Source organism: Zingiber officinale, chromosome 3A (assembly GCF_018446385.1).
Source record: "Zingiber officinale cultivar Zhangliang chromosome 3A, Zo_v1.1, whole genome shotgun sequence".
In the NCBI taxonomy this organism is placed as follows: domain Eukaryota; kingdom Viridiplantae; phylum Streptophyta; class Magnoliopsida; order Zingiberales; family Zingiberaceae; genus Zingiber; species Zingiber officinale.
Genome location: NC_055990.1, coordinates 97,160,778 through 97,221,725, shown reverse-complemented (window position 1 = coordinate 97,221,725; position 60,948 = coordinate 97,160,778). Strand labels below are relative to the sequence as shown.

General features: G+C 33.0%; 4 long non-coding RNA genes across 6 annotated transcripts; 1 reads left to right on the top strand and 3 right to left on the bottom strand.

The window, feature by feature from the left end:
- Positions 1–229: 229 nt before the first annotated feature.
- Positions 230–1,008, top strand: LOC122052125. Of its 2 annotated transcripts, XR_006131900.1 has the most exons (4): positions 230–345; positions 433–452; positions 534–616; positions 720–1,008. It is a non-coding gene; the product is annotated as an uncharacterized LOC122052125 (long non-coding RNA). The 2 variants fall into 2 exon arrangements; XR_006131899.1 differs by having other exon boundaries at positions 299–452.
- Positions 1,009–18,278: 17,270 nt separating this feature from the next.
- On the bottom strand, positions 18,279–34,219 carry LOC122052118. The gene is made up of 15 exons (XR_006131892.1): positions 32,870–34,219; positions 32,688–32,787; positions 32,173–32,575; positions 32,041–32,076; positions 31,875–31,950; positions 31,390–31,463; positions 26,854–26,907; positions 26,001–26,054; positions 23,230–24,524; positions 22,343–22,808; positions 22,176–22,241; positions 20,786–20,863; positions 20,155–20,215; positions 18,908–19,051; positions 18,279–18,821 (listed from the first exon to the last, which is right to left on the bottom strand). It is a non-coding gene; the product is annotated as an uncharacterized LOC122052118 (long non-coding RNA).
- Positions 34,220–34,412: 193 nt separating this feature from the next.
- Positions 34,413–51,273, bottom strand: LOC122052120. The gene is made up of 28 exons (XR_006131894.1): positions 50,787–51,273; positions 49,043–49,111; positions 47,841–47,946; positions 46,586–46,737; positions 46,408–46,474; positions 45,465–45,554; positions 44,067–45,215; positions 41,455–43,708; positions 41,283–41,390; positions 38,928–38,961; positions 38,722–38,859; positions 38,335–38,476; positions 38,008–38,149; positions 37,614–37,755; positions 37,427–37,446; positions 37,216–37,357; positions 37,032–37,048; positions 36,821–36,962; positions 36,636–36,652; positions 36,425–36,566; positions 36,240–36,256; positions 36,029–36,170; positions 35,844–35,860; positions 35,484–35,774; positions 35,269–35,414; positions 35,153–35,169; positions 34,945–35,083; positions 34,413–34,776 (listed from the first exon to the last, which is right to left on the bottom strand). It is a non-coding gene; the product is annotated as an uncharacterized LOC122052120 (long non-coding RNA).
- A 1,999-nt stretch (positions 51,274–53,272) lies between these two features.
- LOC122053903 lies at positions 53,273–58,974 on the bottom strand. 2 transcript variants are annotated; one of them, XR_006132437.1, is made up of 5 exons: positions 58,749–58,974; positions 58,585–58,667; positions 58,426–58,481; positions 54,767–54,840; positions 53,756–53,790 (listed from the first exon to the last, which is right to left on the bottom strand). It is a non-coding gene; the product is annotated as an uncharacterized LOC122053903 (long non-coding RNA). The 2 variants fall into 2 exon arrangements; XR_006132436.1 differs by lacking the exons at positions 53,756–53,790; positions 54,767–54,840 and adding an exon at positions 53,273–53,409.
- Between the last annotated feature and the right edge of the window lie 1,974 nt (positions 58,975–60,948).

Here is a 60,948-nt window from a genome sequence, read left to right as displayed (position 1 = left end):
TTTTATCTAAAAAAAATAGTGTTTATATAAAAATATCCCAATTTTGGATAAAATTAAACTCTGTTGAATTTAGGCATTAAATCGAGTTTAAGAATTGTAGCCGTTAGTCATACGAGCTATAAGAATCGTTGTAGCCGTTACGCCCTAGGCCGTTGAGTCATCCTGTTACGGCCCATAATAATTGTAGCCGTTGAGTCATCCTGATGCCCTTCTCTAAACCCTAAACCCTTCTCTCCCGTGTCGCTCTCCTCCCGAGCGGCCCTCTCTGGAGCTCCTGAACGTCACGCGATCGCCTCCTCTCGCGAATGGTCGATCTGTTTTCTCCCCTTGCAGCGCGGGCAACTTGTAAGTCTCCTCTCCTCTCTGGCGATGGATAATCTCCGTTCATCTTCCTCACAAGATCTTTTGTTCTGAGTTGTGTCCCCATTCCAGACCACGATATTTCTTGTCCGGTGAGAGATATCAGCTATCGTAAATTTAATCTGGCTGGTGGTTTTTTTCCCATATGACTTTACAGATTGGAATGTTTTTAGTTTTTCATTGACCAGGGTGGTCTAGAATTCTTTAAACCGTGATGGATGATTCTATTGGTTTCACTGATCGAAGAAATTAGCAGGTAATCATAATTTCTCCCCCTAAACCTGCCACGGATTAAGATTCCATCAATGAGATCTTTTTGGATCATTGTTATTCGTTGAAGAAATTGAATCCATTTACAGATCAGGGAGGGAGGTGTTGATTTTGTGCTATCCTACCAAGTTTCACAGAAAATTATGTAAAGAACTCTGACTCGCCCATTTGCAGTTTACTGTAGCACCGAGCTAGATTCTATATCTAGAATTCATCAAGAAACTATCCAAACTGTTAGGATCTTCTAAGTAAATCCAAACTCTTATGTATGACTAGTGTCAAGATGCATGTTATGCAAATCAAATATGATCATAATATCTTGAACATGTTATTTTTTAGATCATTTACTTTTGGGCTAACATTTTTGTTAGAGATCATTTGAACACAAACTTGTTTGGTTGTTTTTATTTTTCTAAACTAGTTTTATTAGTCATTTTTGCTACTAACAGTAACTTGCATTTGACTACGTTTGTTTTAAAAAATTTACATTCAGAGAAACTGAACAAGCTCTAATGGATAGATTAAATATGGTTGTGCTTATCGTATAATTGATAAGTAGTGTAGGTTGCTATGTTTACACTTTAGTAATTGAGTTTGGCTTTACAACTAATTATTTTTACTCTTGGATTTTATTAATGGACTTCTATTATTTAAACAGTTGTATGGTGTTTCAAATTGAGTAGCAAGTGCACTAGCATTTTTATTTGTGATAACAATGGTGGTTTTAATTCGTGTAAGTTGTGAAGTTAACCATACTTTTAGTCTAGATCATTCCAACATTCACTTAAGTGGTTGGTAATAGTTAAGTTCAATCCAAATATTCAACACCTAGACTATATACTATTTTAGATTTGGCCATCAATTTTTGTCATACTATTTGTTCTTTTGGTTGAGTACTTTTTTGCCTTAGGCATCTCACCTCGAGGCTTTGATTCAAATGTTCCTTGCATGATCCTTTAATCAATTGGCTAAGTGATTTTTTTTTTCTAATAAAGAGTTGGCCAAGTGGTTATATTATCACGTATTGACCTCTCATATAAATTTATGTACAAATACAGCTTAGCAACAACAGTGGCACAGAACATTTATTCAAGATGAGCTACCTTTGCACTTGTTGGGCCAAGCAAGCTCAAAGGAACATTACTCACTATGCATTTATTCAGCAAGCACAATCACTTATTACCCATTCTGCAAGTTTACAACTTCTTAATACAATATCTTAAATAGCTATAATAAATATTGTAAAAACTAAACTAAAACTCCTCAAGCTATCTTAAAATGTTCCCACCTTGCTTAAAAATGAAAATTTTCATCTCATATTTTGAAACTTTTTTCATCTAGTGTTTTGTTTATTTAGTATCTTCACTGAACGTATTAGGGTCTAAACTCTAAACGTATTACTGTGGAAGATGCTTCTGAAATTGTAAGCTAATACATAACCATAGCTTCAAATCATTGAAGGTGCCAACCATTGTTAAAACATTAGAAAGAGGGTAGTAGTAGCTGTCTAAAGTTGTGAATTCCTTAACATATGTTTAGGTAATAATGTAAATTATGGAGATATAATTCCGGAACATTTAGGTAAGAAATGTAGCAAAACTTTCCAAGCATGGATGCCATTGTAGAATAACATGGTTCTTTTTTTTGCTGTAGCAAAATTTATTTCATGCAATTGTTGCCTTGATCCTATAATTTTTAACATGGTTTATTACTTATTTCAGAGAAAACATTAATTGTTACTTTTAAAGTCTACTTGCAAGTTGAATTCAATACACATGCATAAACGCACACACATTTATGGGTTTGTTTTAATATAAGAATTGAACATTTATGCTCCTCTCTTATCTAAAAGTAATCAATATCTTAAATAGTTTCCACCTTGATTAAAAATAGAATTTCTCATCTAATATTATGGAACTTTTTTTCTTTTAGTAGTATCTTGTAGATTTCAGAAGTTACGTGTTCACAGATTATGGTTTAGCTGATAAAGCTATTTTAATAGAAATTGCCTATGAAATTGTAAAGCTAATATGCAACCATAAGTTAAAAATCATTGAATGTGCTAACCGTCGTTACACCAAACATTAGGAAGAATTGCAAAAGTTGTGAATTCCCAAGAATTTGTTCATGTTATAAAAATATGATCATGGAGAAGAAGCATGGTTCTTATGTTCATTGAGCAAACATTAATTTAATGTAATCCTTGCCTTCACCCTAATAGCCATGTTTATTACTTACAAAAAGTAAACATTTGTACAAAGTCCATTGAGTATGAATATAGTATCCTATTTTACATGAGAGTTAAAACACACAAATAAACATACATCGAGCATTTATGCTTTTATTTACCAATTTTATATAGTATTGTCATTTTATCAATCTGTAAGCAGTTCCATCCTTTTTAGTTTATCATCTTATTAAATAGGTGTGTGTACTTTCTCCACATCTTGACATACTTGAAGGTACTTCCATTGCACAAGCAATCAGAAAACTGGCTGTGGTAGTATCCTCCTACCTTATGAAACCTCAGTTACACTACACTTTGTTCTTAATTGGCCAAAGCATATATATTACCTACATCAGTATATTGCCAAAAAAGAACAACCCCACATGCATAAGTTATTTATATACAATAGATAAAATGTAAGATCTTTGCTGTTAAACTAAATAATGATTCACTGTTCATCCCTCTACTTCATTCCCTTTCTGAATTTTACTTAATATCTTTTAACTATTCATTAGTTTTATTGGTAGTTTAGTGCTTGCATGATGTCACATGCATCTCCTTCATTATCTACCATTTTTGTTTTGTTTACTTTATTGCATTGTTATTTGTCTTTATTATCATTTTATAACATCATTATTTTTGTTGTGTGACAAACTATATGCTTTTAACTCTTTTGTACCTATTCTTTTAACTGTATTTTATATGTTTCACATACTTTTTTTCCCTATTCTTTCTTTGACTTGTACTTGTTTTCACCTTTAACTTCTTTTTTTCCTTATTGATCTGCTCGGTTGGGACATTATTGGACTTCTGATATTCTTGGTTTTCTGGTTATCATCCTCCACACCAAGGGATCAAACTTCTTTCCTCGGTCGGGACATTATTGGACTTCTGGTATTCTTGGTTTTCTGGTTATCATCCTCCTGACCAAGGGATCAAACTCCTTTCCTCGGTCGGGACATTATTGGACTTCCGGTATTCTTGGTTTTCTGGTTATCATGCTCCTGACCAAGGGATCAAACTCCTTTCCCCGGTGAGGACATTATTGGACTTCTGGTATTCTTGGTTTTCTGGTTATCATCATCCCGACCAAGGGATCGAACTTCTTTCCCTGTTGGAATATTATTGGACTTTTGGTATTCTTGGCTTTCTCATTATTATCCTCCCGACATAGGGATTGAGCTCCTCTCTCCAGTCAGGACACTATTGATATGTTGTATTGGGATATTATTGGACTTCTGGTATTTCTGGTTTTCTAGTTATCATCCTCCCGACCAAGGGATCAAACTCCTTTCGTCAGTCGGGACAATATTGGACTTCTGGTATTCTTGGCTTTCTTGTTATTATCCGCCTGATATAATGAGCTCCTCCCATCGGTCTGGATGGATCTTCTTAATGGTCATGAGATCAAGCTCCCTTTCTCAGTTGGATTATAATTCTGGTACATATAGATATTATTATTTCTCCCCGGTCCAAATGAAATGGATATTCTTGTATTATGGCTTATTCTTATTCTTAGCGTGGGATCGAGTCCTTTCATCTCAGTCCAATGAAATGGATATTATGGTATTCTTAACATTTTTATTATTTTCCTCACGACCAATGATCTAGTTCCTCCCACTGGGTAGGGCAAGATGGGAAAAGAGGGTTTCCTTTTGATTTTTTTACTCCAAGGTAGTAGCTGATATTTAATCTACCAAACTAATTGTTACCATTATTTTTGGGTCATTGAATCCTATAATTTTATGTATTTTTGCATTTTAACTTTACATCTTTCCTATTTGATGTTGATATTTTTGTTTGTCCTCTCATTCACATGTTGTTAATTAATTTCTATTCCTAAATTAATAATCATTGCTTTCAATAATGGTGTGAATTCGATGACAATTAAGTAGATTCTCTTAGCCTCGGTCCTACTTATGTTGTGTTGAAGCTTATAGAAAGAAAATTCTTATGCACTTGTTTGTGTATGTTCCTGCTAACCAATTAAATCTTTTGTTGCTTAAATTTGTCAGCATTTGTGATGTAGGTGTTCTAGATATCCTAATGATGTATGATACATTTTCAACATCATGTCAATCAATTGTTATCCGAATATTTGGTCGTTATTGGTCTTCTGGTATTCTTATCTTTCTAGTTATTATTATCCTCCAGACCTCGGGATTGACCTCTTCTCAATTAGGATGGATCGGAGTTTTGGTCTTCTTAATATTTTTACTTGTCCCATGATCGTGGTATTCAGCTCCTCTCTCCAATCACATTATATTGGACTTCTGGTATTGCACGCTTTTTGCTTATCATCTTCCCAACCAAGGATCAAACTCCTCTTCCTCGGTCAGAATTGTGTTGGACTTCTGGTATTCTTGTTATTCTTATTATGTTCTTCATTTCTAACTTTTTTCACTATTAGCTATGAGTTTCAATGTTTTGTTCTTAAGGCTTTGCTTTTAGCCATATGCTTGTGTAATGTAGGCTTCTCTTGTTTTCACAAGTTCCATTTCTAGTATCTTCTTTATTTGTTCGAGAATGTTCATGTATTTTTGAGAATTCTACTATATTCATATTTTGTACACTTTTGTGTTGTAGTTCAATCAAGTTACAATCAAATTATGAGGGAACTATGTCAGAAATTTTCCTTACTCTAGGGGTCTTTTACTTTTATTTATTAACATGATTTAATGTTTGCTTACTTGTAGATTGAGTCTATTTAGACTTCGAGGTAGTAATCAGTAAAAATATCATTAGTTAGCTTCATTGATAGTATTCATGAGGTTCTAAATGACTATATATATATATATATATATATATATATATGACAAGCTTATTATTCTCGCTATTCTTATTATGATCACGATTTCTAGCTTTTCACTAGTGGCTATGATACTCAATGTTTTGTTCATTGGGCTTTGCTTTTAGCCATATACTTGTGTAATATGGGCTTCTCTTGTTTTCACAAGCTCCTCTTCCCTGCTGAATTATAATCCATATTCTCATATTCTTGGAATTCTTTTGCTTATCATCTTCATGGTCGTGGAATCGAGCTCCTCTCTTCTGGTATTCTTGTTATTCTTATTATGTTCTTCATTTCTAACTTTTTTCACTATTAGCTATGAGTTTCAATGTTTTGTTCTTAAGGCTTTGCTTTTAGCCATATGCTTGTGTAATGTAGGCTTCTCTTGTTTTCACAAGTTCCATATCTAGTATCTTCTTTATTTGTTCGAGAATGTTCATGTATTTTTGAGAATTCTACTATATTCATATTTTGTACACTTTTGTGTTGTAGTTCAATCAAGTTACAATCAAATTATGAGGGAACTATGTCAGAAATTTTCCTTACTCTAGGGGTCTTTTACTTTTATTTATTAACATGATTTAATGTTTGCTTACTTGTAGATTGAGTCTATTTAGACTTCGAGGTAGTAATCAGTAAAAATATCATTAGTTAGCTTCATTGATAGTATTCATGAGGTTCTAAATGACTATATATATATATATATATATATATATATATGACAAGCTTATTATTCTCGCTATTCTTATTATGATCACGATTTCTAGCTTTTCACTAGTGGCTATGATACTCAATGTTTTGTTCATTGGGCTTTGCTTTTAGCCATATACTTGTGTAATATGGGCTTCTCTTGTTTTCACAAGCTCCTCTTCCCTGCTGAATTATAATCCATATTCTCATATTCTTGGAATTCTTTTGCTTATCATCTTCATGGTCGTGGAATCGAGCTCCTCTCTTCGGTTGGATTATAATCGGTATTCGGGTATTTCATGCCTTATTCATGGCCGTAGCATTGAACTCTCTCCCCGATCAGATTATAATTGATATTTAGGCATTCTACGCATTCTTTTATTTATTATCTTCTTGGGTATTGAGCTCTTCTTTGTCGGTATTTATATATTCTGGGCCCACTCTTGGAGAAGCAAATTGTTGGTGTTTGCTCAAATTTGGTAACCTATTCTCTCTTTCTTACTTGTCTTTTAATTTATACTGCACTCATCAATTGAGACTATGCTAAGTCTTGCTCATTTCTTTTGCTTATCATCTTCATGGTCGTGGAATCGAGCTCCTCTCTTTGGTTGGATTATAATCGGTATTCGGGTATTTCATGCCTTATTCATGGCCGTAGCATTGAACTCTCTCCCCGATCAGATTATAATTGATATTTAGGCATTCTACGCATTCTTTTATTTATTATCTTCTTGGGTATTGAGCTCTTCTTGGTCGGTATTTATATATTCTGGACCCTCGCGAGGAGAAACAAATTGATGGTGTATGCTCAAATTTGATAACCTATTCTCTCTTTCTTACTTGTCTTTTAATTTATACTGCACTCATCAATTGAGACTTAGCATCAATTGAGACTATGCTAAGTCTTGCTCATTTCTAGCCCCATCTCTTTCTAGTTGGGCATACGAGATAGTTGTTGCTTTGCGTTTTATTTCTGCAAAAGATGTACATGCTGAAGGTCAAGTTCCCAAAGGCCCTTCATTGGGTATTTTTGAGCAAATAGTTAATGGTCTATCGGTGGCATGTAAAGTTCGACCACTTTCAGCAGATATGTTTATCTTTATGTTTCCAGTATTTTTCTGTCTAAATTTAGTTATCATTCAACTTTACTTGTCGCTAGCTTCATTTCTGCTAGGTTATTGAGCATATTCTGCTTTTTACCAAGAAGACTGCTTGCATTTCACGATGATTGCACTTCCTACTTCTGAGCCTCCATGGCTACTACACCTGGGAACTTCTGATATGACAAACACTTCGACATATTTTCTAGTATTGGTTTGTTGTTAAAATAATTTCTCCCAACAGATTTTTCTTTATAACTTGTTCACTAGTTTTCATTCTCTTTATTGCTAGAGTGTAAGTTTAGTTTATATTAGTTTTAACTCATGAGCAATTGAGTGTCAATTCTTTTAATTGATATGTCTCTCTGTTGTACTCTTAAAATGATTGATCATATCGAAAGAGGGTTCATTGAGGTGCCTCTTGGAGCTACATGGGTTCAGCAATAATGCGAGCTTCGTGATTTGATACAATTCAGGTACAATGGTTTGCTAACTTATTATGATATTGTGAACTTGCATTTATGTTATTCTCCTTAATAGATATCATTTGTTTTTCCTGTTAATGGTGGTTTTACAATGGAGTTGGCTGTTGCTTAGTTTTGTTCTAGTGGAATTGGCAGCCATGAAGTGACTCTTGTAGATTTTGAGGTAAACAATGAAGAAACTAGCTTTTTCTTGCCATGCATCTTATCATTAAAATGGAGTGATAGAAAGATCTGAGGTGTCAGATTCACACTTGCAATCATCAAATGTGTTTGCTATGTCATTGTTTTTCTTGTATACTAAATTACTAATAATTTTTTGCATTCTATTTTGAGTAAACATGTGTTGGAAATGAGATATCTTGGTGATTGTGGGGCGATTCAATTTTCTTACTAGCTTTCTATATTTCCCAGTTCCAATTAATGGCTCTCATTGTGCTAGTGCTAATTTAACATTAAGATCTATAGAGGTATCTACTTGTTTGGTTCTAGCATGCCAATTTTTCTATATTTTCCAGGGTCAACAAATGGGATATACTTGCTTTGTGAAATATATCATTTTTTCTATACTTGTTTGGTCCTAGCTTTACCAAGGAAGGATTTGAGATCACAAAGTCTTCAGTCTAGAAGTGTTTATGATGACAATCTTTCAAGTGTGTAATCTAGTGGAGTCATCACTTGTAATTATTATCTATATAAATAGTAAAAAAAGGACATCTTTATGATTGCTTGTTCCACTTTATAGTCATATATTAAAAAGAGTTGAATTAAAATTTTCAAATAAAGTTCCCAAGATCATTTTTATGTACATTGACTTCTTAAGTTGACATATGAGACCAATCTCCTTGAGCAACAAATCTTGTATGATGTTTCATATAGATCCTAGAGAGAGGAAGGGTTAGACAGAGTGAATCTTGGCCACTAGATAGAATTTATCAATTCAATTAATGCCATAGACATGAGTATAGCCCTTAGCTACTAGTCGAGTTTTGAGATGATCAACAATGTTGTTTGGTGATTATTAACTAAGAAGATCCATTTGCTATCCATGGTGGACTTTCCTAGATAAAGAGAGACCAACTCTAAAGAGCAATTAGAATTGTGAGATTTATCTCATTGATTATAGTTTTTTGCCACCTTGGATTTAAAAGTACTTCTGAAACATGTTTTACAATTTAATCATAGACATAAAGAAGACACAAAGATAGAGTATTTGGGTGACAATTTCATAGGATATATAAAATGAGAAAGTGGATAGGAATTGTAATGCTTACATTTGTGGAAAAACAGTGTTAGAATTAGTAGGGGATTAAGGATGATGATTAGTGATTCAAGAATGGGAGAGTTTTAAAGATGATGGAGTGACTTCTTTGTGTGATTGTTGACTATATACCTATAAGGGAGTTGCCTCTTGTGGTGGGTCAACAACAACAAGGAGTACATAGAGGTTTATAGATGGTGGTGTAAAGGACAATAGAATAGAAACAATAACACACATATAGTGATAGAATAAAGACTTAGATGATTTCCTTAGTTGTAAAATTTTCACTTTTGGTGGACGAATTAGCTTTATGTGATCAACGATCATTGATAAAGGAGAATCTTAGAGACAAATGTTTATTAGGATGACAAGGTTCAATGACATTGCTAACTTCATTATCATTGTTAATAATCAAGATTATACTCCATGCATGTGAAATGAAGAATAAAGTTGTTATGATGTGCAAATAACTTTAGAAAATCAAATATAGAGAGTATGCATTTCTAGTAATCTCCTCATCTCAGTTGTCTTGAATTTTAGTAAATAAATTGAATGTTTCACTTTGATTTTCATTTTTGATTTTTAGAGGAGAATTTTTATTTCCATTCATGTATGATTTTTTGCTGTGTTGTTTAATAGGGTAACCTACAATTTGACTTAAAAGAAACTTGTATAATCTACAATATTTATTAATTGTGGCGTAATTTCAAATAATTTTTGGTTATCACAATAATTTTGTGTTCATCAATCACTATTCATTCTTTTATAGGTTTTGATTGCCCTTGTGAAGGATTACTTTCAGCGCTTTCTTCTCGATATCATCCGAAATTGTTCTCACCAAAAGTCTTCTTCTTTTTGTGATGGGCATTTGACACTTTTTAAGGGAAATTTCTAGTTTTTTTGTTTTTTCCATTCTTTTTAATTAATCCAGTGCAACGCTTTTTAACTCTAATTTCAATGAAGACACAACATTTGCCAAGATCCTTGGGCATCATCTTTCAAAACTACAAGTGGTTCTACCTGTAATTTTGGATGGTTTGTTGATTATATTAGTCATAACTTTATACATTTATCTCATGTTTAGCATCTACTTCAAGGCTTGCTAATAAAAATGAATCGGTTTGTGATACTACACTAAGTGCTAGCCATGTCTGTTGAGCATAATGTGACAACCTTTGTTTCTAAACATTTTTACTTTCATCCTTACTCTATTTTTGTTTATTTTAATTGGGTAATAAAATTACTTTTTTAGTGATAATTGTTGTATATGACAGCTCTATTGAACTTCTTGGCGATCTTCTTTTCAAGGTAAGATTTGTTTAAGATTTTGTTATCTCAGGGATCTTTGTGAATAAGGAAGGGCTTATGGCTTTGCAGGTTGCTGGAACCTTTGGAAGAGCAATTCTTGAGCTTGGGAGTGATGACGAAGGTCGAAGCACAGAGGTGATGACCCTACAATTATTGAGGTCCTTAGGCGAAGAAGTCGCAATGAAGTTCTTGCTAAAATTTATATGGTTCGTAGAGTTATTAACATGACTTTGCATCAATACGTGGTATTCTATTGTGTTTTGTTTTCTTATTGTCACATTACTATTTTGCACAATGAATTTAATGTTGTTGAACATAAAACGATCTCATATTTTTTATGTTTGGCGGCACTACATGTATGGAAGACTATCTTCTTTTCAAGGTAAGATTTGTTTAAGATTTTATTATCTCAGGGATCATTGTGAATAAGGAAGGGCTTATGGCTTTGCAGGTTGTTGGAACCTTTGGAAAAGCAATTCTTGAGGTTGGGAGTGATGACGAAGGTCCAAGCACAGAGGCACATGACCCCATAATTATTGAGGACCTTGGGCAAAGAAGTCGCAATGAAGTTCTTGCTAAAATTTATATGGTTCGTAGAGATATTAACTTGACTTTGCATCAATATATGGTATTCTATTGTGTTTTGTTTTCTTATTGTCACATTACTATTTTGCACAATGAATTTAATGTTGTTGAACATAAAACGATCTCATATTTTTTATGTTTGGCGGCACTACATGTATGGAAGACTATCTTCTTTTCAAGGTAAGATTTGTTTAAGATTTTATTATCTCAGGGATCATTGTGAATAAGGAAGGGCTTATGGCTTTGCAGGTTGCTGGAATCTTTGGAAAAGCAATTCTTGAGCTTGGGAGTGATGACGAAGGTCCAAGCACAGAGGCACATGGATGGCCCTGCAATTATTGAGGTCCCTGGGCAAAGAAGTCGCAATGAAGTCCTTGCTGAAATTTATATGGTTCGTAGTGATATTAACTTGACTTTGCATCAGTTATGTGGTATTTCTTTCTATTGTGTTTTATTTTCTTATTGTCACATTACTATTTTGCACAATGAATTTAATGTTGTTGTTGAACATAAACGTATCTCATATTTTTTATGTTTGGCGGCACTGTATGTATGGAAGGGCTTATGACTTTGTAGGTTGCTGGAACCTTTGGAAAAACAATTCTTGTGTTTGGGAGTGATGACGAAGGTCCAAGCACAGAGGCACATGGATGACCCTGCAATTATTGAGGTCCTTGGGCAAAGAAGTAGTGATATTAACTTGACTTTGCATCAGTTATGTGGTATTTCTTTCTATTGTGTTTTGTTTTCTTGTTGTCACATTACTATTTTGCACAATGAATTTAATGTTGTTGTTGAACATAAACGTATCTCATATTTTTTTTGTTTGGCGGCACTGCATGTATGGAAGACTATCTTCTTTTCAAGGTAAGATTTGTTTAAGATTTTGTTATCTCAGGGATCTTTGTGAATAAGGAAGGGCTTATGGCTTTGCAGGTTGCTGGATCCTTTGGAAAAGCAATTCTGGAGTTTGGGAGTGATGACGAAGGTCCAAGCACAGAGGCACATGGATGACCCTGCAATTATTGAGGTCCTTGGGCAAAGAAGTCACAATGAAGTTCTTGCTGAAATTTATATGGTTCGTAGTGATATTAACTTGACTTTGCATCAGTTATGTGGTATTTCTTTCTATTTTGTTTTGTTTTCTTATTGTCACATTACTATTTTGCACAATGAATTTAATGTTGTTGTTGAACATAAACGTATCTCATATTTTTTATGTTTGGCGGCACTGCATGTATGGAAGACTATCTTCTTTTTAAGGTAAGATTTGTTTAAGATTTTGTTATCTCAGGGATCTTTCTGAATAAGGAAGGGCTTATGGCTTTGCAGGTTGCTGGAACCTTTGGAAAAGCAATTCTTGAGGTTGGGAGTGATGACGTAGGTCCATGCAGGGGCACATGGATGTCCCTGCAATTATTGAGTTCCTTGGGCAAAGAAGTCGCAATGAAGTTCTTGCTGAAATTTATATGGTTCGTAGTGATATTAACTTGACTTTGAATCAGTTATGTGGTATTTCTTTCTATTGTGTTTTGTTTTCTTATTGTCACATTACTATTTTACACAATGAATTTAATGTTGTTGTTGAACATAAACGTATCTCATATTTTTTATGTTTGGCGGCATTGCATGTATGGAAGACTATTTTCTTTTCACGTTAAGATTTGTTTAAGATTTTGTTATCTCAGGGATCTTTGTGAATAAGGAAGGGCTTATGGCTTTGCAGGTTGCTGGATCCTTTGGAAAAGCTATTCTTGAGGTTGGGAGTGATGACGAAGGTCCAAGCACTGAGGCACATCGATGACCCTGCAATTATTGAGGTCCGTGGGCAAAGAAGTCGCAATGAAGTTCTTGCTGAAATTTATATGGTTCGTAGTGATATTAACTTGACTTTGCATCAGTTATGTGGTATTTCTTTCTATTGTGTTTTGTTTTCTTGTTGTCACATTACTATTTTGCACAATGAATTTAATGTTGTTGTTGAACATAAACGTATCTCATATTTTTTATGTTTGGCGGCACTGCATGTATGGAAGACTATCTTCTTTTCAAGGTAAGATTTGTTTAAGATTTTGTTATCTAAGGGATCTTTGTGAATAAGGAAGGGCTTATTGCTTTGCAGGTTGCTGGAATCTTTGGAAAAACAATTCTTGAGCTTGGGAGTGATGACGAAGGTCCAAGCACAAAGACACATGGATGGCCCTGCAATTATTGAGGTCCTTGGGCAAAGAAGTCGCAATGAAGTTCTTGCTGAAATTTATATGGTTCGTAGTGATATTAACTTGACTTTGAATCAGTTATGTGGTATTTCTTTCTATTGTGTTTTGTTTTCTTATTGTCACATTACTATTTTGCACAATGAATTTAATGTTGTTGTTGAACATAAACGTATCTCATATTTTTTATGTTTGGCGGCACTGCAAGTATGGAAGACTATCTTCTTTACAAGGTAAGATTTGTTTAAGATTTTGTTCTCTCAGGGATCTTTGTGAATAAGGAATGGCTTATGGCTTTGCAGGTTGCTAGAACCTTTGGAAAAGCAATTCTTGAGCTTTGGAGTGATGACGAAGGTCCAAGCATAGAGGCACATGGATGACCCTGCAATTATTGAGGTCCTTGGGCAAAGAAGTAGTGATATTAATTTGACTTTGCATTAGTTATGTGGTATTTCTTTCTATTGTGTTTTGTTTTCTTGTTGTCACATTACTATTTTGCACAATGAATTTAATGTTGTTGTTGAACATAAACGTATCTCATATTTTTTATGTTTGGCGGCACTGCATGAATGGAAGACTATCTTCTTTTCAAGGTAAGTTTTGTTTAAGATTTTGTTATCTCAGGGATCTTTGTGAATAAGGAAGGGCTTATGGCTTTGCAGGTTGCTGTAACCTTTGGAAAAACAATTCTTGAGCTTGGGAGTGATGACGAAGGTCCAAGCACAGGGGCACATGGATGGCCCTGCAATTATTGAGGTCCTTGGGCAAAGAAGTCGCAATGAAGTTTTTGCTGAAATTTATATGGTTCGTAGAGATATTAACTTGACTTTGCATCATTTATGTGGTATTCTATTGTGTTTTGTTTTCTTGTTGTCACATTACTATTTTGCACAATGAATTTACTGTTGTTGTTGAACATAAACGTATCTCATATTTTTTATGTTTGGCGGCACTGCATGTATGGAAGACTATCTTGGCAAATACTCCCAAGACTCTCAAAGAAATAATGCCAGTCTTAATGGATACTCTGCTTTCGTCTCTCGCTTCATCTTCATTAGAAAGGCAACATGTTTGTTTTCTAAAGGTATTGAAGTATTTATTATGTACGTACTCAACTGAATAATCAATGATCCATCATGTTAGGTTGCTAGAAGAGCACTTGGTTCTTGTTCGGAAGCTTGGGGAGATTATTTTGCCTTCAATTATTCCAATTTTAACTCAAGGGGTTAAACACCCTGACAGTAGTAGAAGACAAGTGAGTTTATTTTGTTTTGATACTTGCTTGAATGCTTTTAGAATATATTTTACACCAGGTGCCTTGGCGATGTATACTTTAGCACATATTTATTTATGTGTACAATTCCAAAAGCCTTTTAGCGTTTGGCTAAATAATTTATGAGAATTTATTAAATTGTTAAACAATGCTAATAAAATGATCATTTAGTATTGTTGAATATACTTCACTTTTTTTTGGGTTCAGTTTACAGAAAATTCATTTCCACGAATGCTTAAGTATTGGAGAGTTTAGTTCGGTAAAGTACTTGATTAAGTGTTCTATGCTACCGCTTGAGTCTTTATTGTTATCGTGTTTATTCATGATAGCTAGACTTTGCTTCAAAAGGGTGTAAGCATTGGTCTGAGTGAAGTTATGGCGAGTGCTGGTAAACACCAATAAACTTTATCGATGAACTTATCCCTACAATACATACAACTCTATGCGATAGTTTTGATTTTCTATTTTCTATTTGCACATTTTTTTTGTATGATGCTGAAAATTTATTCAACTTGTATGATCACACTTCAACTTGTTATATAACATGCAAGAGGTTCATAAATCAGCTGGCTTGGCATTTAGCACTCTTTACCAGGTTTACCTATATGTTTTATTTGATGTTCCTTAATTGACAATTTGCTAGAATGCAAGGAATTGATGAAAAATTTTCCACACCCCTTCATGCATTAGAGGATGATGAAACTTCTGATACAGTGCTTGATGGACTCAAACTAATATTGAGGTTATTTAATTATTGTGTCTTCATACTTCTTTCGTGACGGCAAGCAAGCTTGTTTAATTACCCTTGTATCCTCATTTCTTGCCTATTTCAATGTAGGGATTACGGTCGTTTTGCTCACATCTTGCCTAAATTAGTCCAGTTTCCGCTTTCATGAGATTGACATGGTAGTTCTTACTTCACCTGTTCATTTTATCTAGTGCCTTCAATGCTTATGCTTTGGGTGCCATAGCTGAAGTTGCCATCTTAATTCACATATTGGAATGATCCTCCCACCATTAATTATGTCAATGGGTGATTATGATGGGGTAAATCAATTTATGATTTATTAAAAGTTTTGTATGATTTTTCTTAAATATGACCATTTGACTCTCACAATAGGTGATCAGCCTTTTTACTGTTACAATTTTTTCATATGATTTTTAGAACAATTGTTGTTGGATAAGGTCCAAATCCAATAATTATATGTTTGTCTTAGGACACTACTAACAGTATTTTTTGAATTCCTATTGATTATTTCGACATGCTTTTCTTAAATTGAATTTATCTTTGCTCTTTCGAATATCTTAGTATAATAATGATAACCACTATTCATAAATTGATGAAAAAAAGCAGGATATGTTTTTCAGATTAACAAGTGAGGAACATCAAATGCTTGTATACCTTTTCTGACAATGAATTTTCAAACAATGAAGCATTCCTATCTTCTGTTTATTCCTTTGCATGAGCATTTTTCTCAGCAGACATTATTAGTCATGCAGTAATTAATCAATTAAATATATTTGGAGGAGCTATTAGAGTCTCTTTTCAATGCATTTGCTTTCTTATTTTAACTTATAAAATGTTTTTTGGGGTAGTATTCTCTGTTGCATGACTTACCCAGGCAAATCTGCTTCTTTTATTATCCAAGTATTTTTAATCAGTTTTTAGTTCATTTATGGATAACCAAGCTTCTTGCATTGCATTGCTAAAATTTCGGTAACAAGATCATAGGTTGCATAACTATGGCTTGTCAAAGAAATAGAACAAAAGGCATTCTTTTATGAGTAAAAATGATAAATAAATTAAGCAGTATGAAGCACTTGACAGATTTTCAAAATACTACCAGTATACTGCCAATCAACATGTACCTTTATTGGGTGTGCAAGGGTTCTTGGATACATATCTTCATCTTGCTACATTGAAGGAGATACAAACCAATAAAGCCAAGATGGTTGAGATTAGTTTAACTTTAAAATTTTGACCTTGATGTTGCTGCCACTTCAAGATTGGACAATCAATGACATATCTCTGATAACAAAAATCAAGGACAATATTTAAATTTAAATATATAAACAAAAGACAAGAGTAATATGTCCTCATCGTTTCAATTATCCAATTAAGCTCAACTTACAGTTATCTAAAATCGCAACAGTCACCAACTCATCAAGGTCCCCAGAATTTCCAATACATGTTGTGCAACCATATCCAACTATATGGAATCCTTGCTGATTTAAATATTCTTGAAGGCCACTACAATTATACATAATTTCATCAATACATGAAAAATATGAAAAATCAATTGACAGATGTGACCACTTCAATCAATAATACCCTTTGAGAAAATACTTGGTAACAACTCCAATACCAGGGCAAGGCTTGTTTTCACCCAAGGCTTAACCTGAAAATAAAGGAAGAAAGATCACTATATGAATACAAGTACCAAAAAAAAATATATTTGCAAGCATGAGATACAATGAGATGCTCCAGAAACATAACAAACAACAACAACAAACTATAATCTTATAGCAAAGACAGACAATATCCAAATAAATTCACAATATTGTTAATCTAATTTAAGTAAGGCCTTGACCCTTTTTCTTTTAGAAAAAAAGGGGACAAAAAGGCATATTTATCCCCTTATCAACTATAACCTAAAGACCCAATTCACAAGCCTTCTTGGCAACAAGTCCAACACCAAGCACAACACTATCATGCTTGAGCTCGACAGATTGGCCATGAAAGTCAAACTTCACAACTTTTTCTTGTGATTTCTTGGGCACTGCAAATCCCTGCAAAAGAAGCAATTGGTTAGTAACAATAAACAAGATTCAGAATTAAACAATAATCAAGATAACAACTGTAAATAATTTGCACTGTCATAATCAGTATGACAGTGATTGTTTTGAAAGATAAGGCATTGATGAGACACTTCCATCTTCAAAAACTGATAGGTTCTTGATAATTAAATAAATGAACTTCAAAAATTGTAGGAAACAATGTATCTTTTTCAGCATTGCAATTCTCAAGCTTAAAATGTACCAGTTCATCTACTTCATCACTATCCCAATTTTTTTTTTAGAAAATGGCAACAGAAACTATAAAAATTTAAGAAACAACAACAACAAAGATTGTATATATACCGGAAGCAGCTTAGCGAAGGTTGTTCATGGCCGTGCTAAAAAATGGAACTAGGCATTAACCACTAGTGAGGAATACACGGACTCTCACCTTGAATCTAACTTTGTTGCCAAGACAAGAATGCCAATCTGCTTTCATCTCTTTTAAGGGTACACGGTCATGAGATCCATCATGATTTAAAAGAAAACAAATTAAATGCATTGGTTTTCTGGACAAAGAAATGGATAACAAGGGAGCGTAGGTTGAAAGATAACAGCAGAGGTCTACCTTTTAGGACCTGAAATGCAGGGCTGAACAATCTTCAAGGTTTAATTCTAGATAAGATGAATAAACCCTTTCCTTCTGAGGCTGCTCAGACATTCAAACAAACACAGTTACACAATGAAGTGGTTAGTGTCTTACCTCCTTATAGTCAACAAACATTTTGTTTGGATGTAAATAGGCCTCAATCATAGCCACCTGTCGAATGAGTTTAGTAAGATATCTTTGATTCAAAGTCAAAATAATAAAAAAAACAATCTTGTGCACAAATATTAAAGTTATTAAAATGACTGACCGTAGCAATAATTTTTCTAAGAATGAGTTAAGTAGCTAAATAAGCACAGAAATATTCATATTTGCAGTGTTACATTGAAACATATGAATATTAGATAAGGTGACTTATATCATTTGAATTTTTCAATTTAGCTCACTTGAACCAACAAGATTGTTGCACTAGAGATGTTCAAATTCATGTGATTATCACACATTGGATATGTTTTCTAAACTTCAATAGTCACTCAAGTATGTATCTTCTTACACCATCCCCTTTCATGAAATTTGCTCTCTCCTATCATTTCATGGTTAGATTAATGTCTAAAAGGGTAATATGCATTTCTATGTTGAAGAAACGAAATAGAAAAACTGACATAATGGTTTGGGACCATGTCATTTTCAGTACAGACAAGTTACACGCTTGTTGAATAAGTATACTCATAGTCTCATCACTTCTTCCAGTCAACTTAAGATATTGCAAGGTCACATGATCCATGGGGAAAAAACCCATTGTTGCTCCAAATTCAGGTGACATATTAGTTATTGTTGCCCTATCAGCCAATGATAACTCACCCATTCCTTTACCTGTAGCATCAAGTCAAAAATAGTTTGACAGAAAAAGTTAATGATATAAATTTTCCACATTCCAAGTAAAAGTCAAGAAGAATTACCATAGAACTTGACAAACTTGCGAACAACTCCATATTTTCCTCAACATTTGGGTGACAGTCAAAACCAAATCTGTTGTTGTGACACCATTTTGTAGTTTCCTTGTCAACTTAACCTACTACACCAGACAAGACCATGCACATGGGCTGAAAATACAAGAATACAATACTAAAAACGCATAATTAAAAACATAAGACTGTTTGATTCAGAAAAAATTAGCCTTTCTAATTTTTGTTCACAGTTTCTAGAAAAAGGATAGGGGAAAGAAAAGGCTATATTACGGTACCCAACAATATTTTTTTGAGATTTGAATCAATACGGACAAGAAATCAGAATTTTACAGTAATCACAATAGGAAAATAATTGGAACTTTGGAATTGCTAAAATGGTGAACAATCAGCAAGAATTTTACATAAATGCTTGAAGAAGACAACATACAATACTTGAAACTAGAGACAAAAAAGCTAACGGTGGAATAGTTAATAAATTCCTATAACTTTCTATTAGTTGGGAATATTTAACAGTCTAAAGCCTCCACAACCAACTTCAAAAAGATAGAAAAAGGAAAACAGAAATCAGCATCAAAAGGATTTGCAGAAACACAACATAACCAATGCCCTCTCAATATCATATAAAATGGAAAAAAAGATGGAAACATGAATTCCTATAGTGCATAAGTGATTTTACCAATAAGGATATGTTTTAATTGTTAAAATTAACAAACCCCAGTCCAGTGGGTGCTTTAACAATCAACTAAAAAAATGCCAAGAAAAGGCAAGATAGATGAATTTGATCAAACATGAAAAGCACACTAAAATATACAAGCCACGCCCAATTGTTTATAGTTTACTCAATTAAACTCAATAATACTACATAGTTTTACAGAATAGATAAATTTTTTTTACATTTTTAAAACCAATTAAACGCATTTGACAAGTGTTAAAGTTCCTCGAAACAAAAACAAGCTCTAGCATATAGATAAAAAACATCTTAAGATAGGTTGGTCAAACATGCAATAATGAAAATACATCACACATTTAGTGTACACAAATTGTCAGTTTCCCACACAAGGAAAAAATGGTTCGTATTGAAAATAGAATTCCAATCTGAAGTCTGGATTATGTTCCTCTATCAGTAAGTAGATTTCTTCACATGCTTCATGGTTTGTAACAGTAGAACCCCTGGTGCAAGTAAATATAATTCCAAATAGTTGAATGTAAACCCAAGAAAGATCCTAGTATAAATTTACCTTCTGAGAATGACGTAACAGAAGCTTCTTTGAGGTTGCTGGAGGTTGATTTGCTTTCCTTCTGAAAAATCATATAGTACTTAGTTGTTCCACATAGAGGTATATTGTTGTGTATGAGAATATCTTTCGTTAGATTAAACAGTATGAGCCAACTCACCCGAAGAAAGAAAGTTGATCTAGATGCAAAAATAAAATAAAACTAAAATGAAAATGAAGAAGAATTTGCCTTTAAAAATAACATTCCTATGGGAGTTTCCAAAGTTCAGTTTCCAGACAGTTGCCTACTTCATATTTAGATGAGCACTTGTTTCAAAGGAGTTTCAGACATTCAGAAATTGAGTTTAGCAAAAACTCCACTAATTGAACTAGCTATGAGAAAAGCAACAAAGCATCTTGCATTATTATTAAATGAATGGTAGAAAACTTTCTACCAATTAAGTGATGTTGAAGATACCTATGTTTTAAATAGCAAAACATCTTTTGCTAAATCTTCATTGTGTTACTATGCAAGAATAACAAATAAATCATAAATATTATGAAAAAAATTATGAGATATCTACATTTTTATTACACAAGAATAACAAATAAATAATAAAAAATTATGAGATATCAATAACAAAAAAAAATATACCAAAGGCAAAAGGAAGAACTTATAAATAGTTCCCCACACAATTAGCATGTTGCTCCATCTTATTCACAGAACTTTCACCTACAAAAGAAATGACAATATTGAAACAATTATAAGGTTTGTCTACTATTAATTTATAATTAAAGGTTTGATTAAAGATTCTTAAATAAAAATAATGCTAAGAAAAATTAGAATTAAACTATAAGTAACAAGATAAAAAACCAAAGTCATATAAATAAAGGAGAAAGAAAAGAAAAGGATAAATGTTAAAAATAAGGCATCTCATTCTTCATATATATTCTCCATGTCATATAATTTAAAATTTTGAGTTGTTTCTCTCGATATAGACTAAAAACATCTTCTTCCGCCCGCGGATTGGCACCAGCAAAAGCACGCCTCCAATTCTGCATCGTTGTGCCCGTGTGACGCCTCAGATTCGTCATTGGGCCCATGTTACGCATCCGGACTCGTCATCGATCCCGTGTGACGCGTCTGGATGCATCTCCGAGATAGCGTGACGAGTTTGGACTCATAGCAGCACTTCGACACTGAAAATATGCTTGCCAATCCACTGGAGGAACGAGATGTTTCGCCTATATTGGGCAAAATGACCTGAGATTTTAAACTATGGCATGGAGAATGATGAAAGAAGAATAAGAAAAGGGAGATATAAAAACGAGATAGAATAAAACTAAAACAGGACAATACTAATAGTATGAAAACAAAGGGAGATGAAAATTTTGATGTAGAAAAAGAAAAAGATAGAGAGAATGGATATAGGTCATTAGGTAGATAATAAAGAAAAAAAGATTAGAAAATTATAGGAGGTAAAAAAATTGATGGAGAAGCAAGAAGAGGAAAAGAATAAAAAGCAAAAGAAAAGGTTAAGAGGGCAAAATTCAAATCAAAGGAGAAAGGATGATGACAAAGAAAATAAAGGGGAGGAAGTAAGACAAAAAAGAAAAAGTAGAAGAAGAAGAAGAATGAGGAGAAGAATAAGGAGAAAAAGAATAAAAGAGCCAAAGTGAAACAAAGGAGAAAAAGACAATGAAAGAAAATAATGGAAAAGCAAGATGAAGAAAAAATAAAAGGCAAAAGAATACAACATATACCTAAAAGGCAAAGATATCAATCAAAATATATTAAGATAAAAAAAATGCAAATTATTATACCTTATCATCGTAAACATTATTATCATAAAAATATTATCATAAAAAAAATAAAACTCATCATTAAGTCTTCGTTGTTGGTCCCCACCCACATCAATAGTGATTGGTAAACACTATTATCAATTTGTTTTAAGAACAAAAAAGCTAGAACGTTCTGCAGAGACTAGCATGTGAAAAAATTGTAAATGACAAGATATAGAAATAAAAAGCTAAATACAACTCACAGCAGATGAACGGACTCCACCAAGTACACTATATAAAGCAAGTTTGCCCATAGGAATTCCCATGCCCTAGAAAATTGCAATTTAACAAGCCAAAAGTTCATATGAAAAGATCCCAACATAATGGATTGCACGTCAGGAATGGCAAAGAAATCTGAGTATAATATTACCTGGCAGACAAGATCCCCAAAACCCAAGATCCGCTCACCATCTATGACCACAATAATTTGAATATTCCTTTCAGGCCAGTCTCTCAGTACCTCAAGAATCCTTCCTTTGAAAACTCAATTTATTCCATAAATTTCAGTAATTGGATTAGGAAGCAACTCAAGCAACATAATAACTTCTCATTCAAACTGATATAGAGGCCCTGAGGATGCCTAAAGATAGAGTCTAGCATGCCTCTCCGACAATAGGTGTATAAATAATTGGAAGCAATTCTTCCACATGGTCAATGAGGAGTTTGTAAAAGATCTTCTCCTAAAGATTAAATCATACGTAAACCAAATGAGGTTGGAAATAATTCAAACCAATTACTTAGGAAGATTAAATTCCAGTTACCTTACATACCTGAAGATCCATCATGTTCATATAATGTTGCAAGGGTACTTGGTATTGATGAAGATTGTGCATGATCTATTTCTCATGTAAGAAAAAGATGTAAATTTCAAACTCGTAATAGGAAATAGAATTGTTTTACTTTTCTTAGGTAATTCTAAATACATAAAAACCTGAAGCTCTTGATTGACTTATTTGAACTAGATGTTCTTTCATATTTCTTTAAATACCCTAGAGGTTGAAACTTAATCGGAAACAAATTTAATATTGAACACGGTTCGTCAAGATTGGCTATGGTTGATTCAGTTAGCCCTTTAGCTAAGGTCGAATTCAATGCGGCGAATATGTCCACAATAGTGAAGACATTGACATCTCTCTTGCAAGTGTGCAAATCAGCCATCACCAATCTGATTGATTTTTTAATGGATTTCCTCCCGTGTCCAACAAAATGTACCTTATCTATACCAGTTTCTTTGAATGTCAAGCTTCTTTTTTTTACCTTCAATACATTCTTCCTTGAATACTTAATTTCTTGGAGGTGACACTTGATAGGGTAAGAATTTATATAGATCCAACTCAGGAGTTTGGTATTAGTCCAACCAAGATTGAAAATTATCAATGCTGAAATTTCACTCTGGAAGTTCTCTTCATTATCTATGCCATGATTTGCAAAGAAATATTTAATCACAATACAAAATAACATAGAATAGTGATGATGTATGCTTTAGAATGTCCTATAACTAACAACGTTCAACAATAATATCAAGAAATCTTGATAAGTTGGAATCATGAATAATCTAACAAAACAAAATAAGGTGGCATCAGACTTACAATTTTCCTGATCAAAGTGCAAATGTGGTTCTCTGAATAAATTGGATAGACCTGATCCTTCCTTTAATCAAGTTCTTAACACCATCCAAATTATTTGTTTCAGCTGACACATGTTGAATTGCCAAAAGAAATAGGAGTTTGGCCAAGAAATTCATTTTGTTCAATATTACTACTGCTCAAATATCCAGACTGAATGGATATCTGTTTTATCTGAATTCTATTTGATGTTTAACACCTTCCAAAATTCAGTAAATTTTAATTGGATATCAAATGGCATTGTTTTACCAACCCCAGAGTCTATAGTAAAATCAGAGGACAAGTGTATTCTCATGCTAGTTCTTGGAACAATCATAGGTACCATATCTGCTTGGATGGTCTGAAGGTTGGATGTGGACTAAAGTTTTGATAAACTTCTTTTTACAGAGGAAGAAACGGATGTTGGTGCGACCAGAGGTGCTCTCGTGCTAGCACATGCTCCAATTACAGAAAAGAGAAATATTCATATCTCATACCTGCTCCAAACACATAAAATGAAAAATGCAATAAAAACTATTCAAATAGCCTACCTAGTAATGATTTTGTCTCCTTAGAATTTGTTTCAGAACTCTGTAATATTGATAACCTCCTCATACTAGACTTTATGTTATCATCTGGCATAGATGGATTACCATCTGATGTAGACTTTTGTCCTGAATGATCATTTAATCTAGGACTAGCAATTGCATATGGTTCAATGCACTGCATTTCATAATATCAGCTAGTATTAAACTTTATATTTACAGATTTAGTGACCATTTAATGTTTTCTCAAGAAGCAAAAATATATTTTTAAGCCTAATAGAATGAGTTAGAATACGCACAGAGAGGTCCACAACCCATACGCCAACACAACTTTGATTGTATGAACATTCAAGAAGCTTTCCCTCGTGAACATTCGTATCTGATAGTCTAGACCATCCCACATCTACATTATCATGGCATACTATTGGTTCCCAAGAAAATACCGGGACAAAATTGGTATTAATGCTTTGTGAGAAGTGTCATTAAAAAATGAAACAATTGAGTGTACTTTTAGACTTTCATGCAAACCACAAAGAAATGTTCACCCATCAGGATTAAATGTCATAATTCATTACAATGTGGTCAAAAAGTACACCAGAAGCCTGGAGACAATTTCAGTAAGTAATAAAAGTGATCTAGTATTCAAAACCATAATTCATTTATGGAGCAGCCGTCAGCTTCATTACAATGTGGTCAAAACCAAGGTCAAAGTATATGAAAATCCAAATGAATTTCTTTATGGAAGTTTTCACAAAGTTAGAGTATATTGATTGGTGGAACAAAAATGACCAAATCAAAGTGAGAGCAAAAAACAGAGAATACAACTATAACTAGCATCATGTTCTATGATCATAGTTCAACTTAGACAAGAGAAATGCTCATTTTCCTGCATGGCTCCATCAAAGTGAAGAAGAGATAAATAGCATACTCATTTTAAAAGGAAAAAAGAATTTTAGTGAAAAAGTAGCAATCAAAAGTGATGTCAGCAATTTATGTTATGTCATCATAACTTTAACAGGTGTCATTCTCTATCAATATATAAAAAAAAAAAGCATAAGCAAGCTATTTTTTTTAAAACTAGTTTATGTGATGTAAAATCACCTAAAGTCCCAAAATGGAAATCTGCATGATGTTAAAAAGTTGCTAATTTTTTTTTAAAATAAGTGATAAATGGATCAACTTCAGTCTTGCTTCCATATTTATGCCTTACTATGTGATTTCAGCCTTTTATTCTAATATTTGATTGAGAACGTGTCACATTCATACTGGATTTTATTTCTGGATTTCTGGTGGAGTCCAATATTATCAGCCCCAAATTGTAGAAATCTTAGAGGCAATTAGAAGAACCAAACTACCAAGTTTCATACTTTGAGATCTACAAGGAGGAGATCAAGATCAAATTTACTTGACAACTCTTACACTGAGACCATGATTTCTCCTGTTGTCCTCTGATAGATGGACTGACAGCAATTCTCTATTGTAGCTAGACTAACGTGAGTATCAGTTCACTGTTTAATATTAGCCCATGACTCTAGGAATTCTATTGTCCTTTGACAGATGGTAGTTTCCTGAGCTAGACTAACATGAAGAAGGTAAATCTCAAGTAATTCAAAGAAAGATCAAAGCAAACAGAAAATATCTGGAAGCAAAGTTACGGAAGATGAATTTTACAAACCAAAAGCATTGACACTACTCCCACAAAAGAATTTCTCACAAGTGACGAGAATGACTAAATCAATATATTATTAAACATACATGAGTAGGCCTACTAAAGAAATAAGGAAAAACAATTTAACTAATGTTATTTGGGAGTCCAACAAAAAATTTAGAGAGACTGAAAATTATAAAAGGAGAAAGCAATTTCCACATGAAGGTATACCTCAGGCCTAGAAGACCATTTATCACTCAGAGACACCATCGAGTAGTTACTTTCCTAGAGAAAATAGGCAAATGAAAACTTCCTGCCAAGAATAACCAACCATAAAAGTACATATCTGAAATATGAAATATCATATATCATCAAACAGAACATTATTGACATGATCAGAAAAGCATTTAAAGTTCAAATAGTAACCAAACAACCAATAGGCCAAAACATAAAACAAAAGATAAAACTAGAATCATAGAAGTTAACTTACCTTATATATATGTTTATATGATTAGAATTTAAAATTGTAAAGAATTGTTTGTCATGGCTGAGATACTACAAAACAATGACATATCAATAGATCTTTAAACAATAGTGGTATATCACTAAATATTACAATTTGTTCAGTACATTCACTCATAAGATAAAAAGATATCAAGATTCAATTTGAGTAATTATTACTAGAAAAGGCAAAATTTTGGTGACACCATAGATAAGAAATTCCTTTCAGTTATAATCCTAATATGAATCAAACTAATTGTTAAATCATAAGCATTATTTCAAACCACAAATCAAATATGCGTGCTCGAGTGATCAATACGAAACATCACAAAGTACTAAACTTAGATAGTCAAAGTTCCTAAGTAGAAACAATTGAGAGGCAAGAAATCTAGGTAAAGGAATTGAAAAGATAACCACCCAGACTCAGAATTAATTGAAAACCAAGATTTCAATGATGAAAAAGGAAATCATCATATGGAACTTTAAGTGCATCAAAATAGTACATTCAAAAACACATAAAGGATGACTAAATGATTTTGTTCATGCTCCTTGCATACATGTTGCTCGGAAGAAAAGAACTTACTTGATATAGTCAATAGTCCTCTCAATACATACCCTATCCAACATAACAATCTTCCTTGAGGATGAAAAAAAAACAAGTGTTAGTTACTAGGAACAAGGAGGTGACACCAATTGAAGGCTCAAAGATAGACAAGAAGGCATGAAAAAAGATTACCTGGAGCAGTCATCTCACTAAGCACACAATCACATAAATCTATTAAGCAATGACAGAATAAAATTCTCACAAGGAAGCCAACAAAGGTAAATTCCAATGATAAAGATATATATTCTAAAAGCAGCAAAACTAGAACCATGGAACCATCTTGCAGTGCTTTACTTAAATCAAGTGTATTAATTTTGATAAGATTATTAGATATTATTAATGAAGGGGGTGAAAAAACACAGAAAAAAAATGCAATAACAAAAATATGTCAATATATTAAGGAATTATAAATTCTAAAGTAATAATATGATGTGAAAGGACATATATAAAAAATAATAGACAGTAAAAGAAGCAACTGAAAACCAAAGAAAACGACCAAATATTCGGATAACAATTGATTGACATGATGTTGAAAATGTATCATACATCATTAGGATATCTAGAACACCTACATCACAAATGCTGACAAATTTAAGCAACAAAAGATTTAATTGGTCAGGAACATATACAAACAAGTGCATAAGAATTTTCTTTCTATAAGCTTCAACATAACATAAGTAGGACCGAGGCTAAGAGAATCTACTTAATTGTCATCGATTTCACACCATTATTGAAAGCAATGATTATTAATTTAGAAATAGAAATTAATTAACAACATGTGAATGAAAAGAGGACAAACAAAAATATCAACATCAAATAGGAAAGATGTAAAGTTAAAATGCAGAAATACATAAAATTATAGGATTCAATGACCCAAAAATAATGGTAACAATTAGTTTGGTAGATTAAATATCAGCTACTACCTTGGAGTCAAAAAATCAAAAGAAATCCCTATTTTCCCATCTTGCCCTAACCAGTGAGAGAAACTAGATCCTTGGTCGTGAGGAAAATAATAAAAATGTTAAGAATACCAGAATATCCATTTCATTGGACCGAGATGAAAGGACTCGATCCCACGCTAAGAATAAGAATAAGAATAAGCCATAATACAAGAATATCCATTTCATTTGGACCGGGGAGAAAAATAATAATATTTATATGTACCATAATTATAATCCAACTGAGAAAGGGAGCTTGATCTCATGGCCATTATGATAATAAGAAGAAAAATGCCTAGAATGCCAGAATACCAACGATCCACTGCTAAGAATAAGAAAACTAGAATACCTGAATACGATCCATCCAGACCGATGGGAGGAGCTCATTATATCAGACGGATAATAACAAGAAAGCCAAGAATACCAGAAGTCTAATATTGTCCCGACTAACGAAAGGAGTTTGATCCCTTGGTCGGGAGGATGATAACTAGAAAACTAGAAATACCATAAGTCAAATAATATCCCAATGCATCATATCAATAGTGCCCCAGCTGGAGAGAGGAGCTCAATCCCTGTGTCGGGAGGATAATAATGAGAAAGCCAAGAATACCAAAAGTCCAATAATATCCCAACAGGAAATGAAGTTCGATCCCTTGGTCGGAAGGATGATAACCAGAAAACCAAGAATACTAGAAGTCCAATAATATCCTGACCAGGGAAAGGATGTACCAGAATTATAATCCAACTGAGAAAGGGAGCTTGATCTCATGGCCATTATGATAATAAGAAGAAAAATGCCTAGAATGTCAGAATACCAACGATCCACTGCTAAGAATAAGAATACTAGAATACCTGAATACGATCCATCCAGACCGATGGGAGGAGCTCATTATATCAGACGGATAATAACAAGAAAGCCAAGAATACCAAAAGTCTAACATTGTCCCGACTAACGAAAGGAGTTTGATCCCTTGGTCGGGAGGATGATAACTAGAAAACCAGAAATACCAGAAGTCCAATAATATCCCAATGCATCATATCAATAGTGCCCCTGCTGGAGAGAGGAGCTCAATCCCTATGTCGAGAGGATAATAATGAGAAAGCCAAGAATACCAAAAGTCCAATAATATCCCAACAGGAAACGAAGTTCGATCCCTTGGTCGGAAGGATGATAACCAGAAAACCAAGAATACTAGAAGTCCAATAATATCCTGACCAGGGAAAGGAATTTGATCCCTTGGTCGGGAGGATGATAACCAGAAAACCAAGAATACTAGAAGTCCAATAATATCCTGACCGGGGAAAGGAATTTGATCCCTTGGTAGGGAGGATGATAACCAGAGAACCAAGAATACCAGAAGTCCAATAATGTCCCAACCGAGCAGATCAATAAGGTATAATATTGAAAATACCAATAAGACTAGGAGACAAGTCACTTCCGAGGATAGAATACCAATAAGTTGAGAAAACCAATCTGATAGGGATATTTGTGAAAAGAGCCTAGTCCAGGGGCTATTATAAAATAATATAGCCCGAGTATATGTCGATGATATCAGAAAGCCAAGATCACTCGACAATATTGAGAAGTCTAATAGGATAAGAATTTCAATCCCACCCGGAGGTAGTTTGATATCTCAATAGAATTAAGCTATGCACATAAGGGAATTGATCAGTATATATAAAGAATTACAACCCAAGAGAATAAAGTACAAAAAATTATAGGATTCAATGACCCAAAAATAATGGTAACAATTAGTTTGGTAGATTAAATATCAGCTACTACCTTGGAGTAAAAAAATCAAAAGGAATCCCTCTTTTCCCATCTTGCCCTAACCGGTGAGAGGAACTAGATCCTTGGTCGTGAGGAAAATAAAAAAAATGTTAAGAATACCAGGATATCCATTTCATTAGACCGAGATAAAAGGACTCAATCCCACGGCTAAGAATAAGAATAAGAATGTCCATAATATAAGAATGAATATCCATTTCATTTGGACCGGGGAGAAAAATAATAATGATATCTGTATGTACCAGAATTATAATCCAACTGAGAAAAGGAGCTTGAACTCACGGCTATTAAGATAATAAGAAGAAAAATGCCTAGAATGCCTGAATACTAATGATCCACTGCTAAGAATAAGAATACTAGAGTACCAGAATACGATCCATACCGACCGATGGGAGGAGCTCAGGCGGATAATAACAAGAAAGTCAATAATATCAGAAGGCCAATATTATCTCAACAGAACAAAGGAGTTTGATCCCTTGGTCGGGAGGATGATAACTAGAAAACCAGAAATACCAGAAGTCCAATAATATCCCAATACAGCATATCAATAATGTCCCAGCTGTGGAGAGGAGCTCAATCCCTATATCGGGAGGATAATAATGAGAAAGCCAAGAATACCAAAAGTCCAATAATGTCCCGAGAAAGAAGTTCGATTCCTTGGTCGGGAGGATGATAACCAGAAAACCAAGAATACCAGAAGTCCAATAATGTCCCGACGGGGAAAGGAGTTTGATCCCTTGGTCAGGAGGACAATAACCAAAGAACCAAGAATACCAGAAGTCTAATAATGTCCCGACCAAGGAAAGGAGTTTGATCCCTTGGTCGAGAGGATGATAACCAGAAAGCAAAGAATACAAGAAATCCAATAATGTCCCGACCTAGCAAATCAATAAGGTATAATATTGAAAATACTAATAAGACTAGGAGACAAGTCATTTCCGAAGATAGAATATCAATAAGATGAGAAAACCAATCCACTAGGGATATTTGTGAAAAGAGCCTAGTCCAGGGGCTGTTATAGAATAATATAGCCCGGGGATATGTCGATGATATCAGAAAGCCAAGATCACTAGACAATATCAAGAAGTCTAATAGGATAAGAATTCCAATCCCACCCAGAGATAGCAAGTGAAAAAACCAATAAGATCTAAAAAAACTAATGTTGCTGAGGTCTATGAGAACTAATCCCCTAGGAGAATATTAATAAGATATGGATAAGACTAAATTAATCCTGCTAAGGGTGCAAACCAATACAATCAGAAAAACCAATCCCGTTGGGGAATATTAGATAAGAAAACTAATCCCGATAGGGAATAACTTAGAAGTCAAAGAAGATAAGAAATCTAATCCCGCTTGGGGATATTATAAAGATACTATAGCTTGGAGTTGTTATTCTCATATAAATAGAGATTCTGCTATAGCCAATTAAACTACTAAGCTTTGATTTTCCCATCAATAGCAATTGAGAAGATAAATTACTTGAAGAGAAAAAGTGGATTGGTGTGACAGTTAAATAATTAAGAAAATTTTATTAAGAAAATAACTAAATTGCCAAAAATAAATAAACAAAAAAAAAACTCATTATACCAGAGCCTTATTCTTAGATCATCTAGAGCAAATAAATAAAGGAAACAAGAAAAAACTTCAAAAATGAAACATTAGATACCAACATCATTGGAAGCATTCCTACCCTTTAAACATTAAAGAAAAGAGAACATTCTCATGTCATTCAAAGTGAAAAACTAGACTAACGAAAAAGAAAGAGCGGGATTAGATAACGAATCATACCTTGTCAAATTTCAAGAAAAGGAGAACATTGGTCAATCATCCACGTATAAGCAAGGGAAAACAAGAATCTAAATCTGGAATGAAAAAACATGTTGTCATTATCAATCTTAGTAGTTATTTACAAGTTGACAAAGTTTATTATTTGATTGATAAGTCCATAATAAAATACCTATTTTCAAAAAACTTTGTAATACTCCTAGCATCTAATCCGGTCATGTATGACTTGGAAGAAACAATTAAAGTACCAAGCTTTGATTTTTCCATCAATAGCAGTTGAGAACATTAATTGCATGAAGAGAGCCTCATTCTTAGATCATCTCGAGGAAATAGATAAAGGAAACAAGAAAAATCTTCAAAGATAAAAAATTAGATACCAACATCATCGAAACCCTTTAGACTTCAAAGAAAAGAGAATATTCATATGTCATTCAAAGTAAAACTAGACTGACAAAAAAGAAAGAATGAGATTAGATAGTGAATCATACCTTGTCAAATTTCAAGAAAAAGGGAAGAACATTGGCCAATCATCCACATATAAGCAAGTGGAAACAAGAATCAAACCTAGAATGAAAGAGCATGTTGTCAATCTTAGCTATTAATTTACAAGTTCACAAAGTTTATTAATTGACTGACATGTCCATAATAAAATACCTATTTTTAAAAAGCTTTAAAATTGGATGTCTCCGCCTACAACAAATGATCGGTTTCATAATAAAAAAAATAAAAACTATTGAAAACAATATGAAAAAAAATAAAAATTGCAAATAATGATTAAAGTCATACCTATTTTTACGCTTGTCAAGTTTTTGGTGAGATACATTTTCTAGAACCTTGATAGAAAGGTGATAGCTGCTAAAGCATGGTACTTTCATGTAGTTCCATATATTAAAGTCAAAGACAATTCAATTTGACAACATATAATTATAGATTGCAGTAGATTTGGAAGTAAAATGCCTAAATAACTTGCAATAAATTACTACTAAAATGAAATTGAATGAATAGTCAAAGAATTCTAAGAATTCCAAGAGGCTAAAGAGAAACTATGATAAACAAAATCAACATAACACTAACCTTTTGTTAACTGAAAAACAAGCAGAGCACAACACTTAGCGGAAGTCTTACTGGGCCACTCCCATTCTTTAAACTTTCTGCAATAGCTGGGCCTAAAATCGAAAGACTTTAACTGCTGCAGGATTTATACATGATGCAATCATGGAAACAATTAAAAAAAATACAAATTTCTATCTGGCTTCTTTATAGATTTAGGGGAAAGTCAATCAGCCATTTAAAATGCATACTTTTGCATAGACCTTTATGCCAAAGAGGACTCTTCGTCTGACCACACTTGAGTCATCTTGAGAAGCTACTGATTGTCTTGGTTGTAGACAAATTTAGGAACTATTTTTACACACAAAAATAAATGAATGATGTTGGAATTGCATAGCAAAAATGGTACATATACCAATGCAATGATCTATACCTTTTCATCTTTCAAGGAATCTTTGAGAGCATCTATAAAAGATGGAAAGAGCATACTTCGGTGCAATGAGGATGGATTGTGCAAAGAGATGGAAGACAATAGCATGACTAATAATGTCTGCTGAGAAAAATGCTCATGCAAAGGAATAAACAGAAGATAGGAATGCTTCATCGTTTGAAAATTCATTGTCAGAAAAGGTATACAAGCATTTGGTGTTCCTCACTTGTTAATCTGAAAAACATATCCTGCTTTTTTTCATCAATTTATGAATAGTGGTTATCATTATTATACTAAGATATTCGAAAGAGCAAAGATAAATTCAATTTAAGAAAAGCATGTCGAAATAATCAATAGGAATTCAAAAAATACTGTTAGTAGTGTCCTAAGACAAACATATAATTATTGGATTTGGACCTTATCCAACAACAATTGTTCTAAAAATCATATGAAAAAATTGTAACAGTAAAAAGGCTGATCACCTATTGTGAGAGTCAAATGGTCATATTTAAGAAAAATCATACAAAACTTTTAATAAATCATAAATTGATTTACCCCATCATAATCACCCATTGACATAATTAATGGTGGGAGGATCATTCCAATATGTGAATTAAGATGGCAACTTCAGCTATGGCACCCAAAGCATAAGCATTGAAGGCACTAGATAAAATGAACAGGTGAAGTAAGAACTACCATGTCAATCTCATGAAAGCGGAAACTGGACTAATTTAGGCAAGATGTGAGCAAAACGACCGTAATCCCTACATTGAAATAGGCAAGAAATGAGGATACAAGGGTAATTAAACAAGCTTGCTTGCCGCCACGAAAGAAGTATGAAGACACCAAATAATTAAATAGCCTCAATATTTGTTTGAGTCCATCAAGCACTGTATCAGAAGTTTCATCATCCTCTAATGCATGAAGGGGTGTGGAAAATTTTTCATCAATTCCTTGCATTCTAGCAAATTGTCAATTAAGGAACATCAAATAAAACATATAGGTAAACCTGGTAAAGAATGCTAAATGCCAAGCCAGCTGATTTATGAACCTCTTGCATGCTATATAACAAGTTGAAGAGTGATCATACAAGTTGAATAAATTTTCAGCATCATACAAAAAAAATGTGCAAATAGAAAATAGAAAATCAAACCTATCGCATAGAGTTGTACGTATTGTAGGGATAAGTTCATCGATAAAGTTTATTGGTGTTTACCAGCACTCGCCATAACTTCACTCAGACCAATGCTTACACCCTTTTGAAGCAAAGTCTAGCTATCATGAATAAACACGATAAAAATAAAAACTCAAGCGCTAGCATAGAACACTTAATCAAGTACTTTACCGAACTAAACTCTCCAATACTTAAGCATTCGTGGAAATGAATTTCCTGTAAACTGAACCCAAAAAAAAGTGAAGTATATTCAACAATACTAAATGATCATTTTATTAGCACTGTTTAACAATTTAATAAATTCTCATGAATTATTTAGCCAAACGCTAAAAGCCTTTTGGAATTGTACACATAAATAAATATGTGCTAAAGTATACATCGCCAAGGCACCTGGTGTAAAATATATTCTAAAAGCATTCAAGCAAGTATCAAAACAAAATAAACTCACTTGTCTTCTACTACTGTCAGGGTGTTTAACCCCTTGAGTTAAAATTGGAATAATTGAAGGCAAAATAATCTCCCCAAGCTTCCGAACAAGAACCAAGTGTTCTTCCAGAAACCTAACATGATGGATCATTGATTATTCAGTTGAGTACATACATAATAAATACTTCAATACCTTTAGAAAACAAACATGATGTCTTTCTAATGAAGATGAAGCGAGAGACGAAAGCAGAGTATCCATTAAGACTGGCATTATTTCTTTGAGAGTCTTGGAAGTATTTGCCAAGATAGTCTTCCATACATGCAGTGCCGCCAAACATAAAAAATATGAGATACGTTTATGTTCAACAACAACATTAAATTCATTGTGCAAAATAGTAATGTGACAACAAGAAAACAAAACACAATAGAAAGAAATACCACATAAATGATGCAAAGTCAAGTTAATATCACTACGAACCATATAAATTTCAGCAAGAACTTCATTGCGACTTCTTTGCCCAAGAACCTCAATAATTGCAGGATCATCCATGTGCCTCTGTGCATGGACCTTCGTCATCACTCCCAAGCTCAAGAATTGCTTTTCCAAAGGTTACAACCTGCAAAGCCATAAGCCCTTCCTTATTCACAAAGATCCTTGAGATAACAAAATATTAAACAAATCTTACCTTGAAAAGAAGATAGTCTTCCATACATGCAGTGCCGCCAAACATAAAAAATATGAGATATGTTTATGTTCAACAACAACATTAAATTAATTGTGCAAAATAGTAGAAAGAAATACCACATAACTGATGCAAAGTCAAGTTAATATCACTACTTCTTTGCCCAAGGACCTCAATAATTGCAGGACCATCCATGTGCCTCTGTGCTTGGACCATCGTCATCACTCCCAACCTCAAGAATTGCTTTTCCTAAGGTTCCAGCAACCTGCAAAGCCATAAACCCTTCCTTATTCACAAAGATCCCTGAGATAACAAAATCTTAAACAAATCTTACCTTGAAAAGAAGATAGTCTTTCATACATGCAGTGCCGCCAAACATAAAAAATATGAGATACGTTTATGTTCAACAACAACATTAAATTCATTGTGCAAAATAGTAATGTGACAACAAGAAAACAAAACACAATAGAAAGAAATACCACATAACTGATGCAAAGTCAAGTTAATATCACTACTTCTTTGCCCAAGGACCTCAATAATTGCAGGACCATCCATGTGCCTCTGTGCTTGGACCTTCGTCATCACTCCCAACCTCAAGAATTGCTTTTCCTAAGGTTCCAGCAACCTGCAAAGCCATAAGCCCTTCCTTATTCACAAAGATCCCTGAGATAACAAAATCTTAAACAAATCTTACCTTGAAAAGAAGATAGTCTTTCATACATACAGTGCCTCCAAACATAAAAAATATGAGATACGTTTATGTTCAACAACAACATTAAATTCATTGTGCAAAATAGTAATGTGACAATAAGAAAACAAAACACAATAGAAAGAAATACCACATAATTGATTCAAAGTCAAGTTAATATCACTACAAACCATATAAATTTCAGCAAGAATTTCATTGCAACTTCTTTGCCCAAGGACCTCAATAATTGCAGGGTCATCCATGTGCCTCTGTGCTTGGACCTTCGTCATCACTCCTAACCTCAAGAATTGCTTTTCCAAAGGTTCCAGCAACCTGCAAAGCCATAAGCCCTTCCTTATTAACAAAGATCCCTGAGATAACAAAATCTTAAACAAATCTTACCGAGAAAAGAAGATAGTCTTCCATACATGCAGTGCCGCCAAACATAAAAAATATGAGTTACGTTTATCTTCAACAACAACATTAAATTCATTGTGCAAAATAGTAATGTGACAATAAGAAAACAAAACACAATAGAAAGAAATACCACATAACTGATTCAAAATCAAGTTAATATCACTACGAACCATATAAATTTAAGCAAGAACTTCATTGCGACTTCTTTGCCCAAGGAACTCAATAATTACAGGGTCATCCATGTGCCCCTGTGCTTGGACCTTCGTCATCACTCCCAACCTCAAGAATTGTTTTTCCAAAGGTTCCAGCAACCTGCAAAGCCATAAGCCCTTCCTTATTCACAAAGATCCCTGATATAACAAAATCTTAAACAAATCTTACCTTGAAAAGAAGATAGTCTTCCATACATGCAGTGCCGCCAAACATAAAAAATATGAGATACGTTTATGTTCAACAACAACATTAAATTCATTGTGCAAAATAGTAATGTGACAATAAGAAAACAAAACAAAATAGAAAGAAATACCACATAACTGATTCAAAGTCAAGTTAATATCACTACGAACCATATAAATTTCAGCAAGAACTTCATTGTGACTTCTTTGCCCAAGGACCTCAATAATTGCAGGGTCATCCATGTGCCTCTATGCTTGGACCTTCGTCATCACTCCCAAGCTCAAGAATTGCTTTTCCAAAGGTTCCAGCAACCTGCAAAGCCATAAGCCCTTCCTTATTCACAAAGATCCATGAGATAACAAAATCTTAAACGAATCTTACCTTGAAAAGAAGATAGTCTTCCATACATGTAGTGCCGCCAACATAAAAAATATGAGATGCGTTTATGTTCAACAACAACATTAAATTCATTGTGCAAAATAGTAATGTGACAATAAGAACACAAAACACAATAGAAAAAAATACCACATAACTGATGCAAAGTTAAATTAATATCACTACGAACCATATAAATTTCAACAAGAACTTCATTGCGACTTCTTTGTCCAAGGACCTCAATAATTGCAGGGCCATCCATTTGCCTCTGTGCTTAGACCTTCGTCATCACTCCCAACCTCAAGAATTGCTTTTCCAAAGGTTCCAGCAACCTGCAAAGCCATAAGCCCTTCCTTATTCACAAAGATCCCTGAGATAAGAAAATCTTAAACAAATCTTACCTTGAAAAGAAGATAGTCTTCTATACATGCAGTGCCGCCAAACATAAAAAATATGAGATGCGTTTATGTTCAACAACAACATTAAATTCATTGTGCAAAATAGTAACGTGACAATAAGAAAACAAAACACAATAGAAAGAAATACCACATAACTGATGCAAAGTCAAATGTTAATATCACTACGAACCATATAAATTTTAGTAAGAACTTCATTACGACTTCTTTGCCCAATGACCTCAATAATTGCAAGGTCATCCATGTGCCTCTATGCTTGGACCTTCGTCATCACTCCCAAGCTCAAGAATTGCTTTTCCAAAGGTTCCAGCAACCTGCAAAGCCATAAGTCCTTCCTTATTCACAAAGATTCCTGAGATAACAAAATCTTAAACAAATCTTACCTTGAAAAGAAGATAGTCTTCCATACATGCAGTACCACCAAACATAAAAAATATGAGATACGTTTATGTTCAACAACAACATTAAATTCATTGTGCAAAATAGTAATGTGACAAAAAGAAAACAAAACACAAGAAAGAAATACCACATAACTGATGCAAAGTCAAGTTAATATCACTACGAACCATATAAATTTCAGCAAGAACTTCATTGCGACTTCTTTGCCCAAGGACCTCAATAATTGCAGGGTCATCCATGTGCCTCTGTGCTTGGACCTTCGTCATCACTCCCAAGCTCAAGAATTGCTTTTCCAAAGGTTCCAGCAACCTGCAAAGCCATAAGCCTTTCCATACATGCAGTGCCGCCAAACATAAAAAATATGAGATACGTTTATGTTCAACAACAACATTAAATTCATTGTGCAAAATAGTAATGTGACAATAAGAAAACAAAACACAATAGAAAGAAATAACACATAACTGATGCAAAGTCAAGTTAATATCACTACGAACCATATAAATTTCAGCAAGAACTTCATTGCGACTTCTTTGCCCAGGGACCTCAATAATTGCAGGGCCATCCATGTGCCCCTGTACTTGGACCTTCGTCATCACTCCCAACCTCAAGAATTACTTTTCCAAAGGTTCCAGCAACCTGCAAAGCCATAAGCCCTTCCTTATTCACAAAGATCCATGAGATAACAAAATCTTAAACAAATCTTATCTTGAAATGAAGATAGTCTTCCATACATGTAGTGTCGCCAAACATAAAAAATATGAGATACGTTTATGATCAACAACATTAAATTCATTGTGCAAAATAGTAATGTGACAATAAGAAAACAAAACACAATAGAATATCACATATTGATGCAAAGTCAAGTTAATATCTCTACGAACCATATAAATTTCAGCAAGAACTTCATTGCGACTTCTTTGCCCAAGGACCTCAATAATTGCAAGGCTATGTGCCTCTGTGCTTGGACCTTCGTCATCACTCCCAAGCTCAAGAATTGCTCTTCCAAAGGTTCCAGCATCCTGCAAAGCCATGAACCCTTCCTTATTCACAAAGATCCTGAGATAACAAAATCTTAAACAAATCTTACCTTGAAAAGAAGATCGCCAAGAAGTTCAATAGAGCTGTCATATACACCAATTATCACTAAAAAAGTAATTTTATTACCCAATTAAAATAAAAAAAACAGAGTAAGGATGAAAGTAAAAATGTTTAGAAACAAAGGTTGTCACATTATGCTCAACAGACATGGCTAGCACTTAGTGTAGCATCACAAACCGATTCATTTTTATTAGCAAGCTTTGAAGAAGATGCTAAACATGAGATAAATGTACAAAGTTATGACTAATATAATCAACATACCATCCAAAATTATAGGTAGAACCACTTGTAGTTTTGAAAGATGACGCCCAAGGATCTTGGCAAATGTTGTGTCATCATTGAAATTAGAGTTAAAAAGCATTGCACTGGATTAATTAAAAAGAATGGAAAAAACAAAAAATCTAGAAATTTCCCTAAAAAAGTGTCAAATGCCCATCACAAAAAGAAGAAGACTTTTGGTGAGAACAATTTCGGATGATATCGAGAAGAAAGCGCTGAAAGTAATCCTTTACAAGGGCAATCAAAACCTATAAAAGAATGAATTGTGATTGATGAACACAAAATTATTGTGAACCAAAAATTATTTGAAATTACGCCATAATTAATAAATATTGTAGATTATACAAGTTTCTTTTAAGTCAAATTATAGGTTATCCTATTAAACAACACAGCAAAAAATCATACATGAATGGAAATAAAAATTCCCCTCCAAAGACCAAAAATGAACATCAAAGTGAAACATTCAATTTATTTACTAAAATTCAAGACAACTGAGATAGGGAGATTACTAGAAATGCATACTCTCTATATTTGATTTTCTAAAGTTATTTGCACATCATAACAACTTTATTCTTCATTTCACATGTCATTGAACCTTGTCATCCTAATAAACATTTGTCTCTAAGATTCTCCTTTATCAATGATCGTTGATCACATAAAGCTAATTCGTCCACCAAAAGTGAAAATTTTACAACTAAGGAAATCATCTAAGTCTTTATTCTATCACTATATGTGTGTTATTGTTTCTATTCTATTGTCCTTTACACCACCATCTATAAACCTCTATGTACTCTTTGTTGTTGTTGACCCACCACAAGAGGCAACTCCCTTATAGGTATATAGTCAACAATCACACAAAGAAGCCACTCCATCATCTTTAAAACTCTCCCATTCTTGAATCACTAATCATCATCCTTAATCCCCTACTAATTCTGACACTGTTTTTTCACAAATATAAGCATTACAATTCCTATCCACTTTCTCATTTTATATATCCTATGAAATTGTCACCCAAATACTCTATCTTTGTGTCTTCTTTATGTCTATGATTAAATTGTAAAAAATGTTTCAGAAGTACTTTTAAATCCAAGGTGGCAAAAAACTATAATCAATGAGATAAATCTCACAATTCTAATTGCTCTTTAGAGTTGGTCTCTCTTTATCTAGGAAAGTCCACCATGGATAGCAAATGGATCTTCTTAGTTAATAATCACCAAACAACATTGTTGATTATCTCAAAACTCGACTAGTAACTAAGGGCTATACTCACGTCTATGGCATTAATTGAATTGATAAATTCTATCTAGTGGCCAAGATTCACTCTGTCTAACCCTTCCTCTCTCTAGGATCTATATGAAACATCATACAAGATTTGTTGCTCAGGGAGATTGGTCTCATATGTCAACTTAAGAAGTCAATGTACATAAAAATGATCTTGGGAACTTTATTTAAAAATTTTAATTCAACTCTTTTTAATATATGACTATAAAGTGGAACAAGCAATCATAAAGATGCCCTTTTTTTACTATTTATATAGATAATAATTACAAGTGATGACTCCACTAGATTACACACTTGAAAGATTGTCATCATAAACACTTCTAGACTGAAGACTTTGTGATCTCAAATCCTTCCTTGGTAAAGCTAGGACCAAACAGGTATAGAAAAAAATGATATATTTCACAAAGCAAATATATCCCATTTGTTGACCTTGGAAAATATAGAAAAAATTGACATGCTAGGATCAAACAAGTAGATACCTCTATAGATCTTAATGTTAAATTAGCACTAGCACAATGAGAGCTATTAATTGGCACTGGGAAATATAGAAAGCTAGTAAGAAAATTGAACCGCCCCACAATCACCAAGATATCTCATTTCCAACACATGTTTACTCAAAATAGAATGCAAAGAAATTATTAGTAATTTAGTATACAAGAAAAACAATGACATAGCAAACACATTTGATGCTTGCAAGTGTGAATCTGACACCTCATATTTTTCTATCACTCCATTTTAATGATAAGATGCATGGCAAGAAAAAACTAGTTTCTTCATTGTTTACCTCAAAATCTACAATAGTCACTTCATGGCTGCCAATTCCACTAGAACAAAACTAAGCAACAACCAACTCCATTGTAAAACCACCATTAACAGGAAAAACAAATGATATCTGTTAAGGAGAATAAAATAATTGCAAGTTCACAATATCATAATAAGTTAGTAAACCATTGTACCTGAATTGTATCAAATCCCGAAGCTCGCATTATTGCTGAACCCATGTAGCTCCAAGAGGCACCTCAATGAACCCTCTTTCGATATGACCAATCATTTTAAGAGTACAACAGAGAGACATATCAATTAAAAGAATTGACACTCAATTGCTCATGAGCTAAAACTAATATAAACTAAACTTACACTCTAGCAATAAAGAGAATGAAAACTAGTGAACAAGTTATAAAGAAAAATCTGTTGGGAGAAAATATTTTAACAACAAACCAATACTAGAAAATATGTCAGAAGTGTTTGTCATATCAGAAGTTTCCAGGTGTAGTAGCCATGGAGGCTCAGAAGTAGGAAGTGCAATCATCGTGAAATGCAAGCAGTCTTCTTGGGAGAAAGCAAAATATGCTCAATAACCTAGCAGAAATGAAGCTAGCAACAAGTAAAGTTGAATGATAACTAAATTTAGACAGAAAAATACTGGAAACATAAAGATAAACATATCTGCTGAAAATGGTCGAACTTTACATGACACTGATAGAACATTAACTATTTGCTCAAAAAGCAACAACTATCTGGTATGCCCAACTAGAAAGAGATGGGGTTAGAAATGAGCAAGACTTAGCATAGTCTCAATTGATGCTAAGTCTCAATTGATGAGTGCAGTATAAATTAAAAGACAAGTAAGAAAGAGAGAATAGGTTACCAAATTTAAGCAAACACCAATAATTTGTTTCTCCAAGAGTGGGCCCAGAATATATAAATACCGACCATGAAGAGCTCAATACCCAAGAAGATAATAAATAAAAGAATGCGTAGAATGCCTAAATATCAATTATAATCTGATCGGGGAGAGAGTTCAATGCTACGGCCATGAATAAGGCATGAAATACCCGAATGCCGATTATAATCCAACCGAAGAGAGGAGCTCGATTCCACGACCATGAAGATGATAAGCAAAAGAAATGAGCAAGACTTATCATAGTCTCAATTGATGAGTGCAGTATAAATTAAAAGACAAGTAAGAAAGAGAGAATAGGTTACCAAATTTGAGCAAACACCAACAATTTGCTTCTCCAAGAGTGGGCCCAAAATATATAAATACCGACCAAGAAGAGCTCAATACCCAAGAAGATAATAAATAAAAGAATGCGTAGAATGCCTAAATATTAATTATAATCTGATCGGGGAGAGAGTTCAATGCTACGGCCATGAATAAGGCATGAAATACCCGAATACCGATTATAATCCAACCGAAGAGAGGAGCTCGATTCCACGGCCATGAAGATGATAAGCAAAAGAATTCCAAGAATATGTGAATATGGATTATAATTCAACAGGGAAGAGGAGCTTGTGAAAACAAGAGAAGCCCACATTACACAAGCATATGGCTAAAAGCAAAGCCCAATGAACAAAACATTGAATATCATAGCCACTAGTGAAAAGCTAGAAATCGTGATCATAATAAGAATAACGAGAATAATAAGCTTGTCATATATATATATATATATATAGTCATTTAGAAACTCATGAATACTATCAATGAAGCTAACTAATGATATTTTTATTGATTACTACCTTGAAGTCTAAATAGACTCAATCTACAAGTAAGCAAACATCAAATCATGTTAATAAATAAAAGTAAAAGAACCCTAGAGTAAGGAAAATTTCTGACATAGTTCCCTCATAATTTGATTGTAACTTGATTGAACTACAACACAAAAGTGTACAAAATATGAATATAGTAGAATTCTCAAAAATACATGAACATTCTCGAACAAATAAAGAAGATACTAGATATGGAACTTGTGAAAACAAGAGAAGCCTACATTACACAAGCATATGGCTAAAAGCAAAGTCTTAAGAACAAAACACTGAAACTCATAGCTAATAGTGAAAAAAGTTAGAAATGAAGAACATAATAAGAATAACAAGAATACCAGAAGTCCAACACAGTTCTAACCGAGGAAGAGGAGTTTGATCCTTGGTTGGGAAGATGATAAGCAAAAAGCGTGGAATACCAGAAGTCCAATATAATGTGATTGGAGAGAAGAGCTGAATACCACGATCATGGGACAAGTAAAAATATTAAGAAGACCAAAACTCCGATCCATCCTAATTGAGAAGAGGTCAATCCCGAGGTCTGGAGGATAATAATAACCAAAAAGAAAAGAATACCAGAAGACCAATAACGACCAAATATTCGGATAACAATTGATTGACATGATGTTGAAAATGTATCATACATCATTAGGATATCTAGAACACCTACATCACAAATGTTGACAAATTTAAGCAACAAAAGATTTAATTGGTTAGCAGGAACATATACAAACAAGTGCATAAGAATTTTCTTTATATAAGTTTCAACACAACATAAGTAGGACCGAGGCTAAGAGAATCTACTTAATTGTCATCGATTTCACACCATTATTGAAAGCAATGATTATTAATTTAGGAATAGAAATTAATTAACAACATGTGAATGAGAAGAGGACAAACAAAAATATCAACATCAAATAGGAAAGATGTAAAGTTAAAATGCAAAAATACATAAAATTATAGGATTCAATGACCCAAAAATAATGATAACAATTAGTTTGGTAGATTAAATATCAGCTACTACCTTGGAGTAAAAAAATCAAAAGGAATCCCTCTTTTCCCATCTTGCCCTAACCAGTGAGAGGAACTAGATCCTTGGTTGTGAGGAAAATAATAAAAATGTTAAGAATACCAGAATATCCATTTCAGTGGACCGAGATGAAAGGACTCGATCCCACGCTAAGAATAAGAATAAGCCATAATACAAGAATATCCATTTCATTTGGACCGGGAGAAAAATAATAATATCTATATGTACCAGAATTATAATCCAACTAAGAAAGGGAGCTTGATCTCACGACCACCATTAAGAAGATCCATCCAGACCGATGGGAGGAGCTCATTATATCAAGCGGATAATAACAAGAAAGCCAAGAATACCAGAAGTCCAATATTGTCCCGACTGACGAAAGGAGTTTGATCCCTTGGTCGGGAGGATGATAACTAGAAAACCAGAAATACCAGAAGTCCACTAATATCCCAATACAACATATCAATAGTGTCCTGACTGGAGAGAGGAGCTCAATCCCTATGTCGGGAGGATAATAATGAGAAAGCCAAGAATACCAAAAGTCCAATAATATTCCAACAGGGAAAGAAGTTCGATCCCTTGGTCGGGATGATGATAACCAGAATACCAGAAGTCCAATAATGTCCTGACCGGGGAAAGGAGTTTGATCCCTTGGTCAGGAGGATGATAACCAAAAAACCAAGAATACCAGAAGTCCAATAATGTCCCGACCGAGGAAAGGAGTTTGATCCCTTGGTCAGGAGGATGATAACCAGAAAACCAAGAATACCAGAAGTCCAATCATGTCCCGACCAAGGAAAGGAGTTTGATCCCTTGGAGTGGAGGATGATAACCAGAAAACCAAGAATACCAGAAGTCCAATAATGTCCCAACCGAGCAGATCAATAAGGTATAATATTGAAAATACCAATAAGACTAGGAGACAAGTCACTTCTGAGGATAAAATACCAATAAGTTGAGAAAACCAATCTGCTAGGGATATTTGTGAAAAGAGCCTAGCCCAGGGGCTGTTATAGAATAATATAGCCCGAGGATATGTCGATGATATCAGAAAGCCAAGATCACTAGACAATATTGAGAAGTCTAATAGGATAAGAATTTCAATTCCACCCGGAGATAGTTCGATATCTCAATAGAATTAAGCTATGCACATAAGAGAATTGATCAGTATATATATAAAGAATTACAATCCAAGAGAATAAAGTAAAAAAATTATATAATCAAAAAGTGGAACTAATGTTATCACATTAATTCACATCTATCCAATGAAATTTAAAAATTATATCTACAACATGGATCAACTATTCTCTTCATTAGTGACTACCACAATGCTTATATTCTACAAAGAAGTTTGTTAATATCCCTTGGACCTAGAAAAAGAAAAATAATTACCTTTTCAAAAAGCCAATTTCTTAATCCTCCTGTATTCGTCATAACCTGTGGTTTCCATTTAGCAAGTACTGCATTGACCAGAAGAAAATTCTGACAAAATAGGACAATGAACTAGTTAATGATTATTTTAGAGACAAAAAGGAAGTTTGGAGAAAAAAAAATAGAAAAACAAAGAATAAGAATGACAATGAACTACACAAAACAAAATGTTGTAGTGTGATATGAGCTATACCAATCAAAGTGCAACCATAAAGTTTCAAAGCTGGACTCGTACCAGAAGTAACCTCTAAGAAATAAATGACTCTTGTAGATAAATACAAGCTATAATATCAGCTCCACGCATTTGATCCTAAGTGGATAGTTGATCGACAACCTATTATATAGATTACCTTCTTGCTAGAGTGAGTCTAATATGAGCATTATCAAACATCCCATTTGTAACTAGGGAACACCTTTTATCTAAAAGAATGATTAATAAAGAAGTTTATTAAGTAATAATTATTTCATTTAAGATAAGCCTAGACACCTCTTCTCATGTTGGAACATCAAACAATATGAAGAAAAATTAAAATATATTGAGCAACATTACATTAAAGAGTAGGATGGATACTAAGTGGATAGTTGATCGACAACCTATTATATAGATTACCTTCTTGCTAGAGTGAGTCTAATATGAGCATTATTAAACATCCCATTTGTAACTAGGGAACACCTTTTATCTAAAAGAATGATTAATAAAGAAGTTTATTAAGTAATAATTATTTCATTTAAGATAAGCCTAGAATTAGTTGTACTATTTTGAAAGATTGCTTTGGCAAAGTTTGAACAGCATAGCAATCGTAATTCTAACCTCTTCTCATGTTGGAACATCAAACAATATGAAGAAAAATTAAAATATATTGAGCAACATTACATTAAAGAGTAGGATGGATAAAAACACTACCTGTCATTAAGCTTAAAGACTTTTTCCCATTGTACACATGGAGACCTTACCACACTGCATCCCCACACTGTACAATTAAACCGAAGACCTTTAACAACACATGGTTAGTTCACCAAAAACAAAGAAACAAATAGTCTAAATGTAACAAGAGAAATGACAAAAATAAACATTTCAGTACCAAGGCTTTTTCACGAGGTAAGAGTTCATCACCAACTCAAACGAGTATTTTCTCATGGGCTGGGAAGGAAGAGGTGGAAATGGTACTGAAGGATGAAGAGATGATGATACCAATCTCCCACATTGGCATTTGAACATGTTCTCGAAAGCATGCTTTGCTCCGGCAAGTGGAAAGGGTTACAAATATTTTTATATCAGGAACACAAAATGTATAGACCAATTTTAAAATAAATTTTGCACTGTCTATATCCAGTAAAATAAATTTTAAAATGTTATTGCTTTTATTTTATTGTTTTAGATAATTTGGTTTATGTTGCACTGTCTCATGATATAGGATTTTAAATAATTTTATTTTATTGTTTTTATAAGGAACCTTTCCTTTTAATCAGAAATAAAAATTTGATCCTCCATAATTCTTTTTTCCTAGCAACGCATTTATTGAAGCACCAAACTGTGAAATTCACCAACTGAGGCAAATAGATTATTTCACTCTACTGTAACATAACGAAGAAAATTTCACATAAGTAAAAGGAAAGAATGTTTATCGATGATACTAATGCCCAAGGGCATACTTATTATATGCTCAGTTAGGTAATCCATTTTTTTTAAGTGCAGTATCATAACAGTGACTCACACTTTCTAAGGTTATCTGACACCTAGATGCAACAAATGGAAGAACTAAGGAGGGATTCATTCTTGCTATACTACTGACCACGATCTATTGGTTTTAGCATCACTTCAACAAACAAAGCCCTTTCCAACTTTCCCAAGAAAAAGTCAGGGGATTTACTTTGGCTTGAGTTACCGAGAAGAAATAATTAGAGCTAAATGTTTCTATAAGGCAATCTGATATAACTTTCTTTCATTTATATGAATATCATATAGTTTCTCAAGTTGGAGACACTTCTGGAAATTAATTATTAAGTATCGAAGAAATTATTCCAAGGAATAAATCCATCAACCTCCATTTGAACGATGATAATATCTAGAAAATCAAAGAATTTATCAGCAGAATGATAAAATAGAAAATTTAGAAAAATAATACTCAGAAATTAGGATAGCATAGACTATATTGTTCTAGAAGATTTGCCAAGCGCTCAAAGAGCTCTTGCAGGAATATATATGTATCAATAAGATAGAGTTAACTACGAAAGGATTAAAGTAGAACATGATACTATAGACTTCTGCTTGTGAAACTAGTGTGAAATAAACAATTGTTGAAAGTTAAATGTGTTTTTTTATGAAGAATGAGTTACCAGTAAAAGAAAGGAAGTTCCAATCAAGGCTTGGTCCAGATCAGAAATGAATTTTACATCAAGTGTCAAGTTGAACAAGAATTGGTTCCCAGATAACCTGTCACAACTGCATTTAGCAATAATAATTTAGCAACATATAAAGCAAACTGCAATGACCAAAATGCCAATAATCTGACTTTATATACACAAGAATCAAAGCCATCAGAACCAAATTCAAAGAAACAAACATACCAAAATCTTGCTCATACCAATTTCATAGGGAGCCCAGAAGCTTCCACTAACCAAACCATAACTCATCCATTATTGTAGCAAAAAATTAAATAAAAAATCCTTCAGATACATAACTCAAACTTTGACACACCATAACAGTTGAGCATAGTAGACTGAGTTAAATGCCAGTTAACCAAAATTTTAAAAAAAGTTTCCTCCAGAAAAATTCCAAGCAAGTAGACTGAGTTCAATTTCAAGCAAAAGAAATCTAGTACATATCCCGAAAAATCACATCACATATATCAATAAAATTGTTACCTCCAACAGTTACAAAAATCTAAGATACCAACCAAGAAAAGAAAGTTTCCAAAAAATAAAAGGGCTAGTTCAAAAGGCCCCCAGTTAATGATGGAGTTAAAAATTCCCATCACAGCATAAGAACAACTCCATGCATGCATCCACTAGATGATTGCATTCCAAGAGTACCACAATTAGATACTACACTACATCAATATGAGGCACAGAGTTTTCTTATCTTACAATTCAGCAGCCAAGGAAAACTCTAAAATTTTGCAAAACCAACTCAAGCATACTACAACACCCAAAAAATCAACATGAAAAACCATCTTTGTGCGACATATTAATTCATTACTAAGCTTGCAATTCTAGAATATGAGCATTACAAAAGATACATGGAGTGAATACCATAATACCGTCGAATTTGCTAATCCATCATTTCTCAAATTCTATAGAAAAATATTGAAAGTGGCAGGTTCTAGAACACACGATGCACCAGAGCTAGTTGAAACAATACCGATTCTACCAAGTCAATCAAAATTTAGAGCTTCCTATGGAATACGATCCAAAATACAAAAGTAAATCGAAAGAGGAGTACCATCAATTAATAAATTGTTACCTGAAACAATTCTAAAAATCTTAGATTTCAAAAAAGCAAGCTCCCAAATCACAAAAGGTCAGGCAGGAAATTACACCTAAAAGCTCCAATAGCATCATGAAGACAGCTCCATGGTCCACTGGAATCAATACCACAATTTGCAGCCCTAAAAATATCTCTATAGTTAAATCAATGTTGAAAACTAATGTAATTATTTTGCCAAGTACAATAAAAACCATCAAGGATCTTCAATCAACTACCACATATGGGGTCAAATGATGATTTATTTTGTTGAATAAAATTGATAATTTTGTGATGGGGCATGCTATAAACATCATTTTAGACTATTAAAAGAAACTAAATGAACTATGAGAAACTAGCTAAAACATAAAGCAGTTGAGATTTTGTTGTCGTCAAGATAATTGAGCAACTTCTTTCTCTTATGGTTATAACCCTCTACAAGTCAAGGGTTGTAGTTTTAATTCTTGTCTCGAACTACCTAAGTACTTGACTACCCACATTCGGATGTCGTAGTGAAAGGTTGCCTATGGTTAGCAGAAAATTAGCTCCAATATATATTTTTTTAGTTGATTTTATTAGTATGAAGGGGCGGTTGAGATTTTGTTGTCGTCAAGATAATTGAGCAACTTCTTTCTCTTATGGTTATATAACCCTCTCTACAAGTCAAGGGTTGCAACTTTAATTCTTGTCTTGAATCCTACCAAAGTACTTGACTACCCACATTAGGATGTCGTAGTGAAAAAGGTTGCCTATGGTTAGCAGAAAATTAGCTCCAATATTTTCTTTTTAGTTGATTTATTAGTATGAAGGGGCAATAATAAAGCTATCCGACACCTCATTGGGACCGCACAGCTTCATGCACCGCCTCAGTTATGCCGTTATTTTGGTCCCAAATTTGAACAATATGGCTTCAATAATGTATTTTGATACTTTTTTATTTTTTAATATAAGTGTATATTAATTTAAAAATTATTTTGGTTAATATTTGAAAGGGAGTGGTGCAATGGTAGTAAAGTTGTTGTTGTGTGCCTCTTCTTCCTCGAGACTAGAGATGACAATGGGGTGAGTTTAAACCCGGCCCCATATTAAATCCGCCTCGTTCGGGGCGGGTTTAAAAACCCGGTCAAACAAGTTACGGGGAGTCTAAACCCATTGACCGGGTTTAGAAGCGGGTTCGGGACGGGTTACGAATTTCAATAAACTCGCCCCGAACACGTCCCGTTATATATATAATATTTATGGTTTATAATTTATATTATATAATATAAAATACAATAATAATAACTTATTATTGAATTGTATTTTTTTAAGCTTAGTGGATTGGCGGGTTCAACCCGCTATAGACCCGTCGGGTTTTGAGTGGGGCGGGTTGAAAAACTAGGCGGGATGGGTCCGGGTCCATTTTTTCTGATAGGGTGGGTTCTGGGATTGGCCAAACCTGGCCCAAACCCACCCCGTTGCCATCCCTACCCGAGACCCCACATTGGCCGGAATAATTAAAAATTTTCAAATGAATATACTAGAAGCATCCTTGATTATAAGAGCATAATAATTTGTCTAACATGATAATAGGATCCTAAAAATCTAAAGAGAGAGTTCTGAAATCTTGAGGCAATGGGACGACAATCGAATCCATGGATTGTGACACATTCAACCACCTCATACTTGTAATGAAATAACTGGTTAGAAAGGAGCTTGACAATTATGTCTAACATATAAGATAATCTTTCAGATTTCACTTGCAAAAAGTTCCAAAGAAAATAACTTGCAAAAACAAAGCAGATTAGCAACGGTTCTAAAAATAAAATACATTTACGTACCGTCTGTTAGCTTCCTTACTAATTGAGGCATTCTCAAAAGTTTCTTCTCCATTGATCTCAATGCTTTCCAAATGATTTATGCTTAGGATATTCACAGCCAACTCAGAAAGGATAGGACATTTATCCAAGCTTCTTTTTGTGGTAATTCAATCATCCCTACATAGCCAACCTTTTTTAAAAAAAGGATCCATTGAGGTTACACCTTCGGCTTTCCTCATATAATTTATAAGATTATTCTCAGCAACTATACTATCCAAAAGAAAATTAACTGTCTTTAGGAGGCATTCAAAGATGAAATATTAATTTAGATTAATTATGATAATCTTACAACAGATAACATCTCAAAAAGAACCATCATTATATCATTCTAGCTTAATTAAGAATCTTTATATCAGTAAAATTAACTTTTATCAAGCTAGAAAAACAACTAACAGCAGAACATGCCCCATGCTAAGTAGCATTATTAATTTTTGACTGGAATTCTGGTAACTCGGTCTATACAATACTAGATGTGGATGCTCCAACTTCTGAAAGATGGCATGATGGCATGGCAGAAAAAGAGGTATGACATGTGAATAGATCTTAAAGCACATTTTTTGAAACAACTATTTAGGTTTAGTTTAATTTGCCCTTGTGTAAAAAATAACATAGGTGTATAAAGAATAGCTTGGTACCAACACATACAGTGCCAACTTTGTACTGACCTGGACAACACAGATCCTAGTCTTATAATAATTGGAAAGATGTATAAATAATAACATAGGTGTATAAAGAGAATAGCCTGGTACCAACACACACAAGATCCTTGAAAAACATTAGGAAAGCAGATATCTATATTAATAGATTTGAAAAAAGGAATGTTTGTTTTTATATAAATGCATCTGTTTCTCTATTGATAAACATCATCAAGCCACATTTGTGGTCAGCTCTGCAGATCTTATTTTTCCATAGAACTCCATGCAATGACATATTATTATTAGTAATATTCAGAAATAGTGCGACTAGAAAAGGATACAATAAAGTTGATGTTTTGCTAGGAAAAAAATAAAGATAACCAGGTGACAGTTTATTAACAACACAACTATTGCTAAAAGCACATTAAAAAAAATTAATGGAGCAAAACCTTGTATGTTTACTTGGGCAGATGGATGGCTCAATTCAACAGTGAGTGGAGATATATTAGCAACCGCAAAGCATACCTTTTTGAAACTACACTAGTAGATGTCATTTGGGGTAATGGTTAGCATATTAAGAAGTCTAATATTTGCTTTCAATAGGAGGATTCCACATAGCATATACAAGCTTCCCAATCAGGTATTGTCACCATAATAATGTTGTGAAGTTGATCCATCAGCCACTCATTCCATGCCTCTGAAAGGCATTAACATCAGAATGAAGAATACCAGCCATCACTTCAGCAGAAACACACTCCTTTGGTCTCTCTTTTGCACTAGAAAATTCATCAAAGTGTGTTGAAAGGCATTTCTTGCAAAGTTTGAATACAAACTATCTCCATAAAATGATATCCAATTCGGGGTTTGATGCCACGATGCTAATAGAAAACAGTGATGTTTTTATCAGCAAGGCTATGAAGGATGACTCTCCTTGGCTACTAAGTATATCATCAAAAGTTATATATGGACATGGGAAAGGTTACTAAGTATATCATCGAAAAATCCATCCTCCATTAGTATTTCAGTCAATACTCCCCCAATAGTTCGTAACAGCTCTTAACTTGGGATTTTGTGAGGTGGGACTTGCAATAAAGTGTTTAAAGCAGATACTGCAAGTATTCTAGACTGAGGAAGTTGACTTTTCAAATTTCTGAGAAAATGACCTATATGTCTATGTTATATATACATAGATTTCAAGTGAAAAATATATCAAGCACGGGTGTTCAAATGTTCAAATTATACCAAGTAAATAATATTCATCAGGATACCATATCAATTTTAGCAAACAATATTTCCAATTACTAACCTGCAATTTCCCCTACAATTTTTAAAAGTAGATGTGAATCACTTAAAGACAAAGCAAGCATAAGCAATACTCTGTATACTTGCAATAAAGTGTTTAAAGCAGATCCTCCAAGTATTCTCTAGACTGAAAAAGTTAACTTTTCAAATTTCTGAGAAAATAACCTATATGTATATATTACATATACACAGATTTCAAGTGAAAAAATATATCAGGCACAGGTGTTCAAATTATACCAAGTAAATAATATTCATCGGGATACCATATCAATTTTAGCAAACAAAGTTTCCAATTACTAACCTGGAATTTCCCCTACGATTTTTAAAAGTAGATCTGAATGAAATGAGAATATGATCAAGATTTTCTAAGAAATAAATGACAAGATGAGTAATCAAATCAAAAGACAATTTTTGACGCATCAAAAACATCACAATCATAATTCATAGCACAAAAAATGCTCATCAAATAAATTTGTAAAGAGTAGCCATTACTTCCAACAAAAGCCTGTGTTCTCAAAGCCCAAGGAATGGATTTTGGATATTAACTTAATAATTTCTAACTCGCCTGATTCAGCACCTGAAGCCTTGAAAAATCTTCTCGATATTCCAGAGATACCTCAATAATAGCTTTTTGAGCTTGGTGGGAGCTGCATAGATATGCAGTGTAGGTGAGATTCAAATACTGCAGCAGTTAAAGTCATAACATGGGGAAGATATAATATTAAAAACTAACCTAGTGATAAATGTTGTGAATAAAACTGCATTCTAATTCTAAATTTATAGAGTGAAGGAATGAATGTGCATGGTTAAAGCAATGTATTTAAGACAAACAACATAAACAAGATAATAGAAGAATACACTACCACAGCCAAATGCCTAGGAATTGTTTGAGTTGAAAGAACTGAGTAACAACCTAGTAGTACTAAATGATTTGGATTTTTTGAATCCTGAAATTTTGCTCGGAGTGAGGACACACTTGGAAACTAACGACAACCATCGCTTCAACATTTTTGAAAGATGTCGCAAGCCTAAAGATTTAGAAAACAATGAAAAAATTATCTGAATTGATTGTTTTATCTTAACATCAACAAGATCGTCAGTCAAATGAGAAAATCACATTCTCTAAATTTTAGAAGTGACAAAACACAACAAATATAAATAGTCTGAACAGAAATTAATGAACTAATAAACTTAAGAACTTCAACTAGTAAGGGTTTACTTTACATTGTACTCTTATCATACTCATGTTCAATGCCAACACTCTCCAAATGGATACTTAATATCACTATTGATCGTGTTTAAGAATTAATTTGTACAGAACAATTTCAATGCCACCATCGGGTGGAATGATTTCACACTCCTTGACTGTTAATAAAAACTAAATGGTTCCTACTACTTATCAATGGTCAGTTTCAAACCATCAATATCATTGCCATGATTATTCTGACATCGCATAGGGGGTGTTGGGGTAATTCTCTCACCTTATTATCATTTTTAAAATTTCTCAAAAACTATAAATACACAAAGTATTAAGTTTAGGTGAAGATAAAAAATATAAAAAATATTTATTAATATATATTGTCATCCATGTAAAACCGGTGATATGATGATTGCGTTAATCTCCACGTGTTTTGCATGTATGCTTTGTCAATAAGTGCCCATCTTGGCCTACAAGAATGCTATAGTAAGTCTCAATAATATTGAGTTTTGTATTCCAAAAAGACAAAGAAAACATAAGAGCAAGTACCTTTTTTTCCAAGCATGATTCCAATTTCTATACCTAATTGTGACTTGACAAGAAAATCAACATTTGGAGCAGATTGAAACAATAGTGATTCTACCTAGTCAATCAACTTTGGAGCTTCCTATAGAATACGATCCAAAATACAAATATGTATCCTTAAAACCACATATATCAATTAAATTGTTACCTGAAGTAATTCTAAAAAACTTAGATTTCAAAAAACAAGCTCCCAAATCACAAAAGGTCATGCAGGAAATTACTACTAAAAGCTCCAATAGCATCATGAAGACAGCTCCATGTATGCATCCACTGGAATCAATTCCACAACTTCGCCCTAAAAATATCTCTATAGTTAAATCAATGTAGAAAACTAATGTAATTGTTCTACTAGGTAAAGTAAAACCATCAAAGATCTTCAATCATCCACCACAAAGGGGTGATGATTTATTTTGTTGAATAAAATTGATAATTTTGTTATGGGCATGGTATGTAGAAAATGTTATAAACATCATTTTAGACTAAAGATTTCTAAATGAACAATGAGAAACTAGCTAAAACATAAAGGAAGAATAAAAATTTGATCCCGTTTTAAACCCACATATTCCTTATCTCCTCTTATACCCGATGGGTTCAATCATAATTTGTATTCAACAATTCAATTTGTTTATTTTATTAAATTAAAATCCTAAAAAAAAATTAAAAACCTTTATAAAAATCTATACTTATTAACAAAGGCATAATAAAAAATCAATAAAAATGATAAGATACGAAGGAAAAGAGTGAATAATAATAGTAAATTAGAATACTATTAATAAAAATGAAAAACACGAGATGCACAAAGATAAAGAACAATAATATGATAACGTTCAAATACACTCAAACAATAAATAAAAATAAGAAGTAAAAGGAAAAGAATGACAAAGTGAAAGAGAAGAAGGATGAAAGCCAAAGAATGATCGAGCAATACATATTTTAAGAAAGAAAAACAACGAAAAAGAGTTTAAAAGAAAAGAAAAAAAAGGTGTACAAGTAAAATTGAAATGAAGGCATGTAAAAATAATAGAAAAAATAACTAAAAAAATAAAAATTACTGGTCGAGGAGAAAAAAAGAAGAAAACAAAAGAAAAGAAAGAAAAGGACAAGAAAATCCAAAATAACAAAGGAACACAAATACATGAAAATAAAAGTGAAAAAGAAGATTACAAAGTTGGTGATAGTTCATGAAAATAATAAGAGAAAGGGACCAAGTAAAAAAAACAATTGGTGAAGGAGAAATATAAAAAAAAGTAAAGATAAAGCAGAAAAATAGAAAAAAACTCAAAGAAGAGTAAAACAAAAAGAAAAAGAAAGAAGTTAAAGGTGAAAACAAGTACAAGTCAAAGAAAGAATAGGGAAAAAAAAGTATGTGAAGCATATAAAATACAGTTAAAAGAATAGGTACAAAAGAGTTAAAAGCATATAGTTTGTCACACAACAAAAATAATGATGTTATAAAATGATAATAAAGACAAATAACAATGCAATAAAGTAAACAAAACAAAAACGGTAGATAATGAAGGAGATGCATGTGACATCATGCAAGCACTAAACCACCAATAAAACTAATGAATAGTTAAAAGATATTAAGTAAAATTCAAAAAGGGAATGAAGTAGAGGGATGAACAGTGAATCATTATTTAGTTTAACAGCAAAGATCTTACATTTTATCTATTGTATATAAATAACTTATGCATGTGGGGTTGTTCTTTTTTGGCAATATACTGATGTAGGTAATATATATGCTTTGGCCAATTAAGAACAAAGTGTAGTGTAACTGAGGTTTCATAAGGTAGGAGGATACTCCAAATGTTTACTTTTTGTAAGTAATAAACATGGCTATTAGGGTGAAGGCAAGGATTACATTAAATTAATGTTTGCTCATGATCATATTTTTATAACATGAACAAATTCTTGGGAATTCACAACTTTTGCAATTCTTCCTAATGTTTGATGTAACGACGGTTAGCACATTCAATGATTTTTAACTTATGGTTGCATATTAGCTTTACAATTTCATAGGCAATTTCTATTAAAATAGCTTTATCAGCTAAACCATAATCTGTGAACACGTAACTTCTGAAATCTACAAGATACTAAAAGAAAAAAAGTTCCATAATATTAGATGAGAAATTCTATCTTTAATCAAGGTGGAAACTATTTAAGATATTGATTACTTTTAGATAAGAGAGGAGCATAAATGTTCAATTTTTATATTAAAACAAACCCATAAATGTGTGCGCGTTTATGCATGTGTATTGAATTCAACTTGCAAGTAGACTTTAAAAGTAACAATTAATGTTTTCTCTGAAATAAGTAATAAACCATGTTAAAAATTATAGGATCAAGGCAACAATTGCATGAAATAAATTTTGCTACAGCAAAAATAAGAACCATGTTATTCTACAATGGCATCCATGCTTGGAAAGTTTTGCTACATTTCTTACCTAAATGTTCCGGAATTATATCTCCATAATTTACATTATTACCTAAACATATGTTAAGGAATTCACAACTTTGGACAGCTACTACTACCCTCTTTCTAATGTTTTAACAATGGTTGGCACCTTCAATGATTTGAAGCTATGGTTATGTATTAGCTTACAATTTCAGAAGCATCTTCCACAGTAATACGTTTAGAGTTTAGACCCTAATACGTTCAGTGAAGATACTAAATAAACAAAACACTAGATGAAAAAAGTTTCAAAATATGAGATGAAAATTTTCATTTTTAAGCAAGGTGGGAACATTTTAAGATAGCTTGAGGAGTTTTAGTTTAGTTTTTACAATATTTATTATAGCTATTTAAGATATTGTATTAAGAAGTTGTAAACTTGCAGAATGGGTAATAAGTGATTGTGCTTGCTGAATAAATGCATAGTGAGTAATGTTCCTTTGAGCTTGCTTGGCCCAACAAGTGCAAAGGTAGCTCATCTTGAATAAATGTTCTGTGCCACTGTTGTTGCTAAGCCGTATTTGTACATAAATTTATATGAGAGGTCAATACGTGATAATATAACCACTTGGCCAACTCTTTATTAGAAAAAAAAAATCACTTAGCCAATTGATTAAAGGATCATGCAAGGAACATTTGAATCAAAGCCTCGAGGTGAGATGCCTAAGGCAAAAAAGTACTCAACCAAAAGAACAAATAGTATGACAAAAATTGATCGCCAAATCTAAAATAGTATATAGTCTAGGTGTTGAATATTTGGATTGAACTTAACTATTACCAACCACTTAAGTGAATGTTGGAATGATCTAAGACTAAAAGTATGGTTAACTTCACAACTTACACGAATTAAAACCACCATTGTTATCACAAATAAAAATGCTAGTGCACTTGCTACTCAATTTGAAACACCGTACAACTGTTTAAATAATAGAAGTCCATTAATAAAATCCAAGAGTAAAAATAATTAGTTGTAAAGCCAAACTCAATTACTAAAGTGTAAAAATAGCAACCTACATTACTTATCAATTATACGATAAGCACAACCATATTTAATCTATCCATTAGAGTTTGTTCAGTTTCTCTAAATGTAAATTTTTTAAAACAAACGTAGTCAAATGCAAGTGACTGTTAGTAGCAAAAATGACTAATAAAACTAGTTTAGAAAAATAAAAACAACCAAACAAGTTTGTGTTCAAATGATCTCTAACAAAAATGTTAGCCCAAAAGTAAATGATCCAAAAAATAACATGTTCAAGATATTATGATCATATTTGATTTGCATAACATGCATCTTGACACTAGTCATGCATAAGAGTTTGGATTTACTTAGAAGATCCTAACAGTTTGGATAGTTTATGATGAATTCTAGATATAGAATCTAGCTCGGTGCTACAGTAAACTGCAAATGGGCGAGTCAGAGTTCTTTACATAATTTTCTGTGAAACTTGGTAGGATAGCACAAAATCAACACCTCCCTCCCTGATCTGTAAATGGATTCAATTTCTTCAACGAATAACAATGATCCAAAAAGATCTCATTGATGGAATCTTAATCCGTGGCAGGTTTAGGGGGAGAAATTATGATTACCTGCTAATTTCTTTGATCAGTGAAACCAATAGAATCATCCATCACGGTTTAAAGAATTCTAGACCACCCTGGTCAATGAAAAACTAAAAACATTCCAATCAGTAAAGTCATATGGGAAAAAAACCACGAGCCAGATTAAATTTACGATAGCTGATATCTCTCACCGGACAAGAAATATCGTGGTCTGGAATGGGGACACAACTCAGAACAAAAGATCTTGTGAGGAAGATGAACGGAGATTATCCATCGCCAGAGAGGAGAGGAGACTTACAAGTTGCCCGCGCTGCAAGGGGAGAAAACAGATCGACCATTCGCGAGAGGAGGCGATCGCGTGACGTTCGGGAGCTCCAGAGAGGGCCGCTCGGGAGGAGAGCGACACGGGAGAGAAGGGTTTAGGGTTTAGAGAAGGGCATCAGGATGACTCAACGGCTACAATTATTATGGGCCGTAACAGGATGACTCAACGGCCTAGGGCGTAACGGCTACGACGATTCTTATAGCTCGTATGACTAACGGCTACAATTCTTAAACTCGATTTAATCATCTAATAACCTTAATGCCTAAATTCAACAGAGTTTAATTTTATCCAAAATTGGGATATTTTTATATAAACACTATTTTTTAGATAAAAAATTATCTCAAAATTTATAATAAAAATATTTTTTTAGCACACAATCATTATGAATACATACCATATAATAAAATAAATATAGGTTACATTCGACCCTCATGGGTTGGGGTTGAATCAGCCCCCGCATGAATAATAAGTAAGTCAACAAATTAATTAATCGTTAATTCAATTGGACGAGTTAGAATTGTAATTAACCCATTTAGAGAGTCGCTTGGGGCGACACAGAGAGAAAAGAGCATCAGGATGACTAAAATTGAGGCTATAATTCTTAAACTAGATTCAATCAATTTGGTTTATAATAACCTTAATGGCTAAATCAAATTCAACCTTAGAGTTTGATTTTATCAAAATCAACCCTTATACATCGCCAAAGTAACCCTAATCAATCAAAAATATATTCACTAAATTCAATCAATACATTTAATATTATTTATTAAACTATGTTGTTATTTTCTTTTTTTTTATTGTAAAAAGTATATAAGAGTGAAACAATATTTAAAACAATTTAGTTAAAATTAATTTGAATAATTTGAGATTTTTTTATATAAATGTTAACTTATTTAATAAAAAATTATTTCAAAATTTAAATTCTTTGTAATGATAAGAAATTAAATTTTTAACACACAATCATTGTGAGTCCATACTATATAATAAAATAATATAACTAGGTTACATTAGGCCTCCACTGGTTGGAGTCGAATCATCCCAGTTTGAATCATAATCTTATCGATAGATTGGTTAATCATTGACTTAATTGGATGGGGATTAATCAGTCCATCAAATTTAAACATGAACTAATGGTTTAAATTATCGATTAAGAGATTTTTTTTTAAAATAATTGTTGGACTATTTGAGTGATTATTTTAATGATCATAATTATTTGATCAATTTTCAATCAATAATTATATTTAATTGATCGTTGTTTCCCAAACTCTATAAATAAACTATTATATTCATTATTTTTAAAACAAATACTTTATTCTTATCTCTCAATTCTCAAAGCTCAATTATTTTTAACTTCTCATCTTTATTTCAAGTGATAAAAGTTCATCTTAATCTTAAAAAGGTAAGGCCATAAGGCGAAGGTAATTTTAAAATTAAACCTCGATTATTGAATTTAACAATAATGTGTTATAGTTTCATTTCCAATATTTGAGATGTAGAAAATATAAAAAAATTTCCAGATTCAAGAAACTCTCCCATTTAAAATCATCTGTTTATATTAAATATTTGAGAAAAATACTCTTTTGTTTAGAGATACTTACAAAATATAAATTTATAATGTATCTTACAAATTTTAATTGAGTTTGCAGTAAACCAGTTTCAAAAATAATTATTTAGATTTTTATCAAAAATATAGATGTACCTATTCTAATTTATTGTAATATTTTAATATTGAATTAAGAGAATTATTAGTTATATTTATTTATATGGAATATCTTTCTTCTAGTTTTAATTTTAAATGTATATTTGAGGAGTTTTTATCAAGAATCATTTAATCTAGTTGTTAAATGTTGAAATTGTTTTTTTTTATATGTGGTTAATTTTAGTATGTTGAAATAATAGGTAGATATTATGAAATAGAGTTTTACATCAGATACCCTATTTAAAAATTTTACCTTAAATTTTGGATATGCTAGCTAAAAAATCTTTACATCATCTATCCTATCCATTCTCTAAATTATGCATTTATGAACAGTACTTTTTTAAATTTAAGGAATGGATTTCATTCC